This window comes from Barbus barbus (genome assembly GCF_936440315.1).
Source record: "Barbus barbus genome assembly, chromosome: 45".
NCBI classification, from domain to species: Eukaryota; Metazoa; Chordata; class Actinopteri; order Cypriniformes; family Cyprinidae; genus Barbus; species Barbus barbus.
This window is the reverse complement of record NC_136723.1, coordinates 14,091,059-14,163,147: the sequence shown is the minus strand read 5'-3', so window position 1 is coordinate 14,163,147 and position 72,089 is coordinate 14,091,059. Positions and strand designations below refer to the sequence as shown.

Below are 72,089 nucleotides of genomic sequence, written 5' to 3'. Positions count from 1 at the left end.
CGGGTGCATAGTCATTATTATTATTATTATTTACTCTTACAGTTATGCGATGCTTTTCTGGTCTCAAATTATTGCTTTTAATTTCTGTCACATGGTTCTTTTCCATAACACCATGTGGTAATAAAGATAATAACGAGTTGGTTATGCTTTTTTTTTTTTTTTTTTTGGAGTCTAATCTTCAACAAATACAATACCTTATTGTATTTATGTCTTTGGAGTTAACCCTTTAGATTGGACTATAGTGTTACTATACTTTTGTAACATATGACACTTTAGACATTAACACTCTGTACACACTCCTGAATTATTTTTTTATTGTTTATTTTTGTGCCAGAAAAAGTTATAGCAAAGAGGATAACTATTCCAAAATGAATTTAAACTATTTAAATAAAAGATACAAGAAAATTAAAATATACTAAAGCCACAGAGCCTTAAAAAACTAAAACAAAATACTGCACAACAAGCTAGGCTTTTTTTATAATAAATAAAATAAATAAGCTTTAAAATAAATAACACACTGTGGCTATATTTTAGAACATGCGCTTGTTTGCATTAAAAAAAACAGACCATTTTTATTTCTAGGAAAATGCATATTACACATATTTTGATCATTTTATGATCATTCTAAAACTGTATTTTTTGTATTATCCAACATACAAAAAATACAGTTTTACTTTATAGTAGCCTATTTGATATGTAGGCCTACTGATCCGGCAAGTGGTCACGTGATGAACCAGCGACTCAAACCCGAAGACTTGTCAAATAAGAGGTGGTGCGCAAATCATAGACTAAAGACCCAGGTAAACAATGAATTAATATTTTCTGTTTCTTATAGCATTATAGTTTTGTATTGTTTAGTGTGATAAACGTTTGCATAAGTAGTAGATATGTTTGGAAAGTAACACGTAACATTTGAATTATATTTTGCTAAAATGAACTAAATGACTCGAAAAAAGATTCGTTAATTTTGCTGAACGAGACTCAAAGGTCCGAGTCGGTAAAATGATCCGAACTTCCCATCACTATAATGGTCACCAGATAACACGGAAACCAGTTAAACCGTAACACCGAGAAATGGCTCTAGGGTGTGGTAACGTCCTAGCTTTCATGTAGCTACGGATAAGACAAGCATCACAACAAGTCTGAAATATGATTGCACCTTATATTTTACAATTAAAAATAAAATAAATTGTTTTATTTTCATGTCATCAATAAATAGTTTGTTTTCTTCATTTCATAATTAATAACTAACATAGCTATGACAGGACTCAAATTAATTATATCAGTAGCTTGGCACCATTCGAAGCCAAAATACTCATAATTATCATCAGAGTGTGAAGTAATCATATGCCAGTACGTTCAATAGTGCGCGCATGCGCGCTTACAGGTGCAACAGCTTTCGTGAGTTTAAAACCACAACCAATACAAATAGCCTAGAACAAATTAAAGTACTTTTTAAAAACATCTAGCAGTGTTGTGAATAAAATAGGCTAAATTACCCTTGGTTTTAAAAAAAAATGCTACTTACTATCGAGCTGTAGGATGGAGTCGTACACCTTGCACTGCATTTGTCCGGTGCTCTGGAAAGCGCACGACATCCAAAGGCCTTGATACATCGCTATCGCTGTGATTATATTATCTCCAACGTAGGCAGACATCTTCCATTGGGGTAAGATTGTGCCAACAATGAGCCCAATCAACCCCAGAACCGATAGAGTAAATCCCAGGAGCTGAAGTCCTTTATTTGCCATCTTCTCACAATAAACTTAAAAGATAGACTAAATCTGAAAGCAGCAGTTCAGCAAATAGTTATAGGCTTAATGCTTTTCCAAATGAGCTTGGTTTTCGTAATCCTCCGACGTTAAATTAACAAAAATGTTAAGAAAAAGCCGTTGCCGATGCCCTGACTCAGACACCTGTTGAATGAAGTCGCACCTTGAATATGAAATGAGCTGCTGATTTGAGCTTTTAGAGTGTCGTCCTCTTTATGGGCGGAGACTTCCTGAGTTTCGTCTTCTGTTTACTTCAGTTTGTTGTTGTGAGGTATTGGGGTTTCGTTACGACACCTTATCATAGTATGAGTCACTGGTTATCAAAAATCACAGCTTTGTCATGCTTTCATTTAGAATCTGTATCGCATCTATATCTTATGACTCGGAACTTAATGTCAAGGTGTCTCGGTCTTTAGAACTGGATACTACTGCCTAAACACTTCTCCAAATAATATATAGGTTACATTATGCAGTCACATGTGGTCCTTTTCATGAAAAGCGTGCCTTATTCATCATGTATGTGTAAACAATCTATAACAGAAAAAAAGTCTGTTAAAATATCACTATGTGTTACTAGTGGTATTTTATTCACAACCAGTATTTATTTATGCAGCGTGTGGGGTCATTAATAATAATAATAATAATAATAATAATATGTAGACTATGTGTGTGTGCATGTGTGCTGACAAAGACCTTATTTTATATATGCTGAATGATGATGCAGTATTATTTCACTGTATTTTGACATTTTATTTTCACAAAAGTTATTTGAAAAGCATAACACTTGTGTTTAATATGCTTTCCATGTATATAAAATCACTTTTGTAAACTTAATTTGATGGCGGATATCTACATATTGTGATTTATATTTATATATGTGACCCTGGACCACAAGACCAGTCATAAGTAGCACAGGTAGTTGTAGCAATAGCCAACAATACATTGTATGGGTCAAAATTATCGATTTTTCTTTTATGCCAAAAATCATTAGGATATTAAATAACGATCATGTTCCATGAATATATTTCGTAAATTTCCTACAATAAATATATCAAAACTTAATTTTTAAAAAGTAATATGCATTGCCAAGAACTTCATTTGGACAACTTTAAAGGTGATCTTCTTAATATTTTCAAATGGTTATAGAACCCGAATTAAGGAAATGTTGGGACATTTTTTAAATTTGAATAAAATGACAACTAAAAGAATTTAAAATTACATGAGCCAATATTTTATTCACAATAGAACATAGATAACATAAACTGAGAAATTTTACAATTTTATGCACATAATGGCCTCATTTCAAATTTGATGCCTGCTACAGGTCTCAAAAAAGTTGGCACGGGGGCATGTTTACCATGGTGTACCATCTCCTCTTCTTTTCAAAACAGTTTTAAGACGTCTGGGCATCAGGGTTATGAGTTTTGGGAGTTTTGGTGTTGGAATTAGGTCCCATTCTTGCCTGATATAGGTTTCCAGCTTCTGAAGAGTTTGTGGTCGTATTTGATGTATTTTTCGTTTAATGATATGCCAAATGTTCTCTATAGGTGAAAGATCAGGACTGCAGGCAGGCCAGTTCAGCACCCGGACTCTTCTACTACGAAGCCATGCTGTTGTAATAGCTGCAGTATGTGGTTTTGCATTGTCCTACTGAAATACACAAGGCCTTCCCTGAAATAGACATCGTCTGGAGGGGAGCATATGTTGCTCTAATAACTTTATATACCTTTCAGCATTCATAGTGCCTTCCAAAGCATGCAAGCTGCCCATACTGTATGCACTTATGCACCCCCATACCATTAGATATGCTGGTTTTTGAACGGCTCTTTCTAAAATGGCGCCGATGATGGCAGCTATTGTGCGTTGCTCTTCAGTGTTTGTACTGTTTTTGTTTGTTTTTCCTGTTTTTTGTTTTTCAAATACGATCAGTTTTACCAGGGATGACCTGCTGAACATTCTGGTCAAACGCTACAGGAGGCGCAGAAGGGGGAAGCAAGCCAGAGCGCTCGTGAAGCTTCGTCAGCGCGGATTTCGAACGGCGTTGCCTAGTATCCATCTGGCGAATCTCCGCTCTCTACCCAACAAAACGGACAAACTCCTTCTGCTCTCCTAGACAAACAAGGATTTTTCTAACTCTGCTGCCCTGTGTTTCACGGAAACCTGGCTGAATGGCGACATACCGAACAGCGTGCTGCATCTGCCTAATTATCAGCTGATCAGAGCAGATCGCGACGCAGACTCAACGGGGAAATCGCGCAGCGGCGGGACGTGCTTTTACATCAATGAGAGGTGGTGTACAGATGTAACTGTGTTAAAGAAGATGTGCTGATCAGATCTAGAAACACTCTTCATTAACTGCAAGCCGTTCTATTCGCCGCGGGAGTTCTGCTCGTTCATTCTCGTGAGTGTCTACAGTCCACCGCAAGCGCACGTGAGCACAGCTCTACAGAAACTCGCTGATCAGATCACAGACACAGAACAACAACACCCGGACTCTGTTTTAATCATTCTCCGGGACTTTAATAAAGCAAATCTCTCCCGCGAACTGCCAAAATACAGACAGCACATCACATGTCCCACCAGAGACAGTAATACATTGGATCACTGTTACACAACAATAAAGGACGCATATCACTCTGTCCCACGAGCAGCTTTAGGACTCTCTGATCACTGTTTGGTTCATCTTATTCCGTCCTACAGGCAGAAACTTAAGTCTGCAAAGCCTGGACTCGTCTGACCATAGAACACTTTTCCACTTTGAAACAGTTAATTTTATATGAGCCTTGGCCCACAGGACACTACGGCGCTTCTGGACCATGTTCACATTTGGCTTCCTTTTTGCATGATAGAGCTTTAGTTGGCATCTGCAGATGGCACGGCAGATTGTGTTTACCGACAGTGGTTTCTGGAAGTATTCCTGGGCCCATTTAGTAATGTCAATAACAGAATCATGCCGATAAGTTATGCAGTGTCGTCTGAGGGCCCGAAGACCACGGGCATCCAACAAAGGTCTTCGCTTTGTCCCTTATGCGCAGAAATTTCTCCAGTTTCTCTGAATCTTTTGATGATGTTATGCGCTGTAGATGAGATTTGCAACGCCTTTACAATTTGACGTTGAGGAACGTTGTTTTTAAAGTATTCCACAATCTTTTTACGCACTCTTTCACAGATTGGAGAGCCTCTGCCCATCTTTACTTCTGAGAGACTCTGCCTCTCAAAGACATCCCTTTTATAGCTAATCATGTTACAGACCTGATGTCAATTAACTTAATTAGTTGCTAGATGTTCTCACAGCTGAATCTTTTAAAAATGTATTGCTTTTTCAGCCCTTTGTTGCCCCTGTGTCAACTTTTTTGAGACCTGTAGCAGGCATCAAATTTGAAATGAGCTCATTTAGTGGATAAAAGTGTAAAATTTCTCAGTTTAAACATATATGTTCTATGTGTTCTATTGTGAATGAAATATTGGCTCATGTGATTTGAAAGTCTTTTAGTTTTCATTTTATTCAAATTTAAAAAACGTCCCAACATTTCCGGACTTCGGGTTGTATCTCGGCCAAATATTGTCCTGTCCTAACAAACCATACATCAATGTAAAGCTTATTTATTCGGCTTTCACATGATGTATAAATCTGAATTGACCCTTATGACTGGTTTTGTGGTCCAGGGTCACATTTTCAGAATTATAACTACATGTTCACAATTTGCAATTATATACAGTATTTAGGCTTACAACTATATTTTGATTTACATTTATATATTCAGATTTATAAAATATATTCTGAATTACTTCTGACAAAGACCTTGTTATGTATTAAACAGAACTTTTCATGACAAAGATTTGGCAGGTCTGAACGAATAGATTCACCCGCTTAGCCCACATGTAACCAAAGCTATTGATATTTAATAGTGTTCAATTTTGTTTAAGAAGTGTTAAAAGTGCTCACACAACTTAACATTGCCAGACTTACTCAAACAAAAATAACATGGTGAATTATATCCCTATACATACTGTATTAGTAATGTGTAAACGAAAGTGCACAAAAAAATCTATACACATCTCACAAGAAAAAAAGAATAATACTTTGCTGACATATTTTTGTATTTGGGTTTCAGTGTTTTGAGCAAATGCTTGTGGTATTGAGTCACAAAAGCAACTGAGTCATATTTATAAAGGATGACATTGTTATAACCCCCATCTTAAGAGAAGTGCCTGACACAGTAAGAAAGTCATGACAATCGTATAGGCCCCGTATTAGATTGAGGAACTATTTTTAGACTTCAATTGAGATGAGCGACTGATGACTATTAGCCACAGAAATTAAGTTAGGAATCTCACAGGCCACATGTCAGAACTTTTACAGGAAATGCACCTCACGTTCATGGTGTGTTAACATGTCATTTGAGTGAATTTTCGGCGGCCACCCTAAAGGTTCCTGTATACCAGTTTAAAAACACGCAGCCAACCCAACACACTTTTCAACTTTTTCAACTGTTTCATATACAAAGTACTTCTGTGTTGTTCTGACATGTCTTCGCAGTTTTAGAAACTGTTAGTAAATATACATGCATCTGTATTGTAAAAAGCCAAAGTGTTTTCTTTGTAACCGCTCTGTAGTTCCATTGTACTACATAATTTCCAGGGAAGTGATTCCACTTAAGGACAATTTTTCATTGCTGTTTGTCAAGCCATATTATCACAAACATACAGAGAAAGAGAAAAGGGAGTGTCTTTAGGAATCATAGAAGTTATGATGTCACAGGTATCAGTCAGAAAAAAATCCTGATATGATTCATACACAAATGAGTATGTACAAGATTGTACAAATGGATCTACACTTCCTAGATTATGAGTATGTGAAACTGTTCACTAAAGCATTATTTGCCACTGTTCTCACAGGGAGGAGGGTTGTAACGTACCAGTACTGGTCAGACAGGTTCTACCGTAAACCACAGAACACCAGCCCTGAGCATTTCCTGGAATCTAATTCAAACACATTCATACAAAGAAAGCTCTACTTTATATTTCCCTCCACACACATAATCCCATATACACATCCTCTCATACTATCTTATGCTCCAGTGAGACATTTCACACACTCCACCGGTCACTGTCTCAGAGAGCATGAGAAACTCTGAAGTTTATTTCTGATGTTGTGTGCAAATGCAAACTTCCTATAAATATCTTTGCCATGGCAGTACAAGAATCATCTTTTGTTTCTCGCTGTGCTTTTTCCTGAGCAGAGACTTGAATGTCACCTCTATGTTTGGGTGGTGGGGGAGAGGGTTCAGGAAGGAGGTCTTATTAGACCCACCCCTATAATTGTCCCGAGTCCCAAGTCAAGTAATTCAAACTGTCAACTGATAGTGACTCATAGCTGGGAGGAAACGGTACAAGTATCAATTGAGAGTCTAGTAATTCTGACAACTACTGTTTTGTTTACATGGTAATATTATCATGTATTGCTATATATAGTTGAATTAGCTCTTGGGTATTTGCATACATATCTTGTAGCATTATTATCACTCTGATCTTAACCACAGTTCCTATGGAGATGGGTTTCGTGGAAACTCGCTCTCTCTCGCTCTCTGTCTGCTCATACAGTTTCTACTTACTACCGCTCCCTATTGGGAAAATCCCGCTAGTTTTCAGTTCAGCCACTAGGGGCCTTTCAGTGTAGTTCAGTCCAGAGGTCTCTGACATTTGGTTTGTTCCTTCCTTTATCGATGTAATGGATGCTGAACATCACCAAATTGTCTCAGCAGACTCTCTCTATGTTCTTCCTTCTTGGGGTCTGATAAAAATAATGTCAATTTACATCCTAATGTGAACAAGAAGGTGAGATGGGAGAATGAGGGAATAAAGCAGAGAGGAGAATGTGTGGGAATGAGATAAAAGTAAAATCAGTGGTGATGTTACTAGGGCCTAACAGGGAAGGATAAAGGAGGGCATTGGGATAAATACCGAGTGTGTGTTTTAGTAAGAGGCTACACACAGTCCATAAGTCTGAGACCACTAGTGAAAATGCTACTATTTACATAATTTGATAGATTTTTTTTCATTACAAATTAAATTTTGACCATAACAGTATACATTTAATTTGGTTTATTACATACATCTCACTTTTGCTTTATTTGACAGCAGCACTATTCATTTTAGAATGCACTGTAAAATCTTTTTTTCTGAAGTTCTAAGAGTTTTTTGAAGATTATTGGAGTATACACTCTGAAAATGCTAGGTTAAATACAACCCAACGCTGGGTAAAATACACCAATGGACAAAAATAAACCAGCATTTTTTTCTTTCTACTTAAAAATTTCATGTTTAATTCAACATGTTACTTGCCATTTATTTGTAATTATTCGTGAGCTTTCTTGCAATTTCTGAGTGAGGATTGTTTTTATACTGTAAAAAACAATATATAAATAAATTACTGGTAATTTTCTGTCAGATAATTATTCATTAATTTTAGAGTAATTTCCATTAAGCCAACAACACAACCCAGTGCAGTGCAAAATTCAAAATGCAGAACACCTGTAAAAAAAATCAATACGGAAAATTCCTTCATACTTTGTGCCATATTTTTATGATTTTTTCCCCAAGTGTACACCAGTTTGGTGTAGTATTCACACAAATTCAGTGTATTTCCCTTTCTGTTTATTAAGTTACCTAATAAAAACCCAGTAGATCTATATTACATTTTTAAATCTCCATTTTACCATAAATTACTTAGTATGCTTTTTTTCACAGAAAGATTATTGTTACTCAGGATAATAATTTTACACCAATCAGAAAATCTTAGCATATTAAGATTTATTTAGTGTATTTATGCTTGTTAACTGAATTTCATACATTTTTATGCAGTAGAAGTTGCAATTTCTGTGATCATGTCTCATAAGATAACACAATTAAGTGTCAACCTAATGTTGTGTTATATTCAAATAAATATATATATATATATATAAGTAACACACCACAATCTTTCTAAAATAAAGTTTCAAAAAGGCAATAGAATGGGTACCCCAAAAATCATTCGGTGAAAAATTCTTGAAAGAATAATCTTTTTTTTGTGTGTATGTGTGAAGAACCTTTTTCCACATGTATGGAACGTTTGTGCTATAGAAAGGTTCTATGGATGTCACAGGTTCTTTATGGAACCATCAATGTTAATAAAGAACCTTTAGTTGTGTAGGTATTTTAGGAAATCAATGCACATAGTATCATAACCAAGGCTGCTGACTCAGGTTTCATTTGCTTTGTGGATGCAGCGTCTCCTAAATCCACTAGAGAGCAGTATAAAACATGTCTTGAACTGTTGCAATCTCGCCAAAGACCTTGACGATCAGTTTAAATGGTACAATCTGGGGAGAGTCTGGAGATGTGTTCAGGAGGCCTCGGGGTAGAGCTGAAGGCCTAAGGGAAGAGTTCAAATAGTGTGAACGATGTCAGGTTTGAATGCACACAGCACACAGAGCAAGAAGCTTTAAGAAGATGCCATGTTGGATCAAAATCATCATCTAAGAGATCATAGAGGCTTGTAAGGGAACACAGTTGTGTCTGTGAGCGTATATTTGCTTGCCAGTGTGCATGTGTGCAAGTAGAGACTTTTTTCTGTATGCATTATACTAGCAGCCTGTCTCTGTGTGTGTGTGTGGGTTTAGATCAGGAAGGGAAGCCCCGGTCTAAACGCTGAGCCCAGATGGCTAATGTAATGAGGAGCAGCATGCAGAGGTGCGTTCTCCGACCCTGCCACCCTCGCCTTCCTCTTCCCTTCCTCCCCAAGGATACGGCCATGAATAATGCATGGATCAATTATTACTTTTAACATTTTACTGTATTTTCTCCAGAGCACTGTGAACGCAGGCAAGATTGCAGCAGGGTGCCCAACAATCTGCTTGTATGTGGTCACTTAGAAGACTTACCAGTAGAATTTAACCATGGGGGAAAAAACTTATACTGAGCATTTATCACCCTTGACAGATTTGTGCATCTTACTGTTGTGGTTTACCTTTATCGAGAGTTCCAGATGTTTGCTGCAGGTGAGGGTCTGATACAACCATGACTCGGGTGTGTAAAATTCAGTCAAATCAAACGTGCTTGTGACGTAAAATAGTGTACTGCTGCCAGTAGCCTATAAGAAGCACATGAATCATTATTTTGATTTGGACTTCTTTTGCTATGATTATGATTTAAATTTTCTTGTCAAGGTATCACTAAATTGTCTTGTTCGATTTTCTTTGTTATGATGTAGCAAACGCCATTTCTAATCACGTTTTGAATATTGCTGCATTATGATTAAGCGTATTTGTTCGTTTTTCGTTGTTCAGGGACTCGTTACAACTGTAATAGCTCTATGTATGTCAGTGGTAGACAACTTCCAAATCAGTGAGCGTCAGTCACTAAATATTTTGAACAATTTGTGTATTTATGAGCTCATTTAGCCTACCGAGGATTCACAACAGGTCCGTGCGCAAATAGTTTTGTACTTCCCGTTTCTTGTAGTATCGTTGAGCTCGTGCTCATAGAAAGTAATTTGCATAATACGCGCCCAAACTATGCCCATAAAAGGGCTTTCCGTGCCACCTCACCTGTCCCTCCCTTTCTCGCGCGCACTCTCAACTAAGAGCATGCGCAGAAAGAGTTTCGAAGAGATCTCATTCTCAAAACTGGTTTCGTATTGGCTTAGGCTAGCCTACATCGTTTTGTCACGTCATTTTTATTGTTATTCGTTATGAGAAACATTTTGTTACTCTAATAATGTTGCTATTTATTTAGCCTAGTTAGTTTTGTAAATGTGGTTTCAGTTGGTTTTAAATGTTATCGTAAATGTAAAAAATGTTAGAACTTAAAGATGAATTATAGAATGTTTAAAACATAACAATTAAATGGTTTAGAAAAGCTGACATCATACATCAAAAACAATTAACTTTAATGTTAAAAGTGTGAAAATTAGGCTACCCTGTGACCACAAGAAAACAAGTAAAAACTTCTAAAGTGTTTTCTAAAACTTCCAACAGTATTTTAGTCTCTCCCTTCATCCTGCAGAAACATAATCAAGCGCAACCATCTTTTTTGATTCATCCCATACTTTTGATGGCTTCACTCTTTCCTTGTTTAACCCACATGCTGTCATTATCTCCAATAAGCAAACTGCCTTCGAAATATTTCTGTATATTCTCGCAGCAGGAGTCCTGATCTAGAATTAGTTTCTAGGATTACTTTTAGTTATACAGCAGAGGGATCTGAATTATGTTTTGCCCTCCCACGCTGAAATTCAGACCCTGTTCTGCATGTAATTTTCTCATATTAATCCATCAACTGCCAGCTAATCCTCAAATATATAGAAGAAGCTTGTTTTAGGAGTTTGTTGGGTCTGTAAAGGCGTTCAAGACAATTATCTTGGCTTGCTTGAAGGGTCTGGAAGATGATCTACGATTTTTTAACGAGTCTGCATGCGAGAGTGAGAGTGGGCTGTGGTTTATATTCCACCCTGCGGTATTAATTCTGTTCCTCATCTGATTAGCAAGACTTCCTGTAATGCAGTGGCATAATGCAGATGTTTGTAGGTGGCCAGTGAGAGGATTAGTCAAGGTCTGGTGACATAAAAGGGTGAAGTTTAATAAATACTGGGCAGAGTGAAGTTTTTTGTGTGTGATTGTGTGCAGTGTGCCAATGCTATACTCTTAAAAATAAAGGTGCTTCAAAAGGTTCTTCATAGCGATGCCATTGAAGAACCATTTTTGGTTCCACAAAGAACCATTCAGTCAAAGGTTCTTTAAAGAACCTTCTCTTTATTACCTTTTTATAATCAGAAGAACCTTCTTTCGCCACAAAGAACCTTTTGTGAAACAGAAAGGTTCTTCAGATGTTAAAGGTTCTTTATGGAACCATTTAGATAAAAAGGTTCTTCTATGGCATCATGAAGCACCTTTATTTTGGGAGCAGAGGTTGTCTGTTACCTGTCACTTGACTGCTCACCTGTGAGTACCTGCAGCTGTCTGCGCCATCTGTTTCCTACATGCTTCTGATATTATGCATGGTAATTTTCTAAAACTAAGAGCAGCGGACACCTAAAAACACATATTATACACAACACAGTCCATCACACATCTTACAATAATACAAATATAACTGTTTATTCAATAATATGTAGTAATAAGACACCCCCCCCCCCCTCCTCCTCCTAACCCAGAGATGTATAATTGCTCTAGAAACGTACACAGGATGGCAAGTTGGAGGCCAGGAGAGGGTGCTAAGGATATCCTGTGCTCTGTAACGGGGAGTCCTTTCCTAGTATTTCCGATGTGGGATGCATGCAGTAGAGTCCCAGTACTCTCCCAGGTGTGTCGGCTTTCAGAGCAGCACGTCCGCCATGCTGGTTAGTGGCCCAGAGGAAGGCCAAATGACCCAGGCTGTTAGTCTATGATCAGTCTTTGCCGAGTCTCCACGCAGGCCTCCATGCTGATTTGTAGGGCAGGTGTGTGTAGCTCCGCCTCCAGTGGCTATCCGCCTGTTTCTGTATTCACTGTAAGATCAGGCGTAGGCAGGAAGCCGCATTCCGTTTGCCAGTTACTGTCACACTCAGGCAAGCCCTGGCTAGTGGAAGACTTTGCTTTTTCGGAAGACAAGAGGACAGGGAAGATAAGGACTGGCTTGTTTTCTTTTCGTTTAGTTTGGAAGACCTGATCAGAAAAAGGTGTGTTGGTTTTTAGGTTTCAGTATGAGGATTTTTTTTTTTGCTTAAAACTCGCAAATGGGTGAGGAGGTCTCAAAAGTCCAATTAGTCCATTAACGGCACAGTTTTATGAAAGAATACTTTACAAAAAACATATAAAAAAAACAAGTTTGCACAAGGGGAAATATAGCAGTAAATGAAAACAATCAAACAGATACAAGCTTTCAGGTTCATACATATTTTCCACTAAATATAAAAGCAAATTTCAAGGAAGTACCCATCAGTTCTTTAAAATTACTTTTTTTTTTTTTTTTTTACTGTGGGTAAAATGGCCTCCGGTTGCAATTAATATCACAATTTAATAAAAACAAATAGAAAAAAGGAACTCAAATCTGTACATGTCCACAGTCCTTATGGCTCACAGCAGTTTTGGCAAGACCAAGCAGTCCATCTCCCCAAAAGCACCCATTTACAGTACTGTCATCGTTTTTTTGATTGCATTTAATATTTAATATTACTTTTTAATCATTCTTTGTTTTATATACACATATTGTTCTGTTTTACTCCTCTGAGATAGATAGTATGAAATAAATTTTTCGTCACAAAAATACAGCATGAAAATTTCATAAGTGTTCCCTTGATCGTCTCACTCTTTTTGCATGCTTGAATTGAGGGCAAATGAAACAGAGGGTGGACTCAATGTGTCCTTGAGAACTTGCCCTGATTTAAAAGAGAGAGCGAGAGTCAGGAGAGATCTGATAGCCTACCATAATACTTGCAACTTCACAGCAAACCAGGTCTGGACAGAAGCAAGAGAGCGGGAGCGAGCGAGCAAGGCCCATTTGACAATACCAAAATTGGGTTTGCGATCTGAACGTTAGTTTATCTCCATGTTGTCTCGTCCTCCAACGCTTTCTTGCTGACTGGATAAAGTCCCTTAAAAAAAAAACCAACAACTCTCAGTTCATCATCTGCTAATGTCCTCGGGTTCCTCGGTTGAACAGGGAAATTATTGCTCACAGCGCTGGGCTATTGCTCTCCAGTTTGGCTTTTATTGAGTCAATCGATCGTTACTTCACTCTCTCTCTCTCTCTCTCTCACTCGCACACATGCACACACACAGAGCTGGAGGGAAGGTTAATAGCCACTGGACACACAGGAGAGGGTTTGGGGAGATTGCTCCGGAAATGGAGCGTGACTTTGGAGCACACATGAGGGGGCATATGTGCGCCACATTCGTCCTTGTGTTCTTAACGTCTCCTTTGGGCCAGGTAGATACACCGCACATACGTGTTACCCTCCCCCCATCCTCAGAGGAAATCTGTTCCTCGCCTTCTGCTCAATCAGCGATTCACATATCTAATTCACAGAACAGGATCTCGCTGTCATCAGTAGCACCAAAGCACACGTTCTCCTCCAAGAATCCAACTTAATGATTTTCTGGTTTTGCTCCTCATAATCGAATGCCTCTAAAGCCATCTTCCTCTCCACCAGCTAACTTCAATCACCGAGCTGCCCTCAGGATTTTCACAGACTCTCGCAGCCAGGGAATCGTCTTCATTCCAAATCTCGTCTCGCATAACCAAACTTTCTCCAGACTTTCTCATGCTACACATTACAGGAATGTTCCAGGCTCAATACAAGTTAAGCGCAATGAACAGCACTTGTGGCATTATGTTGATTAACACGAAAATTTATTTTCTCTTGTCCCCCCTTTTCTCTTGAGAAAAAAAATTATTAGAAGAAGCAAAAATCTGGGTTATAGTGAGGCACTTACAATGAAAGCGAAGAGGGCAAATTCATAAATCCCAAAATATTCTTTCTAAAAATTTGCATGTTAACATGATTTTAGTGTAAAAAAAAAATAAAAGTGTATTAAATTTTACTTTGGCAACTTGTCATGACAACGAAACCGTTAAAACCATAAAAATGATTAGAAATGGTAATTTAAACAGCTGTAATGCTATTTTAATTCATAAGTTTAAACAGAACAATAAATGTAAATGTTTTATCAAATTAAAAGCTTCAAATATCTGCTTTAAAATCTAACAAGTTGCCCTTTTCATATCCATTTCAAGTGCATCACCGTAACCAAGATTTGTTTTGCTTTTTTTCTAAAGAAAATGAGGAAAAAGTTAAAATGCATTTTTGGTGTAATCAGCATTATGCCAATCTTCATCTTCAGTTCAACTGAACTGGAATATTACTTTAATATTCAACTTGCTAATAACTTTCATTGAGAGACATACACGTACCATGCTTCAACATGCCACAAACTTTCTGCAACATGCACAAACCCTCACTAACATCCACGATACATTCTTCTGACTTCCTGTTGCATTTTCCAATATCCTATATCAAAATATCCTAATAAGTCCTTTGATTTAATATTGTTAGTCAAAGATTAATTTTATGTATTTATTTAATTTTTTAATTTTTGCTGTTCAGGTGTTTAGGGCACAGCTCAAGGACATAAAGACCATGCAAATACAAATAAGAACCAACAAATGGCCTTTCTCAGGTAGACAGAATAACAGCAAAACCAAAGTTGTGAATCACACCTACAGCCACTCTGCCTTACCTTCTACACCCCCAGCAGCTGCTATTGGCCCACAAATGCATGATGTCATCATCAAAAAGGAGGATGCGTCCCTTCTGTAGGACAAAAGGGCACCATTTGGAAGCTGGTTGACCAATGCTTTACTCAGACACACACATTGCAAACAACTTTCGGAGTGTGGTGTGTGTAGACTGATAAGATGCCTGTGGAATTACAAAGAGATTCTGGATGTCACACCACATCATCTTGGTTATGTGTCAATTATGAAATCTGGAGAGGGTCATCAGTCAACATCTCCAAGCAGATTAAAATGCCTAGACTCGACCAAACAATTAAAATGATCAACTGTGGTGTGCGAGCCAATGCGTTTACACATGTGTGCCCAGACTGCCACACACACACACACAAATAAATAATGGAAGCAGATGTTCATTTCACATCGTTCTGTCTCTTTCACACTCTAATACTCACGTCTAAATGCACACAAACACTGCATCATTGATCGGCTCACCACAATTTAAATTTGCATATTAAAATCTTTCGTCTGAGCTGCTTGAACGAGCTGAACGTTCCCGGGAACAGGAGTAAATAATTCAGGCAATCATGGCTGGACTCCATGTAATCCCCTGTAAGAATTCCATCAAAGAGCTATCAAACAACTGCCCCGAATAATCTTCACTCGTTTGCCAATGATACGGATGCCACTTCATGCACACTGGCCATTAAACATGAATAGAGTCATCACAAGAGAATTTGGTTGTATTTTTTACAAGCCTGCAGGTGTAGCCACAGTTAAACCAAAAACAGATTTGTTTGAGTTGTGGATTCAATCTAAACTTATTTTCATCATCGGGTTGTTTTTGAGAATATCAGACAGTGGAAAGAAGTGGAACTACAGAGTTATGTTTAATTTCAAAAGCTGCCCAATCACATCTTCTGCACGACGCCATTGGCTTCCCTGGCAGCGGCCCAGCAGAAATCAATATACACCTGCTGACCAATAGAACAGGATCCTCCTTGAATGGTAATAATAACAATAACAACTAATTTTACTGTACACCTTCCTATAGTTCTGACTGGCACAGAGCAGCCTTTGGCAAAGTGGTGGCAGGAAAAAAAATGAAGCAGCAAAGGTCTCATCTGCTGGAATCATTATGATGATATTGGATAATAACCTCTCTCTCTCTCTCGCTCTTGCTCTCACACCAAAACGCTTCATTCAAACAAAAAGAAACCGTAGGGAAAGAAAAGTCCATTGAATTCTTCAGTTAGGATGGATATTGTTTGCATTTTCGTCTGACACTGTGAGAGAACTCAAGTTGGGCATTTGGGGGCACAGAAACATGTTTTTGCAGAGGATTATGGGATCATACGGGGGGTCAGGTGTCATGCCGGGTCAGTGGAAATATATGTGAGCTGGTTCGATGGAGAGAGGCAGGGATTCTCCGCTCAATGCAGAGAGCCAGGGGCTGCTGTCTGATCTCGCCCCATTCAAAAACCCACAGCTTACAGCTGCTCACACAGCTCTTCTTGCCCTCGTTGCATGAAGGAAATGGAGTTCTCAGTGTCAATGTAGTCCCTCACCCTCCCTGCATGTACCCCCTGTGCTATGAAGCATCAGCTCTTGGGGCCTCTTTCCTGCCGTTCTGGTGAGACGGTGAGTCTGAAGTCTTTGCGGTTTTGCGTGGAGGACTCTGCTCCGCTACAAGCTCATGCAGTGAAGGTTCCTTGTACATGGCAACTGAGGGAACAAGAAGAACAATGACACACTGATGTTATTTAAAGCAACAACAGAGGAACTGAAGTTATAGTCTCTTGAATAGTGCAATGTAAAACTTAAAGAATCTTCTATTGAAAAACCACTAATTTGAATATTGGGAGGGCCATTAGCTGGTACAAACTAGTTATTATCTAGTTTAAGCTGGTCAAAGCTGGATATAAGCTCATCTTTGACATCTGGTACAAGCTGGATATTGACTGGTTTAAGCTGGTGCAAGTAGGTTATTAGCGGATCTAAAATGGTCATCAGCTTGTACAAGTTGGTTATTAGGTGGTCGAAGCTGGTCACTATCTGGTCACATTATTTTCTGGTCTAAGCTAGTGTAAGCTGGCTATTACCCGGTGCAAAATGGTTATTAGGTGGTTTAGGCTGTTATTATCTGGTCTGAGGTAGCGCAAGCTGGTTATTATCTGGTTTAAGATAGTGCAAGCTGGCTTTAGCTGGTGAAAACTGGTTTTTAGTTGATCTAAGATTATCATTAGCTAGTCCAAGCAGGTTATTATCTGGCTTGAGATAGTCAAAGCTGGATATTGGCTGGTCAATGCTAGAGAAAGCTGGTTATTTGCTGGTTTAAATTGGCGTAAGCTAGTTGTTAGCTGATTTAAGATGGTTATTAGTTGGCGCAGGCTGGTTATTAATTTGCCTAATCTAGAGCAGTCTGGTTATTATCTGGTCTAAGATAGTGCAAGCAGGTTATTCTCTGGTCCAAGCAACTTATTAACTGCTCTAAACTGGTCATCAGCTGGCACAAGCTGGTTAGTAGGTGGTCGAAGCTTGTTATTATCTGGTCTGAGTTAATGCAAGCTGGTTATTATCTGGTTTAAGCTAATGTAAGCTGCTATTAATTGGTACAGAATGGTTATTAGGTGGTCTAGGCTGGTTATTATCTGGTCTAAGATAGGGCAAGCTGGCTATTAGCTGGTCTAAACTAGGGAACCTGGTTATTAGCTGGTCATTAGCTTGTCTAGGCTGGTTCTTATCTGGTCTAAGATTGTTTGGTTACTAGCAGGTCTATGCTAGTGCAAGCTGGTTATAAGTTGGTCAAAACAGGTTATTAACTGCTCTAAACTGGTTATTGGATGACTTGAGCTATTGCAAGCTGGTTATCAGGTCCAAGATAGTGCAAGATGGCTAGTCTAAATTGGTCATTATTATCTTAGCTAGTGCAAGCTAGATATTAGCTTATCACCTGTTTGGACCAGCTACTGACAAGCTTTAACCAGCTAGAAACTGAAACATAGTTACCCCTTTAAGGTAGATTTTCCATCTGGGAATGTCAGTCTCTGCTCATCTATATTCTGCATCTGAATATGTCTCAAGTTTAAACCTGATCTGACCTTCAATGACTTTAGGTAGGAAGTGTGCGGCCGCTTTGGTCTTCTTCACGCGGTTGCCCTTCATCACTTGGCCATCCCGGTTGATGCCGATGTACCACGAGCGCCCAGACTGGCTTTGGCGGTACAGCATGGAGGAGTACGTCACATAGTAGTTCTCAAACACGCTCTCTTTGAATTTGCACTCTGGGTTGAAATTCTCCTGCCAAAGAATGAAAACACAAATATGCTAATAAGTACAGAAATCTGTAATGCATGCACATACATGTATGTGAACACGAAAGAAGACAAAGTTAGCATGTTGCAAACAGAAATAACATCATGCTGTACGTTTGATTGGTTGGTCTGCATCTGTACAGGGTCATGGTGCTTCTCTGAAAGCAATGTTCTCCGGAGAGCAGGAGGTAGATTATTCTACTCATAAACTGCATTCATTTGCATGACTGATGAATTTAACACTGTCCCCAAAGGTACTCTGAGAGCTGAGAAGCAGCAAGCTCCACTCAACATACACACCGGCATGCAAATGTAAACATGCACACTTGAAAGCAGAAGCCACAAATCTATAGATACTCAAAATGTCATGGCCTAAGATGAAGAAAAGCACATTCCGCTCTCAACCTAAAACTTAATTTAGCCCGTTCTGAACATAACCTCGCCATTCCCATTCATCTCCCTTTCGTTTAGAGCCCTTCCCACCAATCCAAGCCACTAAAGCCAGGTGACTGTAACCAGGAGCAACATGTATACATCTCTCTTAGTCTTCGTCAGGATCCTTGCCCTGTCAGAGAGCAGACCCAATCAGCAGGATTGATTTACTGAGGGTAGCCAAGCAGAAACGGCTGACTGAAGCCCTTCGGCAAGCCACCGGAGATTGAGAGATTCGGACTGAGTGAGGGAAGGAGAAACGGAGAAGATGCTGGGGTCTGGAGGGGGATGATGAACGTGTTACGGGAGTTTTTCTTCCCCGAAATTAAGCAGCTCAGCTCGACTTGAGTGAAAACCAGCGGATACGTCCAAATTTCTGCCTGTCTGCTTTTAGTCTATGCAACGCTCAGGATTTTTTCTTAGATTTGTCTTCATCAGCTCTCTCGTTCTTTTTCTTTCACTTATTTTATCCAACCCACCCTCCCTTCCTCTTGACCTATGCATCAAACTAAGCAGCTTTTGCCTCACGTATTTGATGTCCTCAAAATCTCACAGACGGAGGAGATCAATAGATGATCAGCCTCATGGAATACTAATAACAATCTAATCACGTGAATCGAGTTACCACGGCCACCGGGAAGGACATTGTCACATCTAAACTCACATTTTCAAGTCTTTCAATATATAACCCCAACGTTTACCTTTGACCTATTTTACAGCATACACATTATAGCTTGTCGTGGTACAGTCTTAAAACATTAAGAACATGACCTCTATCCTCTGACTCCAGGAGTTGGCATGAGGATTTTTAACCACTTTGATGCCAAGGGCCACTAAATATGTTAGGAAAAAATGAGTGAGGAAAAAAATATTAAGTGTGATATTACAAAATTGTTTCCAAAATTGAAATATATTTTAATTATATTTATATTTTTATTGATATTTATTTTTCAAGCAAGTTGACATTAATATTCTCTAAAATATCTATTTATTAAGCATTTCTGAGTGTAACACTTTAAAATATTACAAATAATGTAAAGTAATTTAAATGAAGTTTTAGATTGCATCTAAATGTAAACAACATTAAGTTAAAATGTGTGAGAAAAATATTAAGGGTGATATTATAAAGACTACAAAATAATTGTTTCCAGAATTGAAATATATATTTTTTATTATATTTACATTTTTATTTATATTTATTTATTTTTCTGGTGCAGAATGGTTATTAGGTGGCTAAGTAACTTGTCATTATTAATAAAATTCTCTAAAATAGCTACTTTTTATTAATCATATCTGAAATGAACACTTTAAAATATTATTATAAATAATAAATATAAATGTATTGTCAGAGCTCTGTTGTGTGTGTCTTGTGTTTCCACGTGCTCCCTATGTTTCCATGCCCATATTTTGTTTGTTTCCTGTCCTCGTCTAGTGTGATTATTGGTTAATTCTTGTCTAGCCGTGTTTGTTTAATTGTCTGATTTACCTGAGTATTTAAGTCCTGTCTGTGTTGTGAGATGTTGTCTGGTCTACTCGTTACCCCCGGTGTTTGATGTCTATGAGTTTGCCTTGTCCTGCCATTTCTTCAGTAAAGTCTATATTTTGAGTTACATCCTTGTCTGCGTGTTCCTCGTTCCTCCCTGCTGTGTGCACCGTGACAGAAGACCAGACCATACAGTAAGTGTCGTCCCTTCACCTCGTTTTGTTTTGTTCAGTTTTTTCTAGTGTTTTTTTTTGCTGAGTTTTGCCCGCCATTCGCAGGAGTCACGCCGCGGTCTGTGGGGAAAGCCCACCCACCGTCCGCGGCCCCCTGAAGTCACGCCGCCATCCGCGGCTCACCCTAGCCTGCCGGAGCGCCGCTGACTCAATGCCCGCCGGAGTAACCCTTTAAGTGCACACATTAACATTGACCTCTCTAAAAATACATTTTGTTATGTTTTTGTTTCTGTAAAATGTTTTACAGACCCCCTAGCACCCCCTTACAGCCCCTGTGTAGGTCCTGGATCCCAGTTTGAAAACCCCTGTCCTAGATGGCCAGCTCCTATCTGTGCTTGGGAGAGTTAGCATTGAGTAGCCGTGATTGCAGGTTTAAATAAAAAGCTAATCATTTCGCTCTGACTCATGGAGTTAGACAGCCTCCTTCAGCTCGCGTGTCTTGGTGGAATGGGTTGGAATGACATGTGGAGAAAGAGGTAATATCCGGCCTGCGTGCAGAGAGTCCCGACAACGACGCCAACATCTTTATCATGCAGAGCAGCACTCAGACCTTCCCCACGCCACCACCCCCTCTCCTCCTCCTCCTCCTCATCCTCCTCCTCGCTGCCTCCCTCCATTTCTCTCCTTTCACATGCAAGTGTCTGATTGCATCTATTTCACCTGGTCATAAAGTAATGCCCATTTATAAGCCTCTGTCTAAAAAAGGATAACTAGCCCTGCTAACTCTTTAAAAGTCCTCCATTTCAAAATCACTTTGTTCAATGCATAAACACAGACAACTGATATTTAGAGTCTGCATGAAATCAAACCTGACCCTGCTTAGTTTTATTTTATTATTTTTTAACAAGTAATCTTAGATGGTAAAGAGGTGCATTAAAATCAAGGATTTCTTCTGATAGTAAGAGATTTGTCATACATATTTAATGTACATATTTAAAAACATTATTATTAAATGTATTTAGTATTGTAAATTATTATGAATGTTAAACTAAATGCTTTAGCATCACACCATAAAATAATAATAGTACCAAAAGCATCCAGTATTTGCTAAATGCCATATTATTTTACTTCGGAAAAAGTTTTGTAAATGTTATCCTGGATATACACATGCACAAATGCATCATAGATATATATGTGTGTGTGTGTGTGTGTGTGTGTGTGCATATTACAAAAAGAAATGTAAGCAGCAAAATACATGGTTAGTGTAAATAAATTTTATAATTATAGTTCATTAAAATTTCACCTTAAAGGTTTTTTTTTTAATTAGTACTGAATTTATAAATATTGTTTTATTGAATTAAACCTACATGCTACATGCTATAGTATACATACCTTTGGTGTGACTATTTAATCATATAGAATAGAGTGACATGCAAAATATTCTTTTTGATTTAACGTCACACCATTCAGTTTCATGTAATTAGATCTGTCTATGACAATGGCAACAATATGTTTGAATGTATATATATATATATATATATACACACATACATACATAATTACTGTACAATACGTTATCCATTTCTTAAAACAATATATATTTAGCTACATCATAACTGGCTGCAGTACTACACAGAGACTTGGAAATGTACATAAATGTAATAATGTTGCTTGAATTTCTTTAAGCTTAGAATCATTTTATTATGATTTTTTTCCCTCATTTTTATCCAAGTGTGAACTGCACACTAGTTAATGTGCAGATGCAACAAAACATATACCCACACACTCAGCAGCCACCGCAGGATCTGAGCTATGACGTCCCCATCCAAGATGTTTTGCAAGCTTTTTCTCACAGCCTTTGGTTCAGAGAGCATGAAATTGACAAACGGAGGGTATGGGATCCGACTGCTGTGCTGTTTCTATCTCTCGTCGAAGTGGAGTTAATGACCTTGTTACTGCCACATGGCAAACGCAAAAACACTTGACGTGAGGGCAGTTTACAGTGCCCGCTCAAGTGCCGCAAAAAGCAGTCTTAAGGCTGTCGCACCTTTAATGCCCATCACAATAACTTCCAACAGATGAAAAATTTAAGTCACGTTAAACTGCCAACGATAAGAAAAGCATCCGTCCTGTCCGTTAGAGAGTATATTACACGAGGCTTCAGTCTTGCAACACAACTGTTTTGAAATTTTCTTGAAATTTTGAGACCAACGTGACCTCTATGTCCATTACGTTCTCAGCAGGAAGTTTTGGAAACGTAACACAATGCTGGAGACATGGTTGAATAATTGATATCAATTATGCTATTTCAAAGACACATGTATTATTCAGTGAAACTGTATTAGTCCCAAATCCACGACTACAGTTATAGGCGTTATACTGAGACAGGAAGAAGACAGGAAATATGCCCTTCATCTCAAGAACATGGGAAACACACAAAACAAGCATCTTGGCCACAAAGGAACACTGATAGAAAAGTTACAACTCAAGCTGTAAATGAGTGCTGCACTTCCTGTGAGTGGAGGAGACCTATGGCACTGGTGGAGAACGGAAAATGAAAGAGAGGAACTGGGTAGCTAGCAGCTGAGGAGTTAAATGCATGCTGGGAAAAATTTTATATTTGCAAAATATTTGCTTGAGTCTTATTTACTCAAAATACATTTTTAATGGCTGTCAATATAGTGCTGCAGTGATTATGTATTTTAGAAGGCCAACTCACCCTGGTTACCTTAACAAACCCTAACCAATAGTATTTTTCCATTGGTTTTTGGTTTGCCCGATAGAAAAATGCTATTGGGTTTTTGTTGAGAGAGAGCTATTGAGGAAGTATTGAACGATTAGTTTATTGTCGAGGGAACCATGGTGATGCTAACTGTAACCCAGAAAAGTTTATGATTCTTACAAATTTAGTTTATTATGATAATCTTCACAAATTAACAACTTTTATGAATTCTGAAGCTTAAATAAAATCACCAGAAGTAAAAACCTAGGCTATAAACAAACTACTATATCACAACTTTAAGGTCAACATCACTAAGCTACTAACAAAGCTTTCTCTTTTAATTTAAAAAGTCTTTATTTTCCTTGAAAGTTTGAGTTCAAAAAGTTGATTATAAACACAGTGAGGCTGTGAGTAGATGAGTTTTCCTGTTATGGTATGGTGTTTAATGTCACCAACAACCTCCGTAGTCCCAGTTTGCCACTTGTTAGCAACCGTCTTTTTCAAGACAAGTAGCTTTAAAAAAATTAAAAAAAATCACATGAAGGTATGTTGTAGAATAAAACTTGAAAATATTAGTGCTGTCAAACGATTAATCACGATTAATCAAATCCAAAATAAACGTTTTTGTTTACATAACATATGTGTGTGTACTGTGTATATTTATTATGCATATATAAATACACACACATACAGTATATATTTTGAAAATATATTAATATATTAATAATTATATAATTCTGGAAATGTTGGTACGTTTTTTAAATTAGAATAAAATGAAAACTAAAAGACTTTCAAATCACATGAGCCAATATTTTATTCACTATTGAACATAGAGAACATAACAAATGTTTAAATGGAGAAATTTTACACTTTTATCTACTAAATGAGCTCATTTCAAATTTGATGCCTGCTACAGGTCTCAAAAAAGTTGGCACGGGGGCAACAAAGGGCTGAAAAAGCAAGAAATTTTGAAAAGATTCAGCTGGGAGAACATCTAGCAACTAATTAAGTTAATTGACATCAGGTCTGTAACATGATTAGCTATAAAAAGGGATGTCTTAGAGAGGCAGAGTCTCTCAGAAGTAAAGATGGGTAGAGGCTCTGCAATATGTGAAAGAGGGTGTAAAAAGATTGTGGAATACAATAAAAACAACGTACCTCAACGTCAAATTGCAAAAGCTTTGCAAATCTCATAATCTACAATGCATAACATCCTCAAAAGATTCAGAGAAACTGGAGAAATCGCTGTGCGTAAGGGACAAGGCCGAAGACCTTTGTTGGATGCCCGTGGTCTTAGGGCCCTCAGACGACACTGCATCACTCATCGTCATGATTCTGTCATTGACATTACTAAATGGGCCCAGGAATACTTCCGGAAACCACTGTCGGTAAACACAATCCACCGTGCCATCTGCAGATGCCAACTAAAGCTCTATCATGCAAAAAGGAAGCCATATGTGAACGTGGTCCAGAAGCACCGTAGTGTCATGTGGGCCAAGCCTCATTTAAAATAGACTGTTTCAAAGTGGAAAAGTGTTCTATGGTCAGACGAGTCCAAATTTGACATTCTTGTTGGAAATCACGGACGCCGTGTCCTCCGGGCTAAAGAGGAGGAAGACATTCCAGCGTGTCATCAGCATTCAGTTCAGCCATCATCTCTGATGGTCTGGGGGTGCATAAGTGCATATGGTATGGGCAGCTTGCATGTTTTGGAAGGCACTATGAATGCTGAAAGGTATATAAAGGTTTTAGAGCAACAATGGCTCCCCTCCAGACAACGTTTATTTCAGCAGGACAATACAAAACCACATACTGCAGCTATTAGAACAGCATTGCTTCGTAGTAGAAGAGTCCGGATGTCTGCAGTCCAGATCTTTCACCTATAGAGAACATTTGGCGCATAATTAAACGAAAAATACGTCAAAGATGACCACAAACACTTCAGCAGCTGGAAACCTATATCAGGCAAGAATGGGACCAAATTCCAACACCAAGTCTCCAAAAACTCATAACCTCGATGGCTAGACGTCTTCAAACTGTTTTGAAAAGAAGAGGAGATGCTACATCATATAAATACACACACATTCATGTATATATTTCAGAAAAATGTTTATGTTTATGTATTAAATATATTTATACAACCCGAATTCTGGAAATAGTGGGATGTTTTTAAAATTTTATTCAAATGAAAACTAAAAGACTTTCAAATTACATGAGCCAATATTTTATTCACAATAGAACATAGATAACATAACAAATGCTTAAACTGTGAAATTCTACAATTTTATGCACAAAATGAGCTCATTTCAAACTTGATGCCTGCTACAGGTCTCAAAAAAGTTGGCACGGGGGCATGTTTACATGATAAATACATGATAAATATACACAATACACATATATTAAGAAAACAAAAACTTTTATTTTGGATGCGATTAATAGCGTTAATATCGTTTGACAGCACTAGAAAATATTTTGAGCTGGTATTAATAACAGATCGTATTTTAAGCATTGAACCAAAAACCCATTGAAAAAAACCCTTTGACTTTGGGATGAGGGTACCAGAAGTGCTAAAATGCTAACTTGTTTCCTTGCTTTGGCCTACAAAAATATGTCGTCCTTGCAATACTCCATAGAGAAAGATTCTGTAGTAATGGTATCCACTAGCAGGGGCTAACTGGACCATGCTAACAATGCTAAACCCTCACTCTTTGGTTTCCACTGATGCTATCTGACCGAAAGTGACCCCAATGGTCCCATAATCTCTGTCTGTATATGTTATTTGGGGCCAGTCTTGCCCGTGATCATATCTAAACATAAAGCTCCTTAATGGGGCTTAAGTTTCATGAGCGAGAGCTCGTGTATGTGTTTGTTTGCGGCCCAGTATGTTTATGCTTCAGTTAATCCTTGTGCTTGAGTGCATACGTAAATGTGTACACGTGTATACGTACATGTGTGGGAAGACACATTCACTGATGTAAGTTTTTATGTTCAGCAGATGTTCAGTGATATACAACGTTACATAAGTCTATAAAGCATGCAGAGCTGCATTAGGAAACATCAATGGATGGATGAACGAATGCAGGCGAGGTCATAATCCATTTATGTTCTGCCTATGGTGACGTTTACAGATGGTCGTGCAGCTGGTTAGGGTGGGTGGGGCTATTCCAGATCGCTGATGGCATTTATCTTTGTTTTGAGTGACGAATGGGGTCCCTGTCAATAAGATTCATGTTATGGGATGTTAGATGGCATCTCCTGTTTTAATGAATGATCTGGAACAGGGCTGACAGCGAGGAAGTATTACTAATAAGCATGTAGCAGGGTAATGGGATCTCATTTTTATTTGTTGTAAAGTGTGAATCTAACACACGTACATTTACAATATCAAGGTGCTGACAGCATCTAAACTGTCAACTTTAGAAATGTACAAATGTTTGCTCAAATCTTTTGAGGTTCAAATATTAATCGAGTTGGTTGTTTAAATTGTATTTACAATAAATGAGATTAAATATTTAACACAATCATATTGATTTGTTAAGCCATTTACCTAATTTGACTTGATGTTTTTCATTCTGCTGTGTGTGTGAAGATTGATTAGAATGTTGTGAAAGCACTAACACATGAATCTGTAACGAGTGAAACACAGAATAGCATACTATTCTTACATTTTCTTGAAGTTTTAGAGAAACTCTGTCCCTTTTTAAGCACTGCTCTCATTGTCTTCTGTCTTCCGTTTGTAATTCTACAGCGTGACAGTAAGGTTGTATGAATTTATGAATGAACTGCTGAACTACTGAAGTTTACATTTACATTTACATTTATTCATTTAGCTGACGCTTTTATCCAAAGCGACTTACAATTGCTATATATGTCAGAGGTCGCACGCCTCTGGAGCAACTAGGGGTTAAGTGTCTTGCTCAGGGACACATTGGTGTCTCACAGTGGATTCGAACCCGGGTCTCTCACACCAAAGGCATGTGTCTTATCCACTGCGCCATCACCACCCCAAGTTCAAAGACAAAATTTTAAAGATTGCTGCGTGCTTGTTTCTCTGATGCATAAGGTCTATATGTGCATTTTATGTATGCGTAGATTGCTGGGATGAACTAGATTTTCCAAAATGTACGGTATAAAATCAGAGAATACAGCATGAGAAGCTGTATCCCACTGTGCAGTGCACTCAACTTGACCTTTCCATTTCCAGTGTGAGGAATATACTGTTGGTTAAATTGACTGTTAGTAATTCATTATTTGATCAGACTGGCAAGGAGTACACTATAAACATTTTTACTGAAAAAAGTATTAACAATACAAAAATATCCATTTTAATACAGACATGCAATGTAATAGGGGAAGTCGTGGCCTAATGGACTCGTAATCCAAAGGTTGCGGGTTCGAGTCTCGGGCCGGCAGGGATTGTAGGTGGGGGGAGTGAATGTACAGTTCTCTCTCCACCCTCAATACCACGAATGAGGCGCCCTTGAGCAAGGCGTCGAACCCCCAAATGCTTCCCGGGCGTCGCAGCATAAATGGCTGCCCACTACTCCGGGTGTGTGTGTGTGTTCACGGTGTGTGTGTGTTCACGGTGTGTATGTGCACTATGAATGGGTTAAATGCAGAGCACGAATTCCGAGTATGGGTCACCATACTTGGCCGTATGTCACTTCACTTTCATTTTCTTTTCACTTTAGTGTAGCCTACTACAGTTTGAAATAACTATTATTATTTAATAATAATAATCTATTATCATTTATTATTACCTATTACCTTATTACCTGTTATTTACTTTTTAAGGATGCATTAAATTGATTGAAAGTGACAATAAAGACATTAATGTTGCATCATGTTTCATAATAATTGGTAATAATAAGAAATGTCTCTTGAGCACCAAATCAGCATATCAGAATGATTTCTGAAGGATCATGTGGCACTGAAGACTAGAGTATTGAGGATGAAAATTCAAAATTCAGCTAAACTTCATTCATTTTAAGATGTATAATTACGTATTACTCTTAATAATATAAAATATGTATTTTCTTAATGATCACTAATATAATTCATGGAAAGATGGTAAAATTGAAATGTATTAAACATATACTTAATAAAAACAACAAAATATATGCCAATATTTTCTGTAAGATAAGTAAATTAGCCAATTTTGTTTAAATGAAAGATTGCAGAAATGAGTACACCCTAGATTTAATTCAGCAAATGTATAATATTCTAGTACTTAGTATGTCCTCCAGAACTTTAAGTATACTCCTCTGACCCTTCTTGGCACTGAGTGTACAAGTTCATGACACATTTTCACATCTGTCCTGTTTAACTCCTGCAGGACGACCTCCTTGAATGCTCTGGTCTTTAATGGGGAGTTTTTCTCAGCTTGTCTCTACAGAATCCCCCACAGCTGCTCAAGAGCGTTAAGATTGAGTGAAATACATGTCCACTGAAGGATTTTCACAGTTTTCTACAGTAGGTAATTCTAGTGGTTACAACAACCATGCATGTCACTTCTGCAGGCTGCGTCATACTCTGTGAGATAAAGTGTCACTCTTTTCATAGCTTTTGCTGGCTCTGAGACACTTGCATGTTATTTTTCCTGCTCTTTTTCTAGCAAAAATTCACACAGAAGTAATGGATATAACTGATACGACACATTCCCTGCTTTTAATGTCTGAAGAATTAATGCAACAGGACACAGCTGATCACTTAGAAAGACCTGTGAGGCAACTGTTCCAATACTTATGCACACATCAGATAGAGGGATGAAACTCTAAAAGTGCTGATCTTCTTATTTGGTAAAACATCTATGTGTTGAATCGTCCAATAATAAAATGTGACATTCTGTAATTTTGTCTCATATTCATCTTTTAATCATATTTGTAAATGTCTTGACTCCACAGCCAACAGAGCAATTTTGTCTTTACTGTTCCGATACTTTTGGAGGGCGCTATATATATATATTTGTCTTTCTACTGAGCAATTTGCACTTTTTGGCCTCCAAATACAGTATTTAAAAAAATAATAATATTCTTCTACCCTTATGTGTGTGAGCTCCTCTTCTTGTTGAACTTCACTAAATTTAATCTACATGATATTTTACACATTAGCGTCTATCAACAAGTTTAAAAATATGAAGGAATACTAATAAGATTACCTTGGGCAAAGACAGAGATGCCACAATATTCTCAGCAGAAGGGTACTAGGGTTCATAAGGGGGCTTATGGGAAATGGAGGCAGCTTAAAATGCCGCAGAGGGTTTATGGGGATGAACAGCTACAATCTGCAGTTCATTACCTGCAAGGGGAAAAGAGAAGATTACTGAATCACTTACACTTCTGTTTCTCTCTCACTCTCTCCCCCCGTCCCTCGTCGGCTTGTGAGGGAATGCTGGAAATAAGGTGTGTTTGGAAGCAATTGCATGTTTTAGTTTGGATTCATATCAGTAATTCTCTGGCTTTTCATTTGCCATTAGAAACAACGTGTCTCTTTGAGTCTGCAGTGTGATGGGTGTGATTGCATCTCAGTGATTTTACCATCTGTGGAGGAGAGAGACTATAGAAACCATTTATCAAACCTGAGATAAAGGCACCACAACACACATTATACACATCTTGTCTGAGGTCACACAATCCCACACACCCACACATGCACCTATTGTGCACAGACAATGCTATTATACCGCAAGTTATCTGGTGAAAACTTTGTTTGGAGCGAGGAGGTTTAAATCAAAGCCTGTGTCGCCTGAATAATGGCTGATCATGGCAACAGGCCCGCAACTATTTCTGTCAAGAACCTTACAACTGTGTCAGCACCTCCCACTCCCCATATCTTTCTCGTGCTCTCTTTCTCACCCTCTCTTGTTCAGCCCAGGAGGGTTTTTCCAGAGCATACTGTCTATAAAATGGGTCAGGACGGGACCGGGCTCTATTTTTAGCTAGAAACCATTTTCTTAACTTCACAACAGGTATCTCACAGATCTCGATGCCCACACAACCCCATCTACTGTAGACCAATAGCGTGGAGGTTCCCTCAGCAATCCATTCCCCATCGCTCTCCAGGGCTACCGCGCCAATGCGCGCTTACACACACACACACAGCTAGTGCCTGGATAATTAAACATGCAGAACAATGAAGGCTTCAGAAAAGCTTTTAGCTTACTGCTGATCTCTGTATGGTTGAAATTTGGAAATGGAATAGTTTAGCCAGAAATGTAAATTATGTCATCATGCACTCGTCCTCATGTTGTTCCAAACCATGAGACTTTCTTTTTTTGTGGAAAACAAAAGGATATGTTTCCGAACTGCTCTTCTCCATGCAAAGAAAATGGCCGTTGTTTTATACTGTAAACAAAAAATTATAAGCTCGACAGTTACCCTTTATATAAGTCGAGAAAAGAGAAGCTCAGACATTAAATATCTCCGTTTGTGTCCAGTAGAAGAAATAAAATCTAATATGTGAAATGACGATGACAGAACTTCGCATTTTCATAAAATTTTCAGGCTATTTTGTGAACCATTTGACCAATTAACAGAAAATAATCAAAGAACGATTTGTTTGCAAGCAGGTTTTGCTCAACACAAGAGAAACATTTAGCTGCTGAAATATTTTGGATTATGAATTTTAAGATTTAAGAGTTATAATGTTTCTGTTTCATTAAACAGAGCGAATTACACAAATAAATTAAAGTTAAATCTATCATATGATGTGACTTACATTAGTGGATGCAAATAACAATAATAGACAATTTTCATCAGATTTTGAAGATAAGGGCTTCCAAATGTTATTTTGTCTGTAAAGAGAATTAATAAATGATAAATAAGGTTAACATTACATTACAATTAAACATCTGTTCCTTACAGGCAACATCCGGCATTAAATACTAAATACAAAAAAGGAGAGTACTTTAAGATAGCTATGAAATGTCTAACTCTTAACGTTTTTGTTTTATAGATGTGCCATATTCAAAAGGCATATTGCCATAAATGCAAATTTTGTGGATTTTAACCTTTTAAATCATGCAGAATTGCCCCTTTCAGATCCGACAGTGCATTTTAAACCTTAATGGTCATTATAGGCTTTGCACCAAATGCTGCATGAGGACACGAGGAATGTCTGCCCAAGGGGATGTATGAAATCCATTATATGGCAGTAGAGCACAATCCCTGAGGCAGCTCGTCTAATTTACGTGGGCTTATTACAATGAGATACTTACAGAGCTTGACAATATAGTGGCATATTATGAATGACCTTCTCTTTAACTGCAGTGAGGAGAGGTGGGGAGGGGACCGGAGCATGCAGAGGAGAAAAATTCCCCGGGGAGTAAGGTGTTTCCCCATTGGCTGTGTCCTCCGAGTCTCACATATTTGTCTGTTCAGTTACACACGCTTTCTCTAAGCCAATGGTTATTATACACACACTTGCACTTGCATATATATAAACCCTATGCTTAAACAATCTTATGCACAGACTGGTGATATAACAAAATAATTTCCCTGATTTCCTGCATCCAGATGCCAGTTAAGCAGCATTGTAAGCATAGATATCATTCTCAAATTAATCTGCTTATGTAACCCCTCTGACATTGATTAAACCATCCCATCGCACACAATTTACCCAGAATTCAAAGTAATGTTCTTTGATAAGCAAAAAATAATGTTTGTTTGAGTGCCAAAGACTGAAATAGGGCACAGAGAGGACAAATTCAGATGGTTATGGTAGCAAGGAAAGGACAAAGCTGTTAAGGACGAGTCCGAATGAAAGGGAATGGTGAAAATGACAGGGACAGGACAGGACAGGACGAACAGACCAGACCAAAGACAGGGGAGGAGGGACAGTTTTAGGATAGCAGACACAGGACAGGATGCTTGCAGCGCATCATAAGCGACACAGGCTCTGAATTAAAGTCAGTTGCCTTTGAACCAAATGCCGCTCTTCACTTCTGAGAAGACAATCCCCTCATTTCTCAGTTCACAGAGAGGCAGGAGACAAAAGCTCTCTCATCCCCCATTCTAATCGGCAGCTCTGGGATGCATGCTCACACACACATATACACAGCTTAACAAACACACACTCAATATCTCTCTCTGCGAGCTGTCTCATCACGCTCTCTGTTCTCTTTATCCTGCTCTAGCCGTGACACAGTCTAAATATCTGCTCCACTTTGCCTGCTAATGCTGCTGCTTTCCACTCTACTCCACATCAAGCACAATTTGGGTAATTGGTCACACTGTATGGGCTAATCCTTTGTTATTGTTTTATTTGGGAAAGCTTGACCTTTGGGAACATTAACGGCACATGTCCAATATGGCTATAGGGTCTCTAGTACATTTAACATATGTCTCCACAACCACAAGAGATTTGTAAAAAACAAAACAAAAAAACAATAATAATAATGTGTAACTTTTTTTGATTTTCTAATTAGGTAAAAAAAAATATATATATATATTTTGTGGCAAAATACACTACCATTCAAAAGTTCTGTGTCATATATAAATATATATAAGAATTTTTTTTCAGTGAGGATGCCTTAAATTGATCAGAAATGACAGTAAAGTGATATTATCTTAATATAATTTTACAAAAGACAAAAGATTTTACATAAGAATTTTACAAAAATAATTTTACAAAATTTTACAAAATATTATTACAATTTAAATTGTAATAATATTTCACATTATTACAGTTTTTACTGTATTTTGATCAAAAACGTAGCCTTGGTAAGCATAAGAGACTTCTTTGAAACACATTTATTAAAATTTCAAAGTTTTCAACAGTTGTGTACAGAACTGCATACTAAACCATTTTATTTGTCATGGTGACATTAGAGCTCTAAAATCTAGAAAAAGTCAACAAGATAACAAAATTTAATGCGAATGGAGAGAACCTAAACAATTCTGTCGCCTTTCTGCAGAGTTTAGCTCAAACCTGTCCTAAAGACCTTGATTACTTGGTTTAGGTGTGTTTAATTAAACCCTGCAGGAAGGTGGCTCTCCGTAAACAGGACTGGATACTTCGATATAGCTAGAGAAGTTCAGCACCATGGAGAGCAACCTGCCAATTCATCACCATGGAGAGCGCCCAAGAGTGTCAACGCTAGGTCCAAAATGGTTCATTTTTTCTTATAAACAAAGCCTGTGGTTTTCAGAACCTATGACAGAGTCTGCATCATCCTAATTACGCCATCCTCTTTCACACCAGTCTGTTTGACCAAACTCTTTATTATAAGGAGAGTAATTAAACCCTCATGCATAATTATTTACCCCTCAAAAACCTGCACATCGTCAATTATCTGTGAATCATTATTGTGGAGACACATGGAGGACACCGGCATAATGATTCTAATTACGATAATCATCAATCCTTAAAAGAGCATTCAGTCACTTACGGAGGTGTAGAGGTATCCCTCGCTGTTCATGCCCAGGTAGAAGCCAGTCTTCGCTCCCTGAATTGCCACTATCCGCAGACCCACAGGAATCAAGTTGAACTGTGCTGTGGGATGAAATCAGAGAAATTCATGCACAGAGAAATAGATTAAACACTCAACGTGTGTCAGGTGTCAGAGAGAATGGAATATGCAGGTAGAAACAGTGTTTGATTGTTCTAGATGTCAATCAAACTGTCTTTTCCTTTCTAAGTGGGCGGTTCTTGGGTAGAATAAGCTGCAATAACAACCAGACTTTTTGCCTTGAGTCAAAAATCTGGCTTTGCGAGACTAGGGACAACGTGACATAGGATGAAACAGGATAACAGAGATGAAGATGAGAGCGACACAGAAGAGCGGATGTAAAACTGACAGGGATGGAAAAGATAATGGCATGAGGTGGGGGAAGGTATACAAGAGGGACTATCTGTCCTGTATACGTCTTTTGTCCTTGATAGAAAGATGGATTGTGTTTGATATGGATCATTCAAGGAACATCACACAGTTAATGCTTCTGAGAGATAGCAGAAGATAAAACCATGCAAAATAAAAGGCAATGAGAGGGAGAGAGATATTCCCACACAGGCTGAGGAACACTGGGTAAATATTTCTGCAATTAGTCTTCAGTGAGATTTCCTGCTGGACTTTGACAGATATATGACAGTATCTAATTGGTGTTGGACAGTATTGTAAAAATTTAGCACCATCAAATTCACCTCATTGGGACGTGAAGTGTTTAGGATTCACATCAGACTGCCCTGTCACAATGTTCATGGGACGTCGCAGTCATATGGTTATTTAATATGTGCGACAGTCATTTCAATAGACAAGCATGACATGTAAGCTAGTCCCTGACAACCCAAGCAGGAATGTGCTATACTTGTGCACTCTGACAACTGCCATCCCAATAAAATACTTCTCAATCTGTTTCTCATACACTCAAAAAAACTCACACAGAGCTACAAAAGGCACAAGAACTCATGACGCATCACGTGTCTGCTCTCGTTGGCATGTTTTTCTCTCTCCTTCCCTGTCTCTTCCCCTTCATGAACAGCATGTTATGGTGACTCAACATAAAATACAACATTGTACCACTGAGGCCTCAGGCTGAACCTGTACAGAATTGACTTCCAGAAATGCAATCTTTGGTTGACTCCAGAATACTCCACACTGTTAAAAATATATATCTTTATTTATTTTTTTGGTTTGCTTAAGGTATATTCACTCTGAACTTGAGTTTGTGAAGTTGTGTTGCTGTTAGTTGCTAATAGGTGTAAACTTCAGGAAAAATGACCTGACTTCCACTGTCACACTCCCATTGGTGGCCATTGTGGTGCATAATTCCTCATTTACATACAGTAAAACTCTGCTCAACTTTGTTGCATCACCAGTGGTTGCTCGTAAGCCACAAAAAGGCAATTCTAATTAAAAATGAATGAATTCCGAGCAAACATTTAATCATCTTTCCAAATCTGTAACACCTTCGTTCATCTTCGGACCACAAATTGAGATATTTCTGATGAAATCCGAGAGATTTCTGACCCTCCATAGACTGTAACGCAACTACTAACTACTATGCCCAGAAATGCACACACGTAACTGTACTCTCGAAAACCAGCATTGCAAATTGTTGAATAAAGTTATTTTTGTTTTCTTTGTGCACAAAAAGTATTCTCCAAAGTTCATAAAATTCAGGTTGAACCACTGATGTCACATGGAGTATTTTAAAAATGTCCTTACTACCTTATGGGAGCTTGAACATTGTAGTTGTGATGGAGGGTCAGAAAGCCTTCGGATTTCATCTAAAATATCTTAATTTGTGTTCCAAAGATGAACGAAGTTTCTTACAGGTTTGGAATGACATTAGGCTGACAGAATGATAGAATCTTAATTTTTGGGGAACTAACCCCATAAATGCATTTACACTGCAATAACAGAAAGCATAAGCATATCAACTGCATAAATAATACTAAAATTGTATTTTTTATTTTTTTTATTCAATATTTAAAACATATTTAATAATAATATATAAAAAATAATAATAATATAAAAATTATTTAATATTTCATATTGAAATGTGAAATAATTAAATGATGTTTTTAAAGATAAAGCCGGTAGTAGGTGATGGCAAGTCACCTTTCTTAAAGGATAAGTCCACTTCCAGAATAAAAATTTCCTGATAATTTATCCAAGATGTTCTTGTCTTTCTTTCTTCAGTCGCAAAGATTTATTTTAATTAAATTTTTTTTTTGAGGAAAATATTTTATTTATCTCCATCTAGTGAACTTCAATGGTGGCCAACGATTTCAAGGTTCAAAATGCAGTTTAAATGCAGCTTCAAAGGGCTCCACTCGATCCTAGCCGAGGAATAAGGGTCTTCTCTAGCGAAACGATCGGTCATTTTCTGAAAGAAAAAAAATATATTTATACAATTTTTAACCACAAATGCTTGGCTTGGTCCAGTTCTTCAATGCGCATGCACGTCTTCACACATTACGTAATCATGTTGAAAAAAGTCACGCGGTTAGTTCTTCGTCTTTGTACTTAGTTTAAAAACATCAAATTTTCTCCTCCAACTTTAAAATCATCCGACATCATTGTTTTACCTTTTTTTGTAAAGGGCATTTGACTTTTTGGCATGTTCGCTTTGTAAACACTGTTGCTTACGTCACACGTGACCTTTCCAATATCGCCAAATAAAGACGAGCATCGCAGAGCATGCTAGCTGAGCATTTGTGGTTAAAAATTGTGTGTGTGTGTATATATATATATATATATACCTTGAAATCGTTGGCCACCATTGAAGTTCACTAGATGGAGATAAATCCTAGCATGTTTTCCTCAAAAAAAAAAATAATATATATATTTGAGACTAAAGAAAGAAAGAAAGAAAGAAAGAAAGAAAGAAAGAAAGAAAGAAAGAAAGAAAGAAAGACATGAACATCTTGGATGACATGGGGGTGAGTAAATTATCAGGAAATTTTTATTCTGGAATGGGAATTATCCTTTAAGTAATGGGTCATTGAATGTGTTACTGAATCATTCCACTGTGTGTTGCTCACAGACACTTTGTTTTTGCAATGTGAATGGCATACTTTATAATGTCAGCTCAGGCAGTGTTAAAACAACAATTATGAAATTATCATAGATGATACTTATTGCACACCCTTATTAACAATGTACAACAACCTGTAAGAGTGAATAAGTGAATTACTTCTAGACATATAAATTAAAAAACAACATGGCCAAGAAAATGTGAACATCCTCTTCAAATGATCTGCTTTGGCTAGGTCCCTTAATTCTAGTCCAGACAAATATTAATGCTATGGCATGTGATCTTCAATCATATTGTTAAGTGTGAATCCCCATAGTGGCAGCAGTGACCATGGGCTAAGTGTTATACACCTGGCCTTAGGCCTGACATACCGGACATATGCCAACTGGGCTCTCAAATTAATTACAACAGACAGACAGAACATGTACGTGAGGAGACTCTAAGACTTGAGAAATGAACGACATGAACAACAGAAGTTCATTTTATGTCTGTCTAGCGGTCACAGGGATGGACACAAGCAGACACACCTCAATAGTTTCTACAACTGACCCAACCAGAGGTCACACTGTGCTTCTCAGCCGTGAATAACTGGTGAGAAAGAACACGCGCTTACAGAAGCAGCTGTTCTCGTCCCTTGTGCCGTCCATGGTGCCATCCGGTAGCATCTGCAGGTAGTAGCCATGCTGGCTGTGCAGACGGGTGACGATGCCTTTTAGCTTTGGCTCTACAGAGATAAAACACAATCACAGGCACACAGTGTTAGTCCAGGGAGAAAACATCACAGGTTGACCTATACAGGCGCGATTTCATTATAGCTTATGCAGAGTCTATTCATTATCAACAGCTACTTATGTTTCCCAGGTTTTGGACATTTTAAGTATGACAGGGAATTCAGTTCAAACTTCCTTATGTAAACATATATTAAAACACGGAAGAAAACTATTTATTTCCATCAAATACACTAATGTTCAAATATTTGGGGTCAGTAAGATGAAAATGAATGCTTTTTTTTTTTAAGCAAAATATGCATTTAATTGATCAAAAGTGACAGGGCACATTTATAAATGCTGTTCTTTAGAACTTTCTATTCATCAAAGAATCCTGACAAACAATGTATCATGGTTTATACAAAAATATTACACAGCAAAAACTGTTTTCAACTGATAATAATAAGAAATGTTTCTTGAGCAAATAAGAGCATATCAGCATATTGCACTGATTTCTGAAAGATAGTGTGACACTGAAAACTGGAGTAATGATGCTGAAATCTCAGCTTTGCTATGACAAGAATAAATAGCAAAAATTTTATATCACAATATTACTATTGCATTAGCAAAATATGAAATCCTTAGTTTAATAAACCCATTTATTTTTTATAGAAACTTAAAGTTAGCACAACACTTTACAACTAAAAACATTTAACAACAAGAGGTGTATAGGTTTAAAATTATACAACATAATATTCATTAATTTATTAATTTATTAATTAATTCATTCATTCATTTATTCATTCATTCATTCATTCATTCAACTCCCCCAAGGGGCAAATAGTTTTCATGCCATCCCAGGCACAACCTAAACTGTTATCTGCTAGCTGCCTCTCAATCTTCCCAGTATAACATTGCTTAGGTTAAGAAACAAAGTTAAAATTGAAATAATGAAAGCTATGGAATTCCAGAAGGTTACCCTTCTGGAATGCACGTCTCTTTTTTATTAACAAAACCTTAAGTGATTTAGTCACCCATGGCTTACTATTCGGAAACACCTTCACAGATTTTTCAGGAATAACACTGTCAACACAATAAGAGACATAACCACTGACAACGTCAGTAAGTTCATCAATATTGGTGCAGGACTCCTTAAACATTTCCCAGTCTGTACAGTCATAACACCCCTGTAGGCACATAATGGGCTCATCATTCCAGTCTATCACACGTTTAATAATTGGTTTAGTCCTTCTCAGGGCAGTCTGATATTTCGGGATGAATTGAACGCAGTTATGGTCAGCCCCGCCCAGCGGGGAAAGCTTTATATGCCCCTCTAACAGACCCATAACACCGATCCAAAATCTTGTTCTGTCTGGTCGGGCATTTAACATACTGATCAAAATCCCTCAAAGTTCTTTCCAGAGGACAGTGATTAAAATCCCTGAGGACTAGACTCAGAGCATCGGGAGATATGGACTGCAGTCTCTGAGTTTCTTGCAAAATAAATTCTGAAGCTCTATCCCCATTTGCTCTTGGATGAATATCATAACAAGATATTTGTGGAGACTCACGGGGCAAGTAGGAAAGACACAAGGACACAGACAGCAATTCAACGTCTCTAGTGCACAGTCTTTTTCTGACCAGAACATTTTCACAATATCTGGGATTCACATATAAGCAAACACCCCCCCCCCCCCCCCCCCCCCCACCTCGCGACACACCAGTCACACCAGCATCTCTATCGAGATGCACAGGCACACCAAACCCATCGATGGCCACTTCATAGTCCAAATCTCGTTCTGAGAGGCATGTTTCAGTCACTAATAAACACACATCTCTGAATTCATGTTGAAATCGTACATGAGCTTGCAAGTCATCAATTTTATTACGGAGAGATGCATTTCATAGGATGATAGAAGGTAGAGGGATGCGGGAAAGAGTCTGTTTCCTCAATCTTTGGCGTACTCCACCGCGTTTACCTCGCTTCCTTGGCTTGTAAGGCAACTCGCCAGAGGGTTTACCTTCTCCAATTGACTGTTCAGCAAAACAGCTGAAATCAGGAAAAGCAAAATCCAAAGGAGGTTCACTGACTTGAAAAGTATTCCATTGCAGGAGAAAATCTCTGCTGTACTGGATACGCGCTGGATAGGCCAAATACTCTTCATGTGGTATACTCCAAATACTCTTCACTCAAATACCCACTCTTCATCTCACTCAGAGTTTCCGCCAAATTAAACGCCGTCCACAACAGGAATAAAACTGTCCATTCCATATTACCTTACTTCCTTATAAAACCACTATAACACACACACACACACAAAAACCCATATAAAAACACGATAGAAAATAAACAAAACAAAACTCAACACACCAAACATAGACTTGTCGCCAGTCGCTGTATGCGCCCATTATAATATAATATACAAAACGTACTGCAACACTTTCTGGTAGTCAAAACTTTTTGGAACATGCATTTCATCACATTAACTATTAATACATGTGGCTACTCTGCTAGGACACCTTGAGGGAAACTGATTTCATACATCCATTAAAAATCACCCAGGGACCAGTTGGTTAAAAGTAATTGCAAAAACGACTAGGAAAAGTTAGTTATGAGAAAATTAGCTTGCAGTTGCAGCTGCAGTTTGGATTGATATTTTGTCATCGAATGTAATGAAATTCAAACATTTTTTCCCCCAAACAAAGGAACACGTAAGCATATTGATAGCTAAAAGGTAAATTTAATTAGAGTGAATTTATAACAAGAATATGTCTGAATTTCATAAATTAATTACATCTTTCATCTATGAAGATTAATTCAGTGGCTCTCAACTGGTTTTGTTTCATGGCATCAAGTGTATCATAAAAAAATTAAATATTGAATCAAATCATTATTTACTAATATTATCATAAACTACATAAGCCCTACAATGAATTAACATGACAGCTAACTAAATGTCTCAGTAGCAAAAACCAGCCTTGTTTATTCTCCATGCAAGCAAAGTTAATGCATTTCTGTATTTTTTTCTTCTTTCAGAGATAAAGGGTTGTGTCAAACAACCTGCCTATGTTAGCCTAATTTGACCAGCTTCTACCAGGTGGCAGATTAAATTCTGCCAAAATACAACAGAATTTGGTTGGATGCTCAATTTTGATGTCAACAACAAAAAACATCTCTTTTAAAAGTCTATTTATTTTGCTATTCTAATTAAACCCTTAGAGAGTAAGGGTTTTTGCACGTTTCCCTACTGTCCACAATGTCATAAGCACAGACATTTTTTGGGCCATGACCCACCAGTTGAGAACAACTGAACTAATTTAGCATCGCTATCCAGAGCACAGCTGTTTCTTCTGCACATGAAGATGCCTCAAAGACCTGAAGGGTCAGACCAGAATAGACCACCTTTCTCAGGCCTCACATATATTCCAGATAATGCATTAGTCATGAGCATTTAATATGCATAACTCACTTGACATTTAAACTTGCTCATGTAAAACTGCTTGAAGGCAGTGTTTGCTCTCTTTCTCCCTGTGACCGTTATACTTTGAATGCTTCACTGTCCATCTCATAGCATTGTATTGACATTCACCTCATCTTTATTTTAAGAGAAGCTTTGGTCACTACAGGACTTTGGCAAATAAAATGTGTTTGCTACTCTATAAAAGATTTACTCGCATTGCATGTTTATTTATGAGACTAGAGGAGAAGAACAAAAGCTGAATGTTTTATTAGCAGAGTCCCTCCGGCCTACTTTGTGTTCATTTTAGAAACAAGTGAAAGGGAAGCTAAACAGAAAGTTGCTTGTATACAGAGTAGTAGCTGTGGTAGTGACCACGCTAAGAACAGTTTCTTAGGACTAGCTGATTCGTCCCCCACAGTGAAATTCAAATGAAAGAAATCTCTCAAGGAAAAGAATCATTTAAAAACGATTATCTGGAGGGGTAGGCTGCGAAGGATATTAGTTAAAGGTTTGTATTGTAGAAATGTCAAGCCGGTGGGTTAAAAAGACAGCCAGTCTCAAATTTGCATGCTTCATCATGTCAAACTCAAAATGAACTGAGACCTGCTTTGTAATTAATGCTTAATCGGGCGATCCAATCACAATTGGATAAGAATATCCTTTCTCACCTGTACAGTGAGTGTGTGTTCTTGAGTGTGTGTGGCCTTTTATTTCTCTTTCCTGTCATGTCACCTTTAGTGGTGCAGAGGACTGTGGTGGAATCTGATGAATTTTCCCAAGACCCGGTAAAAGCTTGTATTGATTTCACCCACGCAAATCCTGATAAAAATTCCACTGACACAAAGAGGTTGCAAAGCTCAGGTTTGTGTGTGTCTGATTGTGTATGTGTTAGTTTTGCTGCTGCGGTTTTATCTCTGTTCTGAGATCAGCACGAAGCATTGGTAGGAATAGGAAATGATTCTGCTTTCAAGTACACATGGAAAGCTCCTACTTCCGAATTGAGTAGTCAGGTGTGTTGGGTGTTTTTCAACTATAGGCACTTTGGATCCTGTGCAGTACAAAATAAAACACACTTTTAACACTTTCACTGTTTTATCTGTCCACTAAAATATCCAACAGTCTATGCACATACAGAAAATATGACTTCTGTCATGCATGTCATAAACATTTCCACCAGTGTCATTTTTAGCATTTATTATGTTCCACAGCATTTCGTTTTATATTCACTTAATTGATTTGATTGCAAATAATGCACTATAAAAAAATATGATATTTACCTTAATTTTACTTCACAAATCATGTCTCAAATTTAATCTCAAGCTGCTCGTCTGAGACTGTTGTCTCACTGATAAAGTAAACTAAATCTAGAAAAATATTATGGAAAAGTTATCATGGACTTGATGCCAAAAACTGAGATTGTAATCAAAAATAAAATACATTTCACAAATTAAATATTATAATCATTACTATTTATTATTTATTTATTTATTTTAGATGATTTTCTTTCTTTTTTGTTTTAAAATGTAATTCATAATTTTTTTCTGATGGATTTTTATATTTTAAGATTAAAACTCTGGGTCAAATGTAAAACTACACAATCTATACAAAGCAACATTTGAAAAGAATCTAAAATATATGTTTCCTGGACAGTTTTAATGTGACTTTTATAAAACAAAAAGAATAAAAAATCTGTTAAAGGTCTGTGCTGAGTTTGAGTCCCAGCTTGCAGACCTTTTCCAATACCCCAACCCCCCCGCCCCCGCTCTCTCCCACTTCACTTCCTGTCTAAAATACTGTCCTATCACAATACAGGCAAAAACACCAAAAGTAAATCTTTAAAAAAAAAGGCCTGTCAGTTTTAATAAATGTAAAACCCTGGGACAAAAATTGCCTGAAGTTGAATGAACTCTCTATTATTACATATATGTTAAAAAAGTAGCCAAAACAAATAAACAATGTACAAAAGGAAAATCTCTTTTTTTCTGTTGTACAACTTGATAAGCAAAAGGGAATACACCTGCATCACATTACACAACCTATTATTTATTTATGAATGCAACCTAGAAAATAATGAACTTGTATAAAGAAAACCACAAAGGGTGAGTCATTATCTTTACATTAGCTGACTATAAGCTCTGTTATATATAACAAATATTACTAAAACACTGCAATAGAATAACTTTGCAATACCATTCGCCACAAAATATTGCAGAGCTGCTTTCCATCCTCTTTCATCTGGACATCACGACCTCGCAATTCTGAGTTTCCCATTCATTTGCCTGGTCATTTACATGACATGAAATTCATGATTACAATATTTCTTATTAATTTCCCTTGGTCTCTTACTCTTCCTCCGCCATCTCTCTTTCACTTACCCATATGGTGTAATAATACAATGCATTATCCAACCAAAAGATGGCTCTATATGATGAGATGGCTCTATATGTATTGGACAGGCATAAAGTATACACTAACAGCCTCATTTGATAGACAGCTGAAGAATGACAGGGTTAATCAAAATCTCAGCTGCCCTCCACTGGAACAGCGACACTGATGATTCACTTTGGAGTATCAACATAAAGCACCGGGTTGCGAACACCATCCCACGCTACTGTTAAACAGCGGAAACCGTGGCTATCATGGCTCTTCAACACCACATCCAAAAACCAGCATGACACAGCAAAGCGACAGAACACACACATATACACACCAACATGGTGTTTAGCAGCATTTAATGCAGCATGACATTTTGTACTAATTTAGTCCTGCGTAGGAACTCAAGTAACTGGTGGGTTGCTCTCGGTATATATTGATACTAGAGTGTTTGGATTTGCGTGGTTAGTCACCATGCCATGTTCCTGCGGCTTGAGAGTATATAGTCACATGGCGTTTACGGCTTATGATTGGCTAAACAGATATTTTAGAGCTCTATATTTATATGCATTTTGAGTTTTGAATAAAAAGAGAATGGAAAGGAATTAAACTAATGACAAAGGGAGAAAAAGAAGAGAAAGAGATTTGAAAGGTGCTATTCTGGGAACTGGCTTACAAAGAATTGTATGAGAAAGAGATCTCCCTCTGTGTAAAAATCTTAGAAAAAGAGAAAAGAAAGTGAGTGGCTGCTCTGATTTCCCCCCTGGGTGCTGTTTATCCGGTGGAGGTGAGGTGTGTGGGGGGAGTGGTAGTGTACAGTGTCCAGTTCCAGGCTGTTACAGATGGCAATTTTGTCAGAAATCACTGAGCTGCTGCCAACTCCACGGTGGAGATACAGCAAGCGGCGGCTGGTGTGCTGTGCCGAATCCTGCCTGTGAGGACCAGCCACCAGCTTTTATTCTCTCTCTCTCATTCAGACTAACATGCACTGGATAAAATACTGTTTGCCAGGATTTAGAAAAGCGACTGGAAGCTGCTACTGGAGAAATGAATGCTTGAATTCTGTTTATGTTAGATCTATTTTATCTGTCATTATTTGTCTTTTAGCTTCTCATCTCTGCACAGTTATCTTGCAGTTCCAAACCCATATGATTTTCTTGCTTTCGTTGAACAGAAATGAGAAATTTTGAAGAACTGTGGTTGCTCTTTTCCATTACAATGACGGTGTGTTGATGCTTTCAAGGATGCAAAATGACCACAAAAAATCATAACAGGGAGCCATTGCAAAGTCTTCTGAAGCTATATGATTTGTTCATGAATCAATGAATAAAGAATCAGTGTATTAAAGGCTTCAATTTTGGTCTGTTCCTCACAAAAATATTTATTGAATGCATTGTAAGAGTTCAGAAGATTTATATTATAGCACACAAGTCACATGGGCCTCTTTTATGAAATTTTAATGGTGTCTTTCCAAAGCTGGAAATGTTCAGTCCCAATTCATTTTAACTGTAAAGAAAGGAACAATGATACAATTTTGCAAAATATGGTACTGGTTTAGATTTGGAACAATATTAAGGCAAGTGAATGATGTCCATTTTATTTTTAAGTGAACTATCCTTTTGGCAGCACGTTTGTGTTCAAAATGCCAGTCATTTTTTTCAATTGGGTATAACAGTGCACATTATACAAAGTTACATAATGTTGTGTTAATCTACTGCATACATGTTCCCTATCAGGCTTTTATCTTTATCCCTCTCTGGAATATATGTTACACATATTGCAACTTTTATACTTCAGTTTAGCTGCTTCTTCACTACGCATTATGGATCAATCCCACTTGAATGGCAGTTGTTCCCATCTGCCATTTTATTACGGTCAGACAAACAAGCTCTTTTTAATGCAATTTTATGTATGTCCAATGTGTTTGGTTAGCTAAAACATTATTTTAACAGGAATTATCCAAAATATGGTAAAACATTGTTGCTTGGGCACTAACAGTTGCATATTGAATGCATAAACACACTGGCATTTTTCTTTTTTTATACATTTTAAAATAATTATTTAGAAATGCATATTCTTAACTATGTAGTCTTATTTCCAAATGAAGCAATGTAGAATCAACAAGTAGGCCTACACTTCATTTGCTCCAGTGCAATTCAGTATTACTAACTTTTAATTTCATTAACATCATTCAAGTATTGATTCAGGTCATTAAATGGGAAAAGATTTAACAAAGGGCTGAAAAGTAAACAAAATGTTTTTAGTTGTTCGCTTAAGTGTTTGATGCCACACTTTTCAGCACTTTTTTTATATATGTTAAATTAGATTTGTTTGTAAATAATATAAATGCCTAATATAATACTAAAATATAAATAACTATTTTTAAATAGTTTTATTATTGAGATTATTGAACACTTACACCGTTTTGAACCATTAAATATTTTTTATTAGCTAGTGAACTTATAAAACTACACATCCTGAACAGTTATAGTTTTAAGCAATGTATTAGTAGTTAGTTAGTGTGCTACAATCTAAGAAAAGTCTGTAAAAATAGGGCACAATCTACTGTTAATAAGTTTTTTTTTTTTTTTTTTACAACGGATAATGGATAACACATAATGTCCTGAAAAATTACAAGTACCTTTTCCATTTTTCTAGATATTTTTCTTGCAGTGTACTAACTGATCAACAATCGCAGGTACAAGCTAAGGTGTATCATAAATGAACAATTATTAAATTATTATTATCAAACTGAACAATTGTAAATAGTTAACTTAATTCATGTGATGTGTGCACAGCTATGCATCTTGTTTATTCATTTTGTGTAATTTAGATGGAGATTGCGTACCATTTTAAAGTTTGAGTCATTTCAAAAGTTGCTAAAAAATTGGCAAATAAATGTTAAAAATAGCTCAATTTGTCGCTAGGTGCTATTGGAAGAAAAAGTTGCTAGGTTAGTGTGAAAAATTGCTAAATTTAGCAACAAAATTGCTAAGTTGGCAACACTGGCAAACATACAGTGCGAACAGTATAGAACAATTCATTAGCAAATGACTCTTATGAGCCAATTCTTTTAACGAATCACACTGTCAAAGCCTAATGAATCAATACTTGACTCATTGAACTGCTAAAAGAATCATCACTTTAATATGTAAACGAAGTTTCGTATACTTACAGTTTAGTTTTTCTGAAATTCAGTAATAGTATGTTTTAAAATTAAGAGCTGAATTGACGACGCAATAACATTGGTTACATTTTCGAGCATCAAACTCTTTAACTGCTTAACCATGCTTCCACGTACACCCTACGTAAGTAAGCATCAGTTCGATGTTGTGCGTGAGGTTTCTGTGAAGATTGCATGGTGTTTTAAGGAATTAGGATATTGTCTATTTAAAGAAATATACCTATATTATCACATATAACAGCATTCTGTGTAAAATGCATCTATCTATTAGCACTAGACTCAAATAGACTTGTCAGTTTCTTGAAAGACGCCAGCCTGGAAAATGGGCGGTATTTTACCTCAGTAAAAAGAGCAGGTAAGATGTTCAGTTTGTCACTGTGTAATATAATATTTCAAACATTTTTGCAAAATCCTCCGTTATTACTTGTCAAAGAACAAAACTTGCTTTGCATTCAGATAAACACCTCTAGACCAATTAGGTGAGTATAAGGTGTTACCGTTACTTCAGATTAAAATAATTACTTTCCAGAGAGTTTTTTCTTACATTTCTCTTCAACTCTTACATTTTATTTGAATAATTGTTTCTGATTGAAATGTATGATACGACTTGCTTAACAAGCAGCCACAGATGTCCATGAAATTAAAGTGTACTCTTGATTTTTAGAAATGATATCTGCAGCTCACAGTATTGTTTTGATAACTGGCTTTTTGCATTAAATTTTAAAACCTCCAAACTTTATTTCTTCCTAGATATATGTATTTAGTAGTATTGTAAAACTGGCATCAAAGCTTTTAAAACTCATTTGCATGAGGGGCTGACAAATAAGTGACAAAACTGAGCACGGATATTTGCAGCATTCCAAGCTTTTGTCTTTTTTAAAGCCATGTTTCCTGGACTTGATTTAGCAAGCCTGATTCAACTCATCATCTCATGATTATAACTGTTGACTTTATACATAACCTATTGAAGTACTCTTAGATAATGTATTGATTCAGTACTTTATCATATATGCAAGATTAACCAGCACATCTTGATGCATTTTGGAGGTTGCCAGGGAGCTCTTGGAAAAATTATCTTGAGAATGCAAGATACCAAGGATATGAGTAGCATACAGTATATGTTGATTGGCTCATTAGGTCTGCCCAAGGAGAAAGTGACTGGTAAACCTTCTCTTGCTTTATTCAAATAAAATTTTTATTAGATTATTTTCATGTATTTTCTCTGTTTAGGTTGAGGCTGTTATCTTGCTGCTGTTCCTCCGATTACGAAAGGTCAAAAGTGTTTCTCCTCAGGCATTTGTTGAGGTCTCTGAAGGTATTTTTTAATTGTACCATTTTTTTTCCAAAGTGAGATGTAGATTGATGGAGTCTTTCGTTTTGCAAGAATGTGTATTTAGACAATGTTGTTTTACCATTCTTTACAGGTTTGTACAAACATTCAGACCTTTGTGTCTAGTGTAAAATCTTTCCAGCCTTTCCTGCTCTGCATTAGGGAACACAAATGGAGTATCCAGAGACTCTACATCATCCTGGACAAGAAGGCAATGAAAAGCAATATGCGAGTGTTTTCGACAGTGATGAACTCTTCAAAGCTCACTTCGTATTCAGCTCATCATACAGTGAAGCACTTTGCAGTTGCACCACAGCAGACATCAGGAACAAAGTTACTGAGAGGTACGTTTCTGATGGTTATTGATTTAACAGGTCAGGAATGATCATTAAATGTTAACAGGTTTAAAACTTCAGCATTTTCACCATGTTATCTGTGCAAACAAGTTTTGGGTTTGTACTGTCCATCACTGGTATTTTTTTTTTTTTTCCTTTCTTTTTGAGGTTACCATTCTGGCTGTGTGAATTATAAGTAATTTTGGTTCCAACTCAATATACTACTTGGGTTATAATTCCTTCTTACAGTTTTAAATATACACTGAGCCAGAGGAATAAATAGCTTTACACTATTCAGGTCTCTAGGCTTACTCTTCTTTCTAAAACATTTAGGAGCACTGTCAAAAATGCAGGAGCACCTTCTGATCAATAAAAAAATTTGCCTTCCCATTACAAGGTAATATCTGACTACTTAAAGTGATTTACTGGGCCATTTTTAATTTTTTATTTTTTTTTTGTAATGCCATTTTTTTCTAATTTTATTAAAAGTATGTCGTCATATGTCAAATTCAAAAATGTATTTTTACATTTAGTAATTTAGCAGACGCTTTTATCTAAAGCGACTTACAAATGAGGACAATAGAAGCAATCAAAACCAACAAAAGAGCAACAACATGCATATTTATAAAAAAAAATATTTATAAGCTTTTCAAAAATTTCTAATAAAAAAAAAAAAATAGAATAAGAACAGGTAGAATAAGAAGAATAAGTTACCAATCAAAAGAAATGAATATTAACAATATTTGTTTTCATTACAAAGGTGGCACAAAATAACACAAAAGTGGCATGTAGGTAAATTTACAGACATTTACAAAGGCTCAGAGGTGACATGGATGTTTTAAATTCATAATGTTGTGAGATTAATGTTTTAAATATACAATTTTGAATACAGAACTATTGTTTGATTTAAATGATTTAAATAGGCTAACTGAAATGACACTTAAAACTGCCAGCAGGTGGCGGCAAGTCACTGATTTTATCACTGAATCATTCATTCAATTGATTCGTTTGAAGAACGGCTGATTCATTCAGGAAAGAAGCAAGTGACTGTCTTTGTGAATGGGTAACTGAATCATTGACTCTCTAGATTCATTTAGAAACGCACGTTCATTCATAAACGAAACACAGCTTTGTTTGCTTGGAGATGAGCAGCGGCTCAGCTGTGACTTTGTTTGAAACTATTTTCGTTGACGAAAATCAGACAATATTGTTAAAGTCATGCAATGTATGTCACTTAATATTAACTTTTGTTTATTGAACTGTTGTATTAATTTAATATCACATTTGCAAACTCCCTTAATAATCTCTAAAAGCTGTCACTTACTTCAGTTCATCGCAATCTCACAAAACTGCATTATAATCAACGAACCTCTCTACACTGCACAACGAATCTCTTATGTACACCCTGTCTACACTTTGTTTGTCATAACGAGAGGATTTGTGAGCTTGCATAACTCCGCAATGAACAAAACTCCAGTATTTTGAGCAGTGAGTGGATTCTGATTAACGTTTCATTCAATGAATCAACATATGTATGCAATGCATTACTCAACGCTGCAAAAACCCGTTAAGTAGAAATCTTTGAAGCTCCCCTGAGCGCAAACACAAATATACTGATAGGGTTAGTCGCACTATTTTTGATAGCAGCACGCAGTACTTCACAAATGCGACTGAAATTGTCGCACTGTAGAGCCCTGCTATTGTTGGAAATTTAATTCCAGCTAGTATTAGATTGCACCACTATTCCCACTAGAGGTCAAATTTAGCTTTATGTGGAGTTGTTTTTTAACCCTATTTGGGAGTTATTTCAGTATCACTTTTAGAAGTGTTAATATACCTATTTAGAGATTGAGATTAAATCAAATCTATTAAGTAAATTTAAAACTCCAGTTTTTAGTGTGATTACCAAATGAGACTTGACTTTTCTAAGCATTTGCCAGATTTACGATTTTTAATCATTACTGTGTAGCTTTAAAGTATTAAATCATTTTTGGGTGAACTATACTTTTGAGAAAAACTTGAGAGACAAATGCTTTGAATTTCAAAAATCATTACAGCCCAAGTTTAGATATTATTAATAGACATTGCACCACTTTACTATCAAATTTATATATATATAAAAATTGCACTCTTCGTAAAAAAATCCCTGATTTATTGAGTCAGAAACCGTAACCGTGAGGAACAGAGTATGGTGAAGGAACAGTCTGCTTCATCAGCCTGCTTTTTATACTCTGTGAACGTGGGAAGATAAAAGAAAGGATAAATAAATGTAGAATTGATAGAACAGGGAAGTCATTTGTGAGGTGGGACATCCTTTTTTGCTTAGGTATAACATGTACTACTGAATAATGCACAGGAATGAGTATTAAGAAAGTACATTTTGATTGTTTTTCTTTAAGCAAATTTTTCCCACTTTGTCGATACTTCAGTAGTGTTGCAGATGTCACAATATCAATACTGTTTGTGTCATTTTTTGACCCACAAAAGTTAGTTCTCTTTCTTTCTATCTCTGCACCCAGCTTACAGTGATCCCCTTTTCACCCCTAGCTCTGTCTAATTTAATCTCACGCATCGATGACTTTTAATTAATATGATTGGCTGAGGGATTCTCGTACTTTTACATGGTATTTTTCTGCCTTTCTGAGGGTGACAATTGCTATGGAAATAAACAGCAATGAACCAACAATCCCCACTAAACCAGCAATCCTCTCTCTCTGTACAACCAACCCCACTGGGAGCAGATTTACACAATGTTGGCACTCCTAGTCAAGCATTGATATTCCCTACACTAGCTAGAGTGATACAAATGCAGTAATGCTAATCATGTTCCTGCTGGTGCTTTCCGAGTTTGTCTCTTGCTTATCTTTTGCCCACTTGCGATATCACCACACACACACTGTAATGTGGGACTCGTGTACGGAGAGGGATGTCCTCTTCAGCCAGCTGTATTGAGAGCTCTGGCTGTTTATTTAAAATGCGGCATTGCCCAGTGCAGCTCCTCAAAGTCAGACAGAAAATGCAATAACCAAGACGAAGCCTCCATGTGTTCGATCAATTATGTGTGCGTGGTTTGATCGGTCACAGTGTAGTAGAGCGAAAAGTCGCAAACTATTTTCCTGCTGGTGTTCACAGGATCGATAGAGGTTAACTGTCAAGTAACCTTTCGTGTATGTGCAAGGAGCATGTATTTGTGGGTGTTTTTTTGTGTGTGTGTGTGTATGGGAGGTTCTGGACAGAGTGTCTGGTACAGTGCGATGTGCTGCTTTATAGCTTTGAGATGCCGGCTTACCCCGTAATGATAAGAGAGTGCAGAGTAATTACAGGCACTGCTTCAGCGAGCAGCCAAGGGCATCTGTGACACCCCTCCCTGACTAAGGCCAAACTACCAGGGCTTCCCTCAACCTTTATTAGGACTCCCCACCAGTCCCCTCTCTCTGTCTGCTGTCTCTCATTCTCTGCAGTTCTCAGCAGTTTTTACCCTCTTATCCCACTCACGTTTCTCATTCTTCTTTTCCCTCTCTCTATTTCTAACTCCTTCATCAGATCTTCCCTCTGGGTCTGTCCTCTTTCTTATCTTACCTCATTTCTTATTTCTCTATTGCAGGGGTTTTCAATGTCTTAAACCGTGGGCCTCCCCATAAACACACCATCATATACTTGGAAAGTAATCACAGCTGACCAAGTTTACCTGTTTAGTTTATCTGTAATAAAATATATTACACAAGTTTATCTCATCCTAAAAAAAGTCTATGGAAATTCATATTTAAATGTGAGCCCATAGGCATCTCTAATTGTTTTGTTTTTTTAATGCTTGTATGCAGTGCAGTTTTCTGTTTGGGTCTTTAATTTAATAGTTAAATTCAATTTTGGTCTGCTTTATTATTTTAAGTGCACAAAACCAACAATGTTTTTGCATGTTTTGTCTTTCCAAAAATACCCAAAATTGTTGGATGTTCCATTTAACTTTCTGCACAGAAATGAAAGATTTATTAGTTTTTCCTATTTTGAATCGGGATAAAGTTTATTAATCTGAGTCATTATAACTTATTTTCAGTAGTGATGCACTAAAACTGTTTTTTTGTTGTTTTTTTAATAACTGAAACACAGTACCAAGTTTCGAGTTCATACCAAAAGTTTTAATTTAGCCAAATACTGAAAATAAAATTTTGGTTATTAAATTTTGGTTAGTGAAGACGGTATGCTATTCAGTTGTGTTTTTGTGTAAAGTTCTTCTGCAATGAGCCGCCTTAGCTGGACATGTTTTACATATTGCTGCTCTAGCTTCATTTTAATCATGGTGAGGTGTGTCCAGTCTTACGTTGTAGCTTATGGCACAAAATATACACTGATGTGGTCAAAACGCATCTTTGGAGAAATGCTAATTAAATGTCACTGTTTGGGCCATTAATTTCGCCCCTCCAAAACTATTTAAGACAAAACTAACCATTTTTATATTATTAATATTTTTGGTGCTCGACTAATTTTAAGAATGCAATTTTAAATCCCTATACTTAACCATAAACATTAGCTACCCCTCAAATCAAAGGGAAATATGAATTCCCAAACATTAAAAATCTGATCGGTTGATCGTAATGTTGTTCCAGGACCAGCATGATTGTTGATCTATGAACTTATTTTATTTTGTTAAATCACTGTGGGAATGTGTCTTTATCATCACCATCTCTTTTCTTTCTTTAGTTCTTATACTTTGCTCTCTACTGCAACAGCTCTTTTTATTTTGGTAGATTCACTGTGTGAAGTACCAGCAAAAAAAAAAAAAAAAAAAAAAAGGCCATGTGATTTGCTCTAAGACACGTCCATTAAAGCTTTTCAAAAACAATTAAATTTCTAATGCCACGTTTCTATAACAAGACCCAACTGAGTGAACATTACTGAGTAATTATGGGTATTCATTTTTTGGAGGACAATAATCCAATCAGACACTTGAATCTTCTGTCTTCCTGTGTTGTATGCTAGACACGACCTTGTCAGCATCATTGTGTGACCTCAAGGGACCGTACACTGAGATAACAGCCACGTACATTTGATTATCATTTATTGTGAATTGACAAAATGAGAGGTTGAAAGTGTGGATAAATACCAACTGGCAAGTTTTGAAATACTGTAGCACAGGCTGCTGAATGTACAAAACTTGAATGAAAGGTGGTTTTACAAGGTTTAGTACTTGCAGTGGTGGACGTGTTATATGTAACTATAAAGCAATCTGACTCTCTGGGATGACAGCCCAACAGTAATGGAGCCTTGCCCGCTCATGACGTCAACACCAGCACTTAAGTGCTCAGAAATTACTGAGGTAAATGTCTACCTTTTCTGACTGCTGCTCCTTATCCTCTGCCCCTTCTAAAACACACACACACACACATACACTTCTTATGTGTGTCTGCCTCTTGTTAGAGGTCAAACTCAATCTGTCCTTGTCAAGTTTAATCAAAGTATCCACAAATTCAATTTCAGCTGCTGTGTGAGAGAAGCTATTAAGGCATTCTTTGTCATTCGCAATGTCATTAGGCAGTGAGACGAGAGGGCATGTGGGTGTTTCCGATTCTGATGCATTTACTCATCGTTTTAGGGTAAATAAAGCCCAAGCGCTCTCTGTCAGTACATAATGGTGCCAGAATTCCTTTAATCTCTGAGAAATGATTTGTGAAACATTAACAGTAATATTAAAACTCAAAATCTCATTCTACATTTATCTGAGCATCAAAATGTCACACTGGTGAAAAATCATTCTTAAACTGTATTTCTTGTTTTCCCGAAGAAACATACTTAAAATAAGATTCATTTAAAGCTCAATTCCAGGCTTGAATTAATTTTATTTTCTGTTTTACTGGTTTCAAGCGCACAAGTGTATGAAATGACTAAGTTACAAATGTTACATTTAAGCTTTAAAACATTGCCAAAGAGGTAAGAAAAAAATAGATCCATTTTTCTGGAAAGACTTTTCAATTCTCTTACACAATTTAGTTTTTTCAGTAAATTTATAATGATTTAAAGATGTTTAGTTATTTTTACTGAAATACAAGAGATACATATTTCTAAGTAACTCTACAATTAGACTAAGTTAAGGTATAATTTGTAGTACTGTTATTAATATGCTAAGATATCACCAATGTACTACTTTTTTCTGTCATTCAAACAAATGACACCTGAAGATTGCAAAGAATTGGAATTGAAAAATCTTTTGAAATGAGGAATATACTTATATAGGAATATGCTTATATTTTGTTCGTATGCAGATAATGTTGCTAATGTTTTCTTCTTAAAAATGCTACTGACTTTAAAAATAATTTTTCACTTTTTGGTGACGCAAGCTGTGCTATAATAAAAAAGCTCCATAAAGATAAAGCATTCTTTTCTTTTTCTATTCTTTTCTTACAAAGCTCTGCTTCACCTGCTAATTTTAGATTTTTCCCTCAAATACCAAATTCAACATTGCAAAGATACATTTTCCCCCTCTATTTCATGCAAATTTATTCATCATTTCCTTTTTTAGTTATTTTAATTTTATTTTTTTATCAATAATGTTTGATGAATATGATACATGACTTTTTGCTCCAGCATGAATTCACTCATACTAATCACAGCCTAGTGGCATTGATCTCAGTGCTGCTTTTTCTCTGATTTAGTCCTAATCTGATCTCTTCCAAACTGCTGGAACTTTTCTACAATCCTGTTTTACAAGTCCAGCCTTCCAACCCAGAGGCAGCACTGAAATAACCCTTCAAAACAAAAGCATGAATCCCTTCAGCTTTAATTATCTTTTCATCTGGAAGTAAATTCTTGATAGATTATGAAACCCTTCTCAATCTTTGGTTGTGTAACGGCATAAGCTGATGTTTGTATGTTTGGCGTCCTCATTATCAACAAAGGAGTCTGGGGAACTCGTTTGGCTGCTGTTGCAGCCGCAAAACTAATCGGATATTCATTTCATACAGATGGTAGTGAGCAGTGACTGCTGCAGCTGAGATTTGTCAGAATTGGGGCTCTCAGGACAACCAAAGAGGAAGACGTTTTGGAGTGTTAGTGTCATTGTAGATTTTACACTCTAAGTCCATAAAATAGGGCACAAAGTACTGTTAATTATCCATATTGTTTAGTCACTGGTGTTTTACCCGTATTTTGAATAACGCGTTGTTTTTTTTGTTTTTTAAAAACGGTTTTAGGAAATGTTTTTTTTAACTTACCAGTCCTTTTCCAGTTTTTTTCACATTTTTTTTTTCATATAGTACATATGTATTTTAAAACTAAGTCTAAAATGTGAATTACTAGACATGGCCCATCTGCAACCTGTCAAATACAGAACGCACTTAAATTAAGAGCTTGTAAAGGGGGAACTCCAACCTCTTAGTTCAGTTTGGAGTGCCGCTAGTGGAGGATAAAGCAGATTAATGCTGTTAACTTTGAGAAAGCCTCCACTAATGTTAACACCAATAAAACGTGCACAGTTGGGGCCATTAGTCACATGTGGATTCTGTTTCCTGCCACATTATTAGACTCTTTCAGATGGTCAATCACAAATTGTCCCACCGGCCCTGATGGGGAGATCAATAGTATTAACCATCCAGTAACATGGTGTCTTTCATTTCTGTCATATTTACTTCTCTCGTATCTCTCAATATCTTTATTCGCTTCTGCCTCTAGGATCATCCAGAGGGACCTGAGTGTGGCAACCATGAAGTAAATCTTTGGTTCATTTGTTGACTAACAAAATCATTAATGAACTACATCTTAATTCATTAATTACTTGAGCAAGTGCTGTGTTGTGAGCTCAGAGAGAGAATAAACAAAATTATAGGGCTGCAACAACGAATCGATTAAATCGATAAAAATCGATTACTAAAAGAGTTAGCAACGAATTTCATAATCGATTCGTTGTGTCGCGCGACGCGGAGACGTTTGATTATTAAAAAAAACAAACAAAAAAAAAACTTTAGTTGAGCGCGGAGCGGAGTGAACACACTCGGTCTCTCTCGCGCACGGATGCTAGCAGAGTTCGGCGCCTCATAGACAGGGCGGAGCTAAAATAAAAAACGAGAGGAGGTAGAGGAAAGATACATGGGAGGCAGAGAAATCCGTGCGACCCAAGTCATCCAAGGTGTGGGAGCATTTCACACTAAATAAACAGAAAACGTGTATTAACTGCAATGCAAAGTGTCTGAACAAAGTAAGTGTGTGTGTGTGTGCATCTGCGAGTGTGTGCGTCTGCAGTGTAGAGAACAAGTTCTGACATTCAAACAAATCCTGTTAAATTTTCTGATTTGTATTGTTCTTTATTTTTTATAAATTATTTATTGTTCTGCAGGTGCGTGTCTACGTGGTTAGGTGCCCCCTCTATCAAATGTGTTGCGATAGGCTTGTTTTTAATAAATTTCTAACTGCATCTGGCGTATCTTGGCATGTGTAGTCAGCTACCTAGGGCCGCTTACTTCTCTTCTTTATTAATTTTAGGCATTTTAGGGTGATCTAAATGACAGATGTCGAGAGCGCATAATGTTACGCGATCATGTAATGCGCGAGCACGCATCTCTCCACTCGCAAGCGGATTTCCTTCACTCGCACAAAACTGGACGTGTGCTTTTAAATCTACATTGTTCTTTTATGAATTGGCTCGGGTCTCACTCAGATATTGTGTGTATGCTCAAACGTTATCCTCGCATCACTGAAGACCAGAAAAGCTTTTTTTTCTAATTCAAGTGAAGAGTAGGCTTTTCTCACTAAATGGAAGCAAGCTGAATATAGTTAGCCTTCTCTAGTTATTAATTTTATTAATACTTATTTTAGTTAAGTGCTTAAATTGTAAATATGCATTTATTAAATTATTTTATGTAGTACATTTGTATTTTGTTGTTTTTGTATATAGTTATAGAAGCATATCAACCAGGTTCCAGAAATAATCATAAGGCTGCTTCTGAAATAAGTGGGGGTGCTCTCTTAATGCACATTTTCACATATTTTGTCCCTTCTATTGCTATCAATATGCTGATACTTCGAGAGCGAATCCTGCATAAATATGCAGATGTCATTCCCAAAACTTTGGAACGTGTGTGTGGGCAAAAAACAAAGTTCTACATTTTAAATGGATTGCCTAGAAAGCTTGCAAAGAGCGCTCATAACCAATAAAGCTGTCACTCTTTGTTCATCGCGATCTCACAAAGTTCTGTGAGGACCAATGAATCTCACACTGTGCAATTAATAGCCTATATAATATAGGCCTATTAACATCATGTATCCAACCCCTCCCCCCGGCCACCCTCTTTTGAGGCAGTGCCCCAGACTGGCCCCCCCATTTAAAATGCTCTAGACACGCCCCTGTTGTTCCGGCAGCTCAGGTGGCACTTTATTTAAAAAAAAAAGTCTATATATTTGGCAGATGTAAAGCATACATGTGTATGTTTTTTGTGTTAGTCCATTTTTATTTTATTTTATTATTATTATAACAGCTCTGGGATGTTCAAGGAGCAACGTGTTTGTGCACTTTCTAAATATTTTAGTTCTGTTTTTGAATAAAGGGTTGGAAATGAATGCCTTGTTTTTGTTTTTTTTATCCGATTCATCGATTAATCGAAAATATAATCGACAGATTAATCGATTATTAAAATAATCGTTAGTTGCAGCCCTACAAAATTATTTGACTATAAAAGCAGCTTTGTAATCAATACTGTTCATGCTGGTTACATCCCTTATTAGGTTACTTGTGCATGTATTTTGATGAGTATATGTGTATATATATATCTGTCTGTCTGTGTCTATCTACAGAATACAATTAAATCTTGAATTATCCTAATATATCATAAAAAAAAACAAAAAAAATTAAAAGGAATTAAAAATAGTTTTCTGCAGTAATCAATAACATGTTCATAGAACTTGAGCATAGCATAATGATTTTAACCTTGAATGTTCTTTTAAAATAAGACAGCTTTTTCTCACATTTTAGCATAAGAAAATGAACAAAAATGTCATGCGGTGGAAGTATAGGCTGCCAATTTTAATTGAATATACTCTCTGCCAGAACCTGCTTAATCATCAGCGATTTTCTCTCTTCCTCTGAATTCCCTCTGCATGTCCTTCTATCTTTTGCAGTGACTCACTTTTTGTCTTTCCACCTATCTCTACATTTTCTCCTTTCCTTCTCTCCTTTACTTCATCTCTGCATTACTATCTCTTCCCCTCTCCGTCTTTCACTAACTCTTTCTTTCTGACCCCTGGCACACTCAGTACTCAGACGAGAGGCTACCTAACACTGTGCAGTGTGATCAGGTGTTGTTGAGTAAGCGAGATAGACAGCCCATCTTCAGCGGTCAGCTTAATGCTGTCCTCCTCCGGTGCCACATCCTCATGCCCTGAGACTCCTTTAGTCCGAACACAGAGCAGAGCTACTGCATTCCCCTTGCTACACATCTGCAGACCTCCTATCTCTTTTTCTTTCTAATTTCATTTTCATTTTGAAGGTTGTGTGCAAGATGGGAAATTAACTTTTCTTTCAGCTACAATAGCATGTTCACCATTTATCCCCCCAAGTTTCAAACAAGGGACTCTTTCAAATTACTAAATCTTGACAGCTGTAATCTCATATGGATTTTTTAACAGAAAACATACATTATAATCCCATTGCACCCTAAACATTTCCTGAGCTGGTCTAAGATCTAATCAAAGTGTACACATAAACAAGTATACTACGTAGACACAGCTTTTTTTTCCACCCAAGGCTAGTCTGCCATCTTAAATGTTTCCCACCACAGAGCTGGTTCACCCACAACTGTGTGAAAAAAAAAAAAAAAAACCTCATTTGGCTGGTTGTTAATTTCCCACCATAATGGAGTGCACTAGAACTCTAAGGTTGCATTTATCCAGCAGAAGAAAATGTTTATCTGCCAGTTGCCAGTTTTAGTGTGATTTAAAGATGGTTAAGTTCACACACAATTTGTTTATTAATGACAGCAGTCATGTGTGGCTCTGGAGATATTAATGATATGTCATAGGAAGGTTCAACTTCAGATGCTGTTTTCACCGTTATCTACTTCAAAATAAAACGTTCAAAGCCAAAGTTGTGCCTTAGTTGCATTCATTTATTAAATGAAGTCATGATAATTGTGGTAAGAGTTGGTAGTGTTAGGAAAGATGCCATCTTTAATGTTTACTTTACACTGATTTCAGGTGTTTCTTTACTTTGATTAATCATTCATATAGACAGTATTCAATCCACTCCTGTAAGCTGTTGCATATTGTAAAGCAAAATTTGAGAGTAGCTTGTGTGAGGGGTTTTCTCACTCCTTTGCTGATAATAATCGGTTCTCTCCCGCTCAGTCTCTCTCGTCCTCTATAAGGAGATTTGTTGTTGAATAAAGCCAAACTCTGGGGGGGGGTTACGTTTCTATACAATCTCCACCTTGCGTGAAATTGGGCACTGGGCAAACGGAGAGGGTGATCATTGATTAATCAGTACAGGTTAATGAGCTGCATCGATCGAGAGACCAGTAGACTCAGCGCCGACCTCAGAGGGTGTGAGACCACGACGCCATCTTAGAGCAGAAAGGGAAACCATCCTAAACCAGAGACAGGTGTGCGTGAGACAGATGTGTGAAGGGTGTTGTGGGTGCAGTAGTGGCTTGACATTGTTATGATGGATGTATATGGATCATTGACCTGACAATGCAGAAGTGATCCCATGGTCCCACACTGCTGTGGCTAGGTGACGCCCATTAATTTGTCCATTTTTGGCCGCTTCAGTTCACCCATAGTGCTGTGGATTGAATTTTGAAGCACAACTCGCATGTCACAGATTGAGGTATTCAAAAGAACCTCCCTGCTGGAAAGTACTAGCAAGGGCTAACAGGCCATATTAACTATCCAAACTTTGACCCCTGGTAGAAAAGCACTAAATGAGCAACTACAATAAACTTGTCTAGATGAGCATGAGGATTCAAGTCAATGCAGCAGGAATAGATGTAAAAGTTAGAAATATCAGAAAAATATCACCTATGCTAGTAATGCAATATTATCTCGTTTCCTGAGCCAGTTTTTGTGTGTTTGCCTGTGCTAAAATATATTTGCATTTCAGTATGTTTCTAAATCACATTATGCTAACGCTACTGGAGCATAATGTGATAATGTGTTCAGTTGATATCAAAGGAATGTAAATATTACAGAATATGGTCCCAGGAGCAGGACAGGCTATCAGCGTTACCCCAGTATCATAAAAATCCATGCACGCACTCTCACTTTCACATTCATTTGTTTATACCCCTATTTTTTCTGATGATTGCAGTGTGGTGTGTTTCATGTTCAGTGGTGAGAGAGGCGGATAAAGAGGCAGATTAATATCCCTGACTATAATCATTTTCGTTTACGTACAAAACACCCACTCTCTCTCTTTCACTCTCACACACTCACTGCCTTATCTCTTTATTCCATCTTTCACTCGTTTTGTTTTTACATTAGCAGTTATTTTATTCAGTATCTAGTTATTCAACCTTAGGCTATGGTGTCAATTGCACAATGTCATAAGCATTTGGTCCCCAAGATATTACAAAACTCACAACCAATGGCAGCGACACCAAACAGAGATGTTTTTGTTTCAATAAAACTGATAGTCAGAGTTGTGGACACTGGTGTTTTGCATTTTTGCCCTGTAGGCTGGCGTAACAATCGCAGAGCTTCTGTCTCAGTATCAGTGCTGTAATCAGAGAGCATGCTGTTTTTTTCTGTTTAGCCAGTGGCAAGGTTACGGAACTAAAACATGGCCGGAGTCCAACTTCCAATTTCATGGCACCACTGAGTAACAATCTTTTATGAAACACAGTTGAAATTAAGTATTAATATGCATACATGCTTGCCCATGTGTGAACACAGAAGAGATGATGTGTCTCAAGGTAGTAATTAGCATCCTAAGGGCAGGTCTTAACGCAACCCAGAATAGCCTATGCATGTGGGACGCTTTGAAAGACTGTAAATCACACCTTATAAAGGGCTTGCGTCTTCCGGCTCTGTTCATGTCATAAAATAGCAGTCAAACCCTTTCCTCCCTTATAAAAGTCTGAATAAATCCCTTAACACTGCAACTTAATGAGCTTAGCGGTTCTCTCCTTTATGTGACCTATGGAGCATTGCTTCACAGAGACAATTGTATTTCAGACCAGACTGTATTTCAGCTTTGTATCCTTACATTTGTACCACAGCCAGTTTGACTGTGAAGTGTCAACGGAGAAGCCAAGAAGAATGACATCAGTTTGAAACTTTAGCTCAAACTTTTTCATTCTGCTATTTTGCAAGAATGCAGTTTTTCCTTAGTTGGTGGATAACCAGTTAAAAGTGGTTAAATATAAAAGTTATAAATTAACCTACCTGGTCTTTTGTCTGTTCTTCCTCTGCGGCCTCCACATAACCGTACTTTTGATATTAGAACAAGAATTTGTTTCTGACAAAGAGACTTGTTGCTCTTGGGGCACGGCTTGCGTTTGTTGGCTATTGGCCGGTTGGCTTGGTCGTCCTTGACTGCCCGTTTTTGTCTGATGAGAGAACTGGCAAGAGCTGCCATCTTTCCCCCCCCCTCTCACCTTCGGGAGGGGGGTCTCTGTTTGCTTAAGAGACCCTCTCTGGATGCACTTATCTCTTTACCAGCAGCACAAAGAGATAAAAGTCAAGGGTCAAACCTTGGGCGGCGAGCCAAGAATTCAGGTAGGTTCCTCACGTGTCCGTGTGTTTCCCTCCAGTAAGGGAAGAGGTTAAGTTCTAGTCCACTCACAACCTGTCCATGGTTTGTCCTTCATTATGTTTGTTTCGCTAAATACATATTGGCACCACAACAAATCCGTAAAAAACATAAATCGACGCAGTCACATTTCCACAAAAAGATACAGAAAGAGGCTGACAAAGTCATCGTTGCGACATCGCCGACATATTTGCCCCCCCCTCTCCTCTCCTCTCTTCTCCCTTCCCCTCCCCTTGTGTCTTGTTCCTGTAGACAAAACACTGACAAAGCTAAAGTTTAGCACACAAACGAAGAGCTTTCTCACCCACACATGGCTGGTCCTTGTGGAAAGTTCTTCACTCACTGGCAGCAGAATTATTCGACTTAAATCAGTAACAGATCCTGTCAGAAACGGGCAGATGCTCAGCCTGCAGTCCCTATGGCTAACTTTAGTTGTGCTGGGTGAAAAAAAAAATAAAAAAAATAATCTGGAGCGGTAATCCAGTGCTCCCACGTCCAGAGGCACTTCGCTTCAGCTGCTGGGACGGACAAAGCCCTGAGTTGCAGGAAAGGAGCCGGCAAAAGAAGAATGGACTCCGAGAAATTTCTCTTCTGGCACGCGCTATCTCTCCCCACAGCCCTACATTGCCCCCCCCCCCCCCCCCCAAAGCCAGTGAGCGTGTGTGTATGTGGGTGTGTGCGCAAATCCAGCGGCTACCACCAGTAAAGGTGACATTCATGAGAGAACAAGTGAGGGAGGGAGAGCGAGCGCAATCGAGTGAGGGAAAGAGAGTGAGTGAGTGTAAAAGAGTGTGGGAGAAGAACAAGAATGATGAATGAGAACAATGGAGAAGAGAAAACAGAAAGATGAAGGGAGAGAAAAAGAGGAGGGCGATAGAGAGTTAACGCTACTGTTCTTCCTTCACTCTGCCGTGTCTGTCCTTGATGGGTAGAGTGGAGGAGCGAGCGAGAGAGAGAGAGCTTTAGGTGCTAATGGTGACAGTTTTCAGTCACCTCAGGAAGAACATCGCAGTCGTGCATTCCGAGTCTGTTATCACTGCCAAATTCACACACTCGCGTGCACACACAGTTATCCCCCTCACCCCATCTCTCTCTCTCTCTCTGATACACACATCCTCGTGTACACAATCACTTTTAGGGGATTAGGATTGTACCACTTTTATTGGTTTAGCGTTCAGTTTTTTGCAGTCCTTGTGATGGGAGTGTTTGACGTTTGCTGAAGGTGTAAAATTAACGCAAACAGAAAGACTGTCTCTGTCTTATATATCGCTTATCCTGTATTTTTCTTCATTTACTTGATTGCTCTTCATCTCAAAGCTCTTTTCCCCTCCGTCAGTGTGTCCCCACCCCCCACTCATTCTTCTTTCTGACATCATTGCAGTTTCGCTTTATCTCAGTGTATTTTCCAGTCTCTTGGCACTCTGCAAATACAGCATGTGAAATGAGCGGGACAAGAGGGGCGGTTTGCTTAAAGAGACAGACTGGCACTGAGAGTGTGTGTCAGATGGGCGGCTGTCTCTCATTAATAGTGACACAGACAGGTAGAGAGAAAAATCATCTCTGATCTACCATGCCCTCATCCACAAACAAATATACTATGATGCCTATTATGGGTGGGCGATATATTGGTAGACACAATTATCTGGTTGAAATTTGTCAACCGGACGAGATTTTGGATTATCGTCTCGATCACGGTTACACAGTCATATAATGTTGCTGTGCTGCACGGTCACGAAAAAGTGTCGTTTGCATGCATTTTTAAGCATTACGATTTTTAAAATTCGAACTCATTTCGCTATACGCGCACAATGTCTGAGAGACTTTCTGAGCACCGTCAGAGAGGTGTGTGCATGTAAATATGGTGCTCATAGAACGTGAGAGTATGGAGTTATTTTTGCTAATTTATAGGCCTTGAACTATACACACACTTTAAAGGTCCCATGACATGCTGTTTTTTGGATGCTTTTATATAGGCCTAAGTGGTCCCTAGTACTGTATCTGAAGTCTCGTTCCCGAAATTCAGCCTTGGTGCAGAATTTCAGCCACTATGAGCCAGTCCCACAATGAGCTTTCCTTAGGATGTGCCATTTCTGTGTCTGTAGCTTTAAATGCTAATGAGGAGGAGAGAGGCGGTGCAAGGTGGAGGGTGGGTGTGTGGTCTTAACCAGCTTGCGGCCACGGTACCGTGGGCTAATGTTGACAGTGGATGTATGGCAATGGCTTGTAGACACGCAGTCGTTAAAGCTTTTCAGTTTGACCCAGAATCTGATCCAGATGGAGAAGCACCGGATGAAGAAGTTGCAACTCAGCGGCTCCAGCAGGGCATCTCCGAATGGTTAGTTTAAAATATTGTCTGGATACGGTCAGTGTTTCCCACACATAGACTTTACCTGGGCGGGTCGCAACAATATCCACCGCCTGCTGCCATTAGCTCCTGTGTCTCACACACACGAGTGTGACTTTAGAACAATATGTAGTAACTTTCAGACCCTTTTGGCGGCTTTTTTCCCATAATGGGTACATACTAACAAACCTAGCGACTTTAAAAAAAAAAAAAAAACCTTATCATTCAGTTGGAAGATGTCTCCAGTACTGACCCGTGAGCCCGAGGTCTGACTCTCCCGGCGCAGTGTCACCTCTCTCGGCGTCTGTTCTGAGCAGCGAGCGGCAGAGAAGCAGCGCTTTCAGTTTGCCTTAAAGCAGCAGACTCATCAATAAATAATTTACAAAACAGCGTTTCCAAGCACTTGTCGCTTACTGACTGTTTGGACTTTTAAATATGAACATAATTTGTCTGTTAATATGCACATATTAACAATTATTATTCAGACGCAAAACAGTAATATAGCCAAAACCACTGCATATAGTCGCTTTTTAGTGTAAGTTAGATGTATATTGATTTTATCAGACGATAAGGTGCCCCCCGTACCAGATGTCTTGCGATAGGCTTGTTTTTAGTTAATTTCTAACTGCATCTGGTGTATCTTGGCATGTGTAGGCAGCTGCCTAGGGCCGCTTTCTTCTCTTCTTTATTAATTTTAGGCATTTTAGGGTGATCTAAATGATAGACGTCGAGAGCGCATAATGTTACGCGATCATTTAATGCGCGAGCACGAATCTCTCCACTCGCAAGCGGATTTCCTTCACTCGCACAAAACTGGACGTGTTCTTTTAAATCTACATTGTTCTTTTATGAATTGGCTCGGGTCTTACTCAGATATTGTGTGTATGCTCAAACGTTATCCTCGCATCACTGAAGACCAGAAAAGCTTTTTTTTCTAATTCAAGTGAAGAGTAGGCTTTTCTCACTAAATGGAAGCAAGCTGAATATAGTTAGCCTTCTCTAGTTATTAATTTTATTAATACTTATTTTAGTTAAGTGCTTAAATTGTAAATATGCATTTATTAAATTATTTTATGTACACTGAAAACCCTAATAAGTTTACTGAACTAAATTGATTGAGTAAACTCGTTGCCTCAATTCAATTGAGTAATGGAGTCTCCCAAAACTTGCATATTAAAGTTTATTTAACTTGGCGGTTTTGTAGACTATACTTAAATCGTTCAGTTCACCAAATTTGGTGCTTATTTAATGTACTTACACGATTACGTTCACTTAACTTGGTATTAATTTTAAGTGTACTTATACATTTAAGTTAACTCAACATGGAAATGTAATAAACTGTTGAATGATGTTCTTATTTTTTACTGCAAGCTCTGTGCACACCGAATTTAAATAAAACAAATGAACAGCATATTTAATCTTTGACTTTTTATTGACAAAATGTCACAATATTAAAGTACAGTAAACACTATACTGTAATGGATATGGGTCATAGCTACACTGTAAAGGTTTTAACAAAATTAACTATTGCAGTACATCAATTGTACAACTCTACACATATATACTTCACTCAAGTATCACAATTATGTTAATGTAAACATAGCTATTACTTTTGACTGTTTCAGCTTTGTGCAAACATGGCGAACTAAAAACATACTCAGTGTCTTTCACCAAAATTTCACAGTATTACAATACAAACTATACTGTAGTTGAAATTTACTGGGTCACAACCACACTGTAAAAGTGGTAACAACAGTAAAAATGTCCAACATAAGTGCACTTACATCAATTGTACAACTCTGTGGATAATAATTACACTTTTTACGCCTCACAATTGTTAATGTACTAAACATGTATGCTAAGTATAATAATTACTTTCTTACTACATTTCAATGTTTAAGCTTTGTGCAAAGACTGCAAACTAAAATAAAACATACTGAACATGTTCAGTGCCTTTGGCCCAAATGTCACAATATCACAGTCCAAACTATACTGTAATGAAAATATTACTGGTCACAACCACACTACAGAGGTGTAACAATGGTAACAAGTAACTACTGTAACGAGTTACCCAAAGTAACTACTGCACATCAGTTGTAGAACTCTGCATTTAACAATTTAAACATACTTTTTATTCTTCATAAATGGATAATGGAGATAACTGGATAATTAGATTAATGGATAACTTTGTTTAAAACCCCAAACAAAGAGTGGTGTTAAAGTATCTGTGACGTTTCTTAAGCAAATAGCTGGTTTGCCAGAGACTGCACTCTAGGCTTGAGAGCATTCTGTCCCATTGACATTAGTACACGCTGGATGAAATCAAACGTGTTGGCCAGTGATTTTGGGTAATTCAGGTCTAGTGCGCAAATCAGACCAAAGAGAAGACAGATTGGGAGGTCCTGCATATTGTCCATCACCACTTGGCCTTCAAGAATTATTCCAATCGAAGAAGTCAAATGCAAGGAGTTGGGGGGCTGAAGATCAGTGTCCTCGAATAAGATCCCCACTGGCACATCAAGGACAGTGTTGCGATGATCAGTCACCTAGTGAAAAAACAGGTATAAACATAGTATTGTGATCAGGAATCAAAGGTTTATCATCAATGCATGTTTATCAGAATGTGCATTAAGTTTCAAATCACTAACCCTAATCCAACATTATACTGACATGTATACACTTGAATTTATGCAAATGTAGATGCTTCCTGCAAAGAATTTGGTATACACTTTTTAAAGTATGCATTATAAATGATATTTAATAAAGAAAAGTTGGCCACATTTGTATATTAAAGGAATACTTCACCCAAAATTAAAATATACTCACACTCAGGCCTTTCAATAAAGTAAAATATCCAGCTTCCGGTGGACCATATTCAATTTACAATAAAAGTGCAAGTAATGTAATGTATGATGTAGGATGTACCTTAAGTGTTTTGAACTACGAGAGGTGTTACTGTTACAGTTTCACTTTATAAAGTTTTAAATATGGATATTTTCTTACACAAACACATTGATTCATTTCACAACGCATTTATTAACCCCCTGAAGCCATGTGGAGCAGTTTTACGATGGATGGATGGAATTTTTTGAGCTTCAAAATCCCATCCCCCATTCACTCCCATTATAAAGCTTGGAACAGCCAGGATATATTTTATTATAACTCTGATTGGGTGGCTTGAGGGTCAGTAAACATGGTGTAATCATTTGTGGGTGAACTATCCCTTTTAAGAACATATGTACTTACTAAACATGACTTGAAGAAAGAAGAGTCATCATCTCCAAGCATGATAGGCAGTCCTCGAAGAACAAGGGTTCGGACCTCAGTTGGCTGTGCTGACTTTAGAGGAAAACATGAAATTCTATTAATGCCAGAAAAACTCACTATCAATCTATTTTAGGCATTGTAATGAGAATATATGATTTAAATTAAATATTGGATTATCTATTATACATAACAGATTACTGATATGAAAATAAGAAATACATTACATGTTGACAAAATTTAAAGGGATAGTTCACCCAAAAAATACAATTCTGTGATTGCTTACTCACCCTAAATTTGTTCCAAACCAAGCAGATTTGGGGCACCACTGACATGTACATACTAAAAAGAAATACTAAGGAAGACAATGCTGCCCCAAAATTGTTCAGTTACAAACATTCCTTTAAAATATCTTCCTTTGTGTTCAGCAGAACAAAGAAATTTGTACAGGTTTGGAACAACTGCGGGTGAGTAAATGACGACAAAACTTCCATTTTTGGATGAACTACACAGTACCTTTAAGTTATGTTAAATAAGACAAATTGCTGACCTTTATTTGCTGTAAAAAGTTCAACAAGCGATGACCAGGAGTCCCCCTTCTGTTTTTAAAAAGCTCCATGAACCGTGAACTGTGTCTGTCCAGGTTTTCGTAGAATTCCTGCTTTAGATTTTTGCCCGTAATTCTGTTGAACTCCATGCAAACCTGGGGGGAGACAAGGCCAGGTCACAATCACATTAGATTTCACACAGAAATGCTTTACATGGCTAAGAAATAATTACGAAATAATGAAGAGGCTAAGAAAGTGTTTTTTGTTTGTTTGTTTTTTCTTTAAATGTGTTCTGCAAAAGTACTCCATGCCAACTTTACATTGCATAAGGGTGACTAAATGAGAAAATTGTTTAGGTGAACAGTCCTTTTAATGCATTGAAAACAGAAAGACGACTTACCTGAGGCTCACAGAAGAGGGCAGGCCAACATTCAAGCACGTCACTGATTGCAGGTGCGGACTCAACTATCTCTTTACGCTTAAGTGCAAAAGTCAGGTCCATCTGTTGTGCCAGAAGGGATGAACTGGGTGTTCTCGTCTTCTTTTCATCTTGAATTTCTTTATGAACTGATTCAAGGCTGTCATCATTATGTCCTGGAAAGTTTGGAAGAAAGTTGATTTCACATTTCTTTGGCTTCTTTGTGTTTTCTTGATGGCATTCCTTCAGGGTTGTTTGTGCCTCTCCTTCCTCCATTAATGGTTACATCAGGGTATCCCAAGTTTCTCATCTTGGATCTAAAATTCCCCATTTTTAATTTTAGACTGTCCTTCTGTTTTTCCTTTCCTGTGATGAGGTAGAAAGTATCTCTGTGTCGGCTGTGCTTGCAGAGTCATCCAGTACTTCCTCTCGATTCAGTGGTACTAGTTCAATTACAGGAATGATTTTCAGTGTAGCTCTATCTTGAAGCTCTGATATGTCTGTTAGGTTGCAAAGTGCATTCCCAAAGTCCTGATCTTCATACTGAAGCGAAAAGTTGTAATTAAGCCACAAACTCTCTTTTAAAGCAACAACCAAGGCATCAACTGAATCAGGCTTCTTGGCCAGTGAGACCTTCCTTATGTCCCCTTCTGTCAGTATAACTCTTAGGAGAGTTTTCTCTTGAGAAGACATCTAACAAGTAAAACATAGTAATTAATATTGACTGAAATGTGAACACACCAAGGAAAACTCCAAAATTGTATGAATGTTTGCCAGATGAACTTTTAAACTACTAATGGAGTTGAACGTACAAAGACAGTCATTGTGTAGGCATGGAAAGGGTACAGTTTTTGTATGAGCACCATGTTTTAAACGATAATGTTTAAGTACCACCCCTCTTTTTACAGTCAAAAATGCAATACTTACATTTCCACATGTCCTTGTCTCATCTCACCTATAACAGAAAAGTTGATAATATTAAATTGAACAAAGTCAGTGCAAAAACAAAGAAAATTGCACTATAATTAAGATGGTAATCTTACAATGTTATCTAACATAAACCTAAATGTGCAAATAAAGGTCTCTGGCTCTAAAAAGTGACAATTATCCTGGAAGGTAACGTTACATCAGACAGATACAGCTGTTAAATAAGTAAATCACTTTGTAGCTAATTACTGGTGACCAGTGTGAAGATGGTCTGTAATTTCACCATCTATGAAACACCACTAGCTACCCTAATTAGGCTCAGCTAAAGAAAAACTTGCAATGTTCTCATAACATACAATTGACCTAGAATTCACTGTCAAAATGTCTAATTGTGAAAAAAGTCGAGTTCTCAAGGTATGATTGTGAAGATTATCCTCAAAATATTGTTAATTAATGACGACACTTACAAAGTTCGCCCGGGAAAAACTAACGTTAACGTTACCTCACATGGTCTAACATTAAGCAGTAACAATGTTCTTTCTCTCAAAGAAAAACGATTAGGTGACCATCAAATATGTAACAGTTACATCTCACTGGTGAAAAAATAAATACGTTGTCGTTTCAATAAAATTTTAAAATCACAAAATCATTAAGAAAAAGTCGTTAACTAATGGCAAGGTTGGAAAATTTGAACGGGGGGAACAACGTTAATTTATCTCAGAAGTGGCTGCCAAGTTCTTTCCCACAGAAATACACGTTTACACTACGATTAAGTGTATAACTAATATGGTTCAGTATTACAAATCAAATAAACAACAATCTGATATCTCAGTTATCATACCATCACAGATCCATATCGTTAACTTACTTGATGGCTACGCTGGCAAAGTTTGACCGGGAAATATTGTAATTATGGCTGCGTTGTCTTTTATTATAGAAACATACCACAAGGATTTAAACAAGCATATTTCACTTAAAATAACTATATCTATATAATTTTACTTACCGAACATAGAAGAAAACTTCGTCTTGAAACGTGGTGTCAAAAAGGGCAAAAGGACCAATTTTGAAATCCACCAATCATTGCATTAGTTCTCTTGTTGCTAGGCAGAACTCATTGCATGGCCAATCACAAGGAAGAATAGCGTAAGCATGATATGTGAGCGTCAGAACGTAAGCGCGGGCGCTTATGTAGACAACATCAGAAGAAGAAGAAGAAGAAGAAAGCACTTCCGCTAATACTAGTTGTATTGTGATTCCGTAGTTTTGCGTGTACTGTGTAGATTTTACAGGCTAGTTTACTATAGGGACCACAGAAAGACTGTTTAGTGTAGTAATTTTGGATACATTGTGTAGTTGTTTGGAGTTGTCAGTGTGACCATTAAATATACTGTTTTTACTGTTTTTCAAGAACTTCTTTCTCCTTATATATGCACACACACAAACACACAATTGAAATATCAAAATGCAGTTTATTTAGATTTTTTTTCCCCCATTGAAAATGATACGGCTTAGTAATGCTACGTAAATAATCGTCAATTTGTCACTTTTTCTGATTGAACAAATGGAAAACATTCTGAATAGGGGTGTCAAACAATTAATTGCATCCAAAATAAAGAGTTAAATTTTATATATATTTTATATATCAGTGTCACAAAAACACTTGTGTATATATACTGAAGTTCATTTATCAACTTTTTTCCTAAATAAAAATAGTCTAAATTTATTCCCATTATGGTCAATAATTGTAATTGAAGCCATTTGTTTTCTGATAAAAAAATAGAAAAGACCTTGCACTTAAAGGATACACACGGTATTAGAATTGTACAGTCAAGAAAACTACATTTGTGAAAATGACAATGACCTATTAATCATGATTTTGAGCTCACAATACTTGAAATCTTAAGTTTATGCATTTTGAAGATAAATAAGTTAAATTAACTAATATTTTTAAGCAACAGGTTCAAAATGCAAAATTTTAAGTAATGTTTAGTCAACATTACTTGATTGTTTAAGTAAAGACAATATTAGGGTTTACAGTGTAGTACATTTGTATTTTGTTGTTTTTGTATATAGTTATAGAAGCATATCAACCAGGTTCCAGAAATAATCACTAAGGCTGCTTCTGAAATAAGTGGGGGTGCTCTCTTAATGCACATTTTCACATATTTTGTCCCTTCTATTGCTATCAATATGCTGCTACTTCGAGAGCGAATCCCGCATAAATATGCAGATGTCATTCCCAAACTTTGCAACGTGTGTGTGGGCAAAAAACAAAGTTCTACATTTTAAATGGATTGCTTAGAAAGCTCGCAAAGAGCGCTCATAACCAATAAAGCTGTCACTCTTTGTTCATCGCGATCTCACAAAGTTCTGTGAGGACCAATGAATCTCACACTGTGCAATTAATAGCCTATATAATATAGGCCTATTAACATCATGTATCCAATCCCCCCCCCCCCCCCCCCCCGGCCACCCTCTTTTAAGGCAGTGCCCCAGACTGGCCCCCCCATTTAAAATGCTCTAGACACTCCCTTGTTTATACTTGTTTTATGTATGACAACAGAAAATATGTAAATGTGAACAGCTTTATTGGGCATTCAGTTGTATTACAGTATGTGACAGTTCATAGAGTAGAACAGATCTGAAGTGCCAAAAAAACAATGCTTCGCTCGTTTGCAAGCCATAATGTCTCTCTCTCGAAAAAAAATATATTGCGCTCTCCTCGCACGATCGTAGCTCATTTTCTCATGGTCGGGCAAAGCAGAGAAAGGGGAGGTAACCTTTCCCCGTATGATGACATAAAGGGAAGATTCCAGATTGGGCCATCTGAGCTTTCATTTT

At 37.4% G+C, this 72,089-nt stretch overlaps 3 protein-coding genes across 3 annotated transcripts in view; all 3 read right to left on the bottom strand.

Moving 5' to 3' along the window:
* Positions 1-1,944, bottom strand: part of LOC306864537 (claudin-7-B) — an 8,916-nt gene extending 6,972 nt beyond the window's left edge. Inside the window, exon 1 of the mRNA XM_079408624.1 lies at positions 1,529-1,944. Within this exon, the coding sequence (XP_079264750.1) occupies positions 1,529-1,751 (223 nt within the window). The 5' untranslated portion in view covers positions 1,752-1,944. The remainder of the gene's footprint in view (positions 1-1,528) is intronic.
* Positions 1,945-14,886: 12,942 nt separating this feature from the next.
* LOC306864535 (fibroblast growth factor 11-like) lies at positions 14,887-62,365 on the bottom strand. Its single transcript, XM_079408620.1, has 5 exons — positions 61,378-62,365; positions 37,239-37,349; positions 33,535-33,638; positions 18,125-18,323; positions 14,887-16,748 (listed from the first exon to the last, which is right to left on the bottom strand). The coding sequence occupies exons 1-5, from the start codon at positions 61,568-61,570 to the stop codon at positions 16,615-16,617; spliced, it is 741 nt and encodes a 246-aa protein (XP_079264746.1). The 5' UTR covers positions 61,571-62,365; the 3' UTR covers positions 14,887-16,614.
* A 3,131-nt stretch (positions 62,366-65,496) lies between these two features.
* Positions 65,497-70,307, bottom strand: LOC306864534 (uncharacterized protein). Its single transcript, XM_079408619.1, has 6 exons — positions 70,252-70,307; positions 69,246-69,273; positions 68,301-69,011; positions 67,903-68,055; positions 67,335-67,427; positions 65,497-66,634 (listed from the first exon to the last, which is right to left on the bottom strand). The coding sequence occupies exons 3-6, from the start codon at positions 68,592-68,594 to the stop codon at positions 66,326-66,328; spliced, it is 849 nt and encodes a 282-aa protein (XP_079264745.1). The 5' UTR covers positions 68,595-69,011; positions 69,246-69,273; positions 70,252-70,307; the 3' UTR covers positions 65,497-66,325.
* Between the last annotated feature and the right edge of the window lie 1,782 nt (positions 70,308-72,089).

What these genes read in the sequence shown, in the direction of transcription:
- LOC306864535 (XM_079408620.1), bottom strand. Translation starts at nt 61,570, where the DNA reads ATGGCAGCTCTTGCCAGTTCTCTCATCAGACAAAAACGGGCAGTCAAG. An exon ending in AAGAACAGACAAAAGACCAG is followed by an intron (nt 37,350 to 61,377) that starts GTAGGTTAATTT and finishes TTATCTCTGTAG; the next exon opens with AGCCAAAGCTAAAAGGCATC. An exon ending in GGACGAGAACAGCTGCTTCT is followed by an intron (nt 33,639 to 37,238) that starts GTAAGCGCGTGT and finishes TTCATCCCACAG; the next exon opens with CACAGTTCAACTTGATTCCT.
- LOC306864534 (XM_079408619.1), bottom strand. Translation starts at nt 68,594, where the DNA reads ATGGAGGAAGGAGAGGCACAAACAACCCTGAAGGAATGCCATCAAGAA. An exon ending in CCCTCTTCTGTGAGCCTCAG is followed by an intron (nt 68,056 to 68,300) that starts GTAAGTCGTCTT and finishes GTCTCCCCCCAG; the next exon opens with GTTTGCATGGAGTTCAACAG. An exon ending in ACTTTTTACAGCAAATAAAG is followed by an intron (nt 67,428 to 67,902) that starts GTCAGCAATTTG and finishes TTTCCTCTAAAG; the next exon opens with TCAGCACAGCCAACTGAGGT.